The sequence below is a fragment of the Macrobrachium nipponense genome, chromosome 20, assembly GCF_015104395.2.
Source record: "Macrobrachium nipponense isolate FS-2020 chromosome 20, ASM1510439v2, whole genome shotgun sequence".
NCBI classification, from domain to species: domain Eukaryota; kingdom Metazoa; phylum Arthropoda; class Malacostraca; order Decapoda; family Palaemonidae; genus Macrobrachium; species Macrobrachium nipponense.
In genome coordinates this window covers 22334842-22406930 of record NC_061089.1, presented here as the reverse complement: position 1 = coordinate 22406930, position 72089 = coordinate 22334842, and the positions used below count along the sequence as shown (strand labels likewise).

The window sequence follows — 72089 nt, the reverse complement described above, 5'->3', positions numbered from 1 at the left end:
TTGGATCAGATTTCTATTCTTATCACGGATCAAAATGGTCACCTTTTACATTTCACTAAAGACTCGAGTGTTACTTGCCTGCTCCGTATAAAACCTAGAGGAAAATTAGATGAATAGGTGAGTATATAATTCGATGTTCACCCTTGGCATTCCTTATTCGTGATCGTAACACCCTCGAGTCAACTAGAACTTGCGAATCAAGCTCAACTTAAATTGTTTGGGAATAGTATAAAACAGTAAAATGAGAGTGTTATTCGCGCCTCCTTCAGAGGCGGAATTTAAAAAACTATTTTTATCAGACCCTTATTAAGGAGAGGAGCGGGATTTGAGGATATTTCCGTTTTCTATCCCCGGCCGCAGAAGGGGAAGCGGTTTTTTTCGGCCATAAGTGGTATTGCACGGAAAGTGCTTCCTTTTCTATTTAACGCCGCGAAACCTTCAGTTAATGAATTCGGTAGATCTGTGTTATCTGATATGGTAAACAGCGGTTTACCTTTTAAAAGAATCCATAAAACGAAATGGTATAAGGGCCCTCAAAACTACCGGACAACGAATTTTAAGCGGTACTGGAAGGAGAAGGAGAACGAGACGGAAGAAAACAGTGAAAACGTTTAGTTAGACGGTCGAGTGTGGAGAAAGAAAAACGGAGGAAGAGGAAGGGCACACGAGTTAAATCTAGGAGTAAATATAAGTAAGGACGTGTACGATCTTTTGTAACTCATTCATCAATTGACATTCGGCTCGGGTACGCACTCGTTCTACCCTTCATCTAAATTATATAACACAAAATATGGCTAGCGTAGTTTCCTAACATACCGGAAGCTGGTAATCAAGTTCCTGTTTCATCGTATATTGCGGGTATATCAGAATTGTTCCCGAATGTTAATAGACGGAGAATTATTGAAACTTCAATTAATTCAAAGGAAAGACTGGATTTTACACCTTGTAATATTTCCATAAATCAAGTTCTATCTGATTAGAATTTCGCATTAATGGGGTGGCAGGTTCTTTCTTAGATTTGTCAAGTATAGCTTTAGAATTATATATCTCAATTGATAGGGACGGTGCGCAATTAGCGGATGATGTTCACGTGGCCGTCGTTAATGGTATTAGTAATACATTATTTAAATCCGCTTCCGTTTTCTTGAATGAAAAGTTGGTGGAATCCTGTCCTGTATTTAAACTATCAATCATATATAAAAATGTTGAAAATGATAAAACCCCCCTCGGCATTACCTACCACCGGTCGGGCGGGATTTTTATATGATGACTATCATGTAACACATGGGGTAACTCGGCAATTTACTGCCAATACCTTCGGTCAAACCGGCAGGTGGGAGACGAAAGTTATGGGTGACATTAAAACGAGGGGCGTGCATACATATTTTCCACTTCTTTTGGATATAGCGACTATAGACTTTACTGGATTCAGTTGATTTGAGACTTAGGCTCGAATTAGCGAATAATAGCTGGTTTATGGGCGCCCACACAGACGGACATTTAAATGTGTTCAATGTAGAAAAGGCTAAATTATGGATCGATAGAGTTACCCCACATTATAACGCAATGTCGGCTTTAAATGAGGCGATAGCAGTTAATCCTATACAATATATATTTGATAAGACTTTATACAATTCATACGTTTTATTGGGCAAAATGAAAATTCGATTTTAATTGATCAGCCTTTAACAGTTGTATACCTGAAAAAATCACATTGGCCATGATTGATATGGAAAACATTTTCAGGTAATTACGCGACCAATAGTCTATATTTTCTCAATCGATTTCGATTTAATATACATATTACCGTTAATGGGAATACGGAATATAATATTCAATGTAGTTTCCCTATACCATCATGCAATATCACGAGAACTGCCAGAAAAGTATAGGGGGTGGCGGTGATAATCTGATCACTTATGATAGTTTTAAAAATGGTAGAGCTATTTACTGCTTTAATTTTGTGGTGGAAGATGTTGAAGATTCCATGCCAGTGGAAATTTCGGCAAACCTGCGAATATCGATCAGGCTGGGTACGGCTACGCCTAGCCCTTGCATTATTTACTTTTTGGGATATCAAGGGTATTTTAACGGTGGATGCGGATAGGGTTATTCAGTGTGATGTTAGGGGTTAAATGGGAATGGATACAAAAGAAATTGAAATAAGTTTAAAAGGTTCACTCGGTGACCGGGTTAAATATTTAGGTGTGTTCGCTTCGGATGAAGTAGGATTATTGACATTGCCAGAAAAGTAGAATTAAACCTTTAGTTTTTTATATCAATACATTATCTTCGCCTACAGATATTAATATTGTTGGTCATTGGGTATGTTTTTACGTGAAAAAATCACCTAGAAATATAATCTTCTTTTTTGATAGTTACGGTATAAATCCAAAGTTTATTCGAATGACTTCTCTAAATTTATATATGCGCATCCCGAATATAACCTCTATCGCCTAATAAAACAAATACAACCTGATAAATCGTACAAGTGCGGTCTTTACGTTAGTTTTTTGTTCATTGCGTGAGTCACCGTGGTGTGAAAGCAGTATTATCCTTAATACAAAATGTATTCTCATTCACTCGTTTGGAGGTAATGATAAATGGATAACGGGATATTATTTTAAATATTTGAAAAAGTTTAAATGTTCACATTGGAGGTCGGGGGTCAAACGTGCTATTACGTACAAGGAATGTCTCCGCATCTTGAACAACTAAGGTAAATGCATATTTTTCTTTGATTTTTATATTACTCCATTTACATTCTATTAAGGATATATTCTATATATGTATCATACACCTTCAATCACATAACTTTTTACTTATTTCAGGATGAGCTGTGAGGATCATTCGCCCATGAACGTTCCGGTTGTTAATCTGCTAAGACGTCTTAGTCGTTTCCTCTTAAACGTTTTTCGGCATATTCAGGTTAAAATAAGGTACCGTGGTAGTTCATTTTGGGATGCGTGCTGAGACGGTCTGACAGCGATTAGTGTATTGAATTTGTAAACTCTTTATGTGGTCAATAAATCCTTATGAATAATTATATAGGTGTTTTTTTTACTATGCCCATAATGCATTTGAACGGAAAAACAGGGAAACGGAGAAAAAGAGTGCGTGTTTCTATGGAATCAGGAACTATTATTAAATAAATATATAAACACATCGGTTTTTACATACCTTCACCGGGTTGCTCGTTTCCTTCAGTAGTGGGTGGTGGTGGCGAAGTTGATCGGGGGTTGCACTGTTGTGGGCTGCCAGTGGTAGTTGTTGCATCTCCTGCTACTTCTTCTTCTTCTCCTGCTTTCATGGTCATGACCCGTTTTCACCTTCCTAATAAATGAGTTTGGGGCTCCAACACCATAATAGTAATGGTGTCTGACTTGAGTGGCTACTTCGTCGGCTGACAGTTCACTACTAGAGTTATTTCCCATATCTGAAAGGGAGGAATAATGACTGTTTTATATATTCCGCTTCTTTCAACGGGTACATTATTTTATAAGAATATCTATTCCATATACAGATGAATCTTATTGCTGTTTTTAATATTTACTATACTCTATGTTCAAGTAAATGGAAAGTGTTTTATATGCTACTTACTGAATAGTGACGGAGGGAAATGACGTTTCGGTCAAGAGAAATACTTGTAGGGACGGAGGGTTGGTGTGTTGTTGCACTTACTCTATACACTTTGGGTAAGGAATAACATCAATTTTCCTTGTGTCGGTTGTATTTATGGTGTTCAGTTGGGAAGTAATAATCAGGTGTGACATATGATGTTTCGATGAAGTATTAGTATTCCCAAAGATGAAGTTCCCGCCTCCTTTGTAGCGATAGAATTTATATCCACATTGGGGGAAAGAGGTGTGGAAGTTTTATATATGAGTCATATGTGTGTGTGTGTGTGTGTGTGTGTGTGTGTGTGTGTGTGTGTGTGTGTGTGTGGACGGCCTTTGTTGTGAGGAAATGATAAGGCTTGTTTATTCGTGTCTGCGAGAAACATGACTGGAGTGATACTGATTTTGATAAAATGAGTCATGTGTGGATGACCTTTGGGGTGAGGGAATGATAAGACTTGTTTATTCATGTTAGTCTGAATCATTGCTGGGAGAGGCTTGATGCTTCGTCACAACAGGTTTGTAATCAGTGATTGTGATAAAGGGGTCTTGGGTAGCGGGGGGTCTTTCTTTTCGTAGTTCATTATCTCTTGAAGGATTGTCACATCAAGACGTGAACTCTCGCCATGGCTTCATCAGCCTCCTCTTGCAAGTTAGTTTTCGGGAACTTGTCGAAAATAAGTTCAGGAAGAGGAATATGTGTCTAGTAGTGGCCACTAACTGTGTGACATGCAGGAATTACGGTGTTGTGGCGGACGTCATTCGAGCTTATCCATATGCCGAATTGCGCAGGTTTTCGATATTCTCGCACTGGTGCATCATATGCCTGTCTTCGTGATAGGGGTATTGAAGGGTCCGCCATTGTGAAAAGACCTGAAAATATCACATCTTGGGAATGCGACGAAGAAGTTGATCTACCCACCATAGCTACCTTATTAACACAATACGGTATTGGTGCCCCCATTGAAGATAATGAATACGCGCAAAAGAGCGTGGCTTATTCCAAAGATGAAGATCACGCCGATCGTTTGGGCAGAGATACCAAACAGATGAGGTTCAATCACTTTTTTTCTTCGGTCAAGAAATTGAAGGAAGAATTATTTAAATCATCGTATGACTATGCCAAATATGTTATCTTTCCCACTGGCATCGGTCAGAGCGGACTGGTTAATACGACTTGGTTGAATCAATATTTACCTGTGTTAGCTACATTCAGTGATGAAATGAGCAAAATTGGTAAAATATGCTGCGTGGCTATAATGAAAAAGAATTTATCCCTGTTGGAGGAAAGGTGTGTGGAAGATTTATATATGAAAAACTTGTTAGCTAAATTTAAAAGCTTTGAGGTGTTAGATGAAACGTCGTCGTCTTCGATACACGGTCGGGAAAGTGCTGGAGAAGATGTTTGTGGTATATACTAAGGGCTGTGATGTGAAGGAACAGGTTAGAAAATATATAGTAGCCGTAGTATGTTTCGTTGAAGTATTGTTTTTGAAAAGCGAATGCGCATATTATCGCGTTCGTGTTTGTACAGTTTTTTCTAATGTATGTATTTGTATGGAATATTAAATTCATTCCCGTATTTAGGAGGTTATAAATATAAAATAACAATCCGTCTGTAATTTGATTTTTCACCTCCTAGATTATGACTCAAATTCTATGAAAAATAAAATTTCACGTTGGCGTGAAGTCAGCTGGGCAAATATGGCGATAAGGTCTCGTTTCTTCATATGTGTGTGTGTGTGTGTGCGTGATTCATCATCAGATAACATTGACTCTGATATGGTTATTGGGGGAGATATCACATGTTGATGAAGTCAGTCGCCAAATATCCTTTTATCATGATACTCTGAATATCTAAGCAGCTGTGTATATATATATAAAACAAAATGTAACGGCTGAGAGAGAGAGGGAGAGGGAGGGAGGGAGGGAGGGAGGGAGAGAGAGTATATTCGCAATGTGCATATATAAATTTAGAGATTTTATAGGAGGAGGATGAGGTAAACGTCCCGGTTACTTTGAAAACAATTAAAGGGGACATGAGTCGCAAAAAACAGTGAACTGAGTCTATTTGGGGTCAGGGTGGGGTCAAGTTTTATTCCCGTAGAGTTACGTGACATCACAGGGGTAGAAAAGTGGAGTCAATTTGGGGTGGGGGTTGAAATGTTGGGTTTTTATTATTCCCTGAGAGTTATGTGACGTCACAGGGGGTAGGAAAGGTGGAGTCAATTTGGGGTCCAGGGGTGAAAGAATGGTTTTATTCCCCAGAGAGTTATGTGACGTCACAGGGGTAGAATAGTGGAGTCAATTTCGGTGGGGTGAGGGGTTGAAATGTTGGTTTTTATTCCCGGAGAGTTACGTGACGTCACAGGGGGTAGGAAAGGGGGAGTCAATTTGGGGTCAGGGGCCGGGTTGAAAAGAATGGTTTTATTCCCAGAGAGTTACGTGACGTCACAGTGGTAGAATAGTGGAGTCAATTTGGGGTGAGGGGTTGAAATGTTGGTTTTTATTCCCGTAGAGTTACGTGACGTCACAGGGGGTAGAAAGGTGGAGTCAATTTGGGTCAGGGGTTGAAAGAATGGTTTTATTCCCAGAGAGTTACGTGACGTCACAGGGTAGAATAGTGGAGTCAATTTGGGGGGAGGGGTTGAAATGTTGGTTTTTATTCCCGGAGAGTTACGTGACGTCACAGGGGGTAGGAAAGGTGGAGTCAATTTGGGGTGAGGGCTTGAAATGTCGGTTTTTATTCCCGGAGAGTTACGTGACGTCACAGGGGGTATGTCAGGGGTTGAAAGAATGGTTTTTATTCCCTTAGAGTTACGTGACGTCACAGGGGGTAGGAAAGGTGGAGTCGATTTGGGGGTTAGGGGAGGCCACGCCCCCCTAATTATGAGCTCATGTACGTACATGAGCTTGTTAGACAAATGGAGTCAATTATGTTGGGGTCAGGGGTGTCCACGCCCCCCAAAGAATTTAGTTGGAGGGTTGGTGAAAGGATGGTTTTATTTTCCCTTATAGTTTTATTGGTGACGTCCACAGGGGTAGAAAAGTTGGAGTCATATTTTTGGGGTGTTTAGGGAGGGTAGGCCACGCCCCCTAATATGAGCCCATGTACGTACATGAGCTTGTAAGACAATAATGGAGTCAACTTTGGGGGTCAGGGGTGGGCCACGCCCCCCAGTAATAGTGGAAGGGTTTGAAAGGGATTGGTTTTGTTTTATTCCCTTATAGTTATGGTGACGTCACAGGGGTAGAAAAGTGGAGTCGATTTGGGGTTAGGGGAGGCCACGCCCCCCCCCCTAATATGAGGCCCATGTACGTACAATGAGCTTGTAAGACAAATGGAGTCAATTTGGGGTCAGGGGTGGCCACGCCCCCCTCCAGAATAGTGGAGGGTTGAAAGGATGGTTTTATTCCCTTATAGTTAGTGACGTCACAGGGGTAGAAAAGTGGAGTCGATTGGGTTAGGGGAGGCCACGCCCCCCTAATATGAGCTCATGTACGTACATGAGCGTTTGTAAGACAAATGGAGTCAATTATGAGCTCATGTACGTACATGAACTTATCATACATATGGAGTCAATTATGAGCTCATGTACGTACATGAGCTTATAATACAAATGGAGTCAATTTGGGGTCAGGGGTGGGGGGGCCACGCCCCCCCAGAATAGTGGAGTCTATATGGGGTCAGGGTGGCCACACCCCCCAGACAAGTGGAGTCTATATGGGGTCGGGGTGGCCACGCCCCTTTTGGGGGTTTTGGGGGTTGCCCCGCCCCTTTTTAGGCCTCACGTACGTACATGAGCCAATCAGGAGGGGGAGGGGGGATGGGGGTAGCCACGCCCCTGGGGGGGTGGGGGGGGGCGGGGGGCGGGGCTAGAAAAGTGGAGTCTATATGGGGTCTTTTCCTCTACTATGCTATGCTCTAGTTGCAGTGCATTCTTCTGTTATGCTTTATTAAACTGTTTAAGATAGATGGCACCAGGAGAGACGTATGATGCGTGAGCCGTATGTAACTTGTATTTTGTTCTAAAGCCTCTCTTCTTTGCTTTAGATCTGCATACTGGGTGTAAAATTCGATGCTGGCACTAGCAAAGTGTAAAAATAAGAGATATGGGATTTTTCGTATGAATCAAACAAAACTTGTAAACCAACTGGCACCTTTAATCGGGAACTGAATGCATGCACAAAGGTGAAAATAAATAAATATATGAGTGGACAATAACAAAAGATGTTTTTGATAAAACAAATAGAGACAGAGAGCTGTAGAGAAGTAATGAGTATGTGAGGCTGAGTATTTGAAAATACCCACAAGAACTAATTGAAATTACCATAAACATTCAAACCTAAATTCTATTAGCACATCAAATCACCCTAATAACTCATTAATTTGTTTAATATCAAATAGACCTCAACGGTTCAGGAAACCATGTGGATAACAGAAAACACGCTTTGTAATTACTGAATAAACACACTTGAATTATTGACTGGTCCAGGTTGCGTACAATCCAAAATAACACAAAGAGAGAAGATCTCTGTAAATAAGCAACCCAAGCACTCCATAGGTCGACATATTAGACATCTATGTTGTTGTGACCTCCCTTGTCAAAGCTATCATTGGTTTACAATTGAAGATACTGGCTTAATGGCAAGTATTTGCTATAAGTAAAAGGAAACCTCCTCCTACAAGCAACTGTGGTAACTGAGATTTCACTCCTCGGCAATTCAGTCATCCGCTGTAAAAGTATTTCTTTCAATCCTGCTAACTAAATTCAGAACCAAACACACAAATCCCATAAGAAATGGTCAGTACCAGAGCCCTTCCAGACGAATAGGTAGTCATAAAATTTCAACTTAATAATATATTAACTACACTGGCCTACGAGGACAATCTTGTCCCTAGCACTCTCCCATTCACATTTCAAATCATCAATTTCATTATAGATAAAATATCTCATATTCTGAATCTCGGCTTCTGTCTTGGCTTCTTTGGCCTTGCCAATGGCACTTCCTAGGCTCAGCTGAATGGCTTCGAATGTGCTCTTCATTTTCCCCATTTCTGCGACTGCATTTGCAAGGGACGGAAGAATGGCATTGACCTCAGCCTCCAGACTTTGAAGATTTCCATCAAGCTGGGCGAAGTGTGTAAGTTCTTGCTCGAGCTCGTGAGACTTTGCCTGAAGAGCTGCAATCCGCCCCTCGTGATTGGCAATATCCTGAGTGCGAGTTGCTATGTGATTTCGAAGGTTCTGGACAGTGCGAGCATTCTCGTTGACGAAATTTGTCTTCTCGTTCTTCAGGCGTTCTTCTCTCTCTTTGGCATCCTTGTAGAACTGATTGCCAATGGTCCACCCGACGACAGGAACAAAACGGAAAATGCTGCCGAACCTCCTCCTCTTCTTGGTCTTACTCAGGTTCCTGTTGATGCGGTCCTCGATCTCTCTGATCTCCCGGTTGGCGCTCTCGATCTGAGCATTGAGGGAAGCAATCTGGTTGTTCTCTTCCGTGATCTTCGCTCTCAAGTCGTTAATGCTTTGGCTATTTTGACTGATTTCATTGTTGTTATTCTGTTTTTCCTGCTGTAGTTTAGTAATTCCCTCCTGGGCATTAGCACGATGTCTGTTAAAAGCAGTGGAATCTCTTACGATGTTTTCTCTAAACTGAGTGAGTTTGGTATTTGAAGCAGTAGCCTTGGTTTCGACTTCACTAGCTCCTGTTTTGACAAATTCTAAGTAACTAATTAGTTCTGCTAGTTCCCGTCTTCCCTGAGCAATGTTGTGCCCTGTCATTGTGGCGTTGGTTTCTTCTTCTTTGTTCTTAATGACACTTTCTAAATGTGTAGTCACAGTTGAAGCCTCTGTGAGCTGGATAGCTGCCTTAGCTTCGTCTATTTCCTTTTGCAAAGAAGCAATCTTAGCCTCAAAAGCGGCGATGTCCTCGTGATTTTCGAGTAGATTCTTAACCGTGGCTTGATTTTTCAGAAGTTCCTCATTAAACTTAGGTTCGAACCCCTGGGCAGCTACAACGGTTTCCTTTAACGAACCCACTACGTCGTCCCCGCTCCTCCAGGGTTGGCAGTGGTCCTTCGCCGTGCCTAAATCCACATTGTATTGATTGAGAATTCCCTTGAAGCCGTGGCGATCATTAAAGGAGGGTACTGGCAGCGCTTCTTTTGCCTGGACACTGGCGATGTATTTGTCAACGGCATCAACTTGGGAACAAGTCTGCGCTGCATTTTTGGCGAGGTTCTCAATAACCTCTTTGTTACAGCTTGGTGCTGAGCGCTTTGTCCGTAGCAAAAATTTAGGGTCTGGAATATAGCCCGTGACGCCTGTAAAACAGTAATACATGAACATTAGAAAGTTATGCATGTGGTGCTGAAGTGTTTAAAATTTTAAAAATCTACAAAAATCCATAATTTTGTGTAACAGTTACCTTCAATGATTTGATAGTCTGTACTTGATAGCCACTTAAGGTAAATTCAATATTTGTTTTCCTCGTCCTTTTTCCAATATCAAATACGATATTCTCGAAAATAGCATCTGCACTAATTGTCCCCTACTTTCTACAACAAATGGAACAGATAAATCCTCATAGTTATTCCCCCTTTTGACTTCTGAAGTCACGAACTTGTTTGATTCCAGATTTTTAATATTCTGTGTGTATCAGACGCAAGTGCGCCATCATTCAAGAGGCATATCTCAAAATCTATTTTCTTAATAACCGTTTAACGTTTAATGTCTACGTAAATTATGGCATATGCTGCATAAGCCCGAGGTGAATTTATATTCGAAGTCAAAGAGAGAGAGAGAGAGAGAGAGAGAGAGAGAGAGAGGAGGGTGGGGAAATCTCAGTGGCATCATCTCTAAGATAAAACAATATACGAAAGACTCATCAAATAAGAAAAAAATAAAAGTAAGGTCACTTACTGTAAGCAGATGTCACTTGCAGCAAAGCCCAGAGGGCGACGACGATAACTTCCATTTTAGTTCTTCTCTGTAAAGAAAGATAAGAAAAAAATTGGCGTTAACTCATTAGTGGTTTATGTACTGTCAAGGTATTTTTGCTTGTTTTAGGTAAAAAATTTTACTATACCGCTAGACTAGAATAACTTTCGATAGTTGCTGTCAGGACTAAGTGATAACCATTGCTTACGTCATAGCTGTATGAGTCTCAAAGGCAATGGTTAGTTTTAATTCAATATTTCTACAGAGGTATAATGCAAGAGAACGACGCCATCAACAGGTTCGTCTATGGCGAATCTATTGATATGGACTGTCGTCTTATAGAATTGTCTTAATTTAGGGAGGAGCGAGCACACTTCATAGATATATCAGAAAACTTCCTCTAATAAAACTAGGGTCCAAGATACCTCAGGAAATCTCACTGCTTTAAGCACAAACTTTAAAAAATCAAATGCTTTTTATTAGTTCAGACGAAACCTTCTGAGGCCTTTTCACTGAACTGTACTTACAAAGTAATTTTTTATAAATTTTGTTGTTAAACATTAACAGCAATCTCAAGTTGTAGGAAATACAAGAGTGATAATATGAATATGATATATACCAATATATGCAATGACATTTATAGAAGAAGTGATTCAGTTTTGGGAAAAAAGACGGCCCCCACCCTACCATAAAAAAACTCTGGGTACGGGCCTGCTTCTATCATTTTTTCAGAGTTAGGCTAGAATAGGGTTTTAGCGTGTCTGTTCCATTAGCTTCTACTCTTCTATAAAATGAAGTTCTAAAACCGTAGTTGAAAGCTTTCCTATCTTACCATTGCGAAAAGTCTACTATAAGAAGGACCATTTCCTCATCTCCGTTTTCCTTTGTTCGAGTCGATCAGTTCTATGTTTTGCAGCGCGGAAAAATCAGTCCTTTCACAACACTTCGAGAGTCAACACAAAGCTACAATTCAGAGTAAAATGAAGCACAAATCTTTGAAAAAAGGACTTCATGCTTACCATTGCGGGATGTGTATATAGGAGCTCTTTCCAGTCCACGTTTTCTTTAGCTCCTCACTGAGATCACTGACACTCCAGCCGTTCCAGCCAACCTGTTTTATAGTTTCCAGGAGAGGAAATCCCCTACCTGAGGCGTCGTAAGCAATTTTGTACGTCACTGGAAATTTCATCTGCCGAATTGTGAATGAATCGGGATTTTGTAGTGAGTTTGTATAAGGAGAGAGTTTTGGTAAAGGCCCGTGTGAGCTGATGACTGGAAAAATGTGAAGAGGCGCGTTTCATTTGACAGATATTCCAGTCATCGTACTTTTGTACATTCGAGAAGTAAGACGACATTAAATTAAGGTTAACTCACTGCGACTGTTCAAAATTCGGGTTTTCTTTGTCATTATCGTAATATTCCTGAAATAATTCTTGATGAACCCAATCTAAAGCACATGAACATTCACCTTAAAACTTCTAATCTAATGAAAAGAAACAAAAGGAAGTGAAATAACACACGATGAAGATAGAAAGATTTTAAATAAGTGATGAGGGAAAAATAAACATCTCCTGAGGTTATTGGATAAGAATCATCTGTCCTAAATGATGTAAACACCCACAGATACACACACACACACACACACACACACACCACACACATATATATATATATATATATATATATATATATATAGATATATATATATTATTTATATATACGTATGTATATGTGTGTGTGCGTTTCTGTGTGTTCATATAATATATATATATATATATATATATATATATATATATATATATATATATATATATATATGTGTGTGTGTGTATGTGTGTGTGCGTATGTATGCGTGTGACATGTACTCTTACATGGAACAATTGATAATTGAATGATGAATTTCGTGTTTTTTCACTTTATAGTTCTAATGCGTTTGAGAGAGAGAGAGAGACGAGAGAGAGAGACGGAGAGAGAGAGAGAGAGAGAGAGGAGAGAATACCCAACCCCAAACAAGTGTCTAAGTGACCTTGGTTTCCATGCTCACAATCATGGGTAACATGTCATTCAGAAGAGATACTTTCTTACTTCATTCTCTTTGGATTTTCTAAACATTTCAGTAGAGGTCCTTCCTATTTAAGATTCCTGGGAAATCGAGAATTGAAGCATTTATCGTAAGTCCGTTTTAATTCCATAGATCGGGAGACTGACTAGAATTCATTGCAAGTTTCGCCCCATGAAAACTTTTATTACAATCGCTTATTATTATATTACTTTGATGCTGTAATATTGACGTCAATTACTCAATCTTTCAGTGGACGTTTGAAAGCAAAAATGAAATGAATGAAACGCAAAAGCAACTATAGTATATATATATATATATATATATATATATATATATATATATATATATATGTATATATATATATATGTATATATATATATATTATATATATATATATATATATATATATATATATATATATATATATACTTAATTTAGTTGATGCAACAAACGTTGTACTAATTGTAAAGTATACCAAGGAATTGGACACTGTGAAGAGAGCGTCAGTATATAATATTCATAAGGCGCCGATGACTGTGGTTTTTGTATCACCATATTACATAAACAAAATTAAACAAATCAATTCATTACCCTGGAAAAGACTATAAGCTTTGCAGGCGATAGCAACGTTAATAAACAGTGGAAGAGGCTTTTGGCCGTCGGGCATCCGCAATAGTGTTTTCTTTTGAAAAGTTGTATAACAAAGATCTTGAAGTACTTTTGTGTGCAATACTCGGTTGTTTTGTTTTGCTATTAGTACTAAACTTGAAACGAATGATCAAGCATTGCTCAACATGAGATAATATATAACCTGTATACATGATGTCGATTTCTATCTTACTTCGGTGTTTAGAAAGCAAAAATAATATTATTTTTATGGTTGGTCTGAGTGAATAGAGAGATAGTCATATATACTGTCGATAAGTAGACAAATCTGGATACCTTGCTCTTAAATGCCTTGAGCAGGAATCCTGAATATAGAAAACCAAATAAATTTCGAGAAATGGCATTAAATGTTTCCCTTGCGGTCTGTCAAAATGATTCTTCAATAGGGTTAACCCACACTCGGCAAAACTCGAGAATAACATCGTATCTGGCAACAGCAGACAAGTTGATAATCATCCCACCCTAACGATATCAACAGTAGGGCCAGGAATCCCACCGACCGACGTCCAAAAATAAATGTCTGCGAAACGTTTAGATTCCATGACGTCAGACCCTGGTGGCGTTTCTTAGAATCTCGCCTCAGCGGCGCTCTGTGTGAGGATGGAGTGTTGTGGTTGGTTATGGGAGGGTCACCGGGATTGGGGTTAGAGGGGTGGGAGAGGTATGGGACCAGCCCCGACACCGTTTCTCCTGGCCCTCAAGTTGCTTTGTTGTTGTTCGTGACTATACAACACTTACTATGTCGGGTTTCCCATGACACAGCCTTCCTAAAATGTTGCCTCGGGGGTTCAGCGCAAAATCATCAAAGTGCATTTGCCTGGCCATGCGCTGTTAAATCCTGGGTTTGTAAACATTCTTGTTTTGTTTTTATTGTTAATCGTAACAAGGATGTCATTAACTAAATTTAAATTAACTGACCATTCTGTCTATTGTTGTTTTTCATCTGATTTAACTCGAATTAACAAACGCTTTAGATGCCTACCCTTAAAACCTATTGTACCTCATTTGACCTACACACTGAATAATGTACTCAGTAGTTAATAGGCTATACTAGGCCGCAGCCATAAGGTAAGGGCATGGGGCAAGCAGCTTCATCCCAAAAGACTTTACAAAGACCTGGAGGTTTAATACCTTTGGGGTCACTTCGGATTGATGAAAGAGAGAGAGAGAAAAAAAATCACAAGGTCAGAAAAAAGCGGTTGAAATAGACAATAATTTAGGAAGAAATGCCACTATAAAAATGGGCTTAGCAATATATAAATTCCTTAGGCAGGGAGTACACAAATCAGTTGTATGATCTTGCTAGTTTAGTATTCGTAAATTTGAAGTCCTTCGAACGGTGAACATTTTTAGGCATTAAACAGAAAGCACTGACTTATTAACACACACACACACACTCACACTCACAAGTGTGTGTGTTTGTGTATCAATACCTAAATACTATCCGTGTAATGCATAAAAATCTTTACAGTTCGAAGGAATTAAGATTTATGCTTACTATATGGTAGCAAGATGACTGCTGATGTTGCGGTGTGTGTGCATGACGCAGGAATTGCTAATTACACCTTATTCTCGCTAGCATTTCACGTGTAAACTTACCATAACGTGGCCACATGTACAAACGGACATACACGTTATTATCAAACGCCCACGCCAGTCCACCATACTGAAATCTCCACAGTAAAAAAGCATTTAATAATGGGGGAACAGTTATGAGAAGGCACAGAACCTCAAGCGCGGGTTTTCCGGAGTCATAACGGCATGCGGATGCAGGATCTGTACTGATTTTCGAAAGACAGTTTCCCAATAAATTTTCCCCGAGAAAGCTTGGAAAAAAGGGAAGAGGAAAACCTGTCACACTTACAGTTAATGATAAGAGAGTAGGAAAATGAAATCCAGGGTTTACCTACCGGGGAAGGAAGGAAACGGAAGTAAATGAGAATGAAAAGGAAGATGAGAAGAGTATGAAATGAGGTCAGAGAGCAAAAATGAAAACAAATCACGGGTGAAGTGTCCTTTCATTAAGGGAAATAAGCAGAGGGAATATAATAAATAATTATATATATATATATATATAATATATATAGATATATATATTATATATATTAATATATATAATTATATATCTATATATATGTGTGTGTGTGTGTGTGTGTGTGTGTGTGTGTGTGTGTGTAGTAAAGAAACTATGATGGGCATCACTGCACAAATTAAGGAGAAAAGAATTGAATAGCATTCTTGCAAATTTCTTGATCGACTTAAATTCTGTAACGTACAGTGTAAACTTGAAAAAGCAAGACATCAACGCCTGGCCTTGATCAAAATTTTACAATCTATCTTTTTAGTTACAAAAGTCTTCTGGTGTGTTTAATGAGCTTAAGTGAACGTAAAAGTAATTAGTTAGATATAAGTACAAAACAGGCAGTTATGCAATGATAGATACTTAGTACTAACGCAGTTTGGACCAGTAAAAAGGAGAAGCTTGAGTTGAACATGTGAAACATAGATCAAGTCTTTTGTCCCAAACAAGAAGATAAAAGATAGAGACTGGAAGAGAATCGAGGGCTGTTGTCAGTAATTACTAAGATGCTGAATCACGATGCCAAATACTGAAGACGCAGATCAGACCGTCTTTCGGTTACATTAGATCGACTTTCGGTCACGTCAGTAACTGAAATCTTTACAAGAGGACACCGATGAAAAATAAACCCTTAAGCAGTATATATATATATAATATATCTATATATATATATATATATATATGATATATATTATATATATATATGTGTGTGTGTGTGTGTGTGTGTGTGTGTGTGTGTTTGTTGTGTATACGTATATATATATGTGTGTGTGTGTGTAAATAACCACGACGCATTCACGCGTTGCATTTCCCAACGACATTTTTGTTGACATAAGAGTCTCTTTGTTGTTGTTTAGCTACAGAGGTCACCTCTGTCGCCTTGGGGCTTTCACGGTTCCCTGGGGATCCTGCATCCTAGGTAAATACCCGCGAAATCCTTTCCTCCACTTTCTTTTATTTTTTTATTCTTCTGATTAATGCGGCATCTTCTTCATCTGTTTTATGTTTTATCTTGCCAAATATTGCTTTATCTTGGGTTTTTCACTAGTCTCAGTTAAAGATGACTAAAAGAGGAGATCCCTTTTTCGAGTTCTCGCCGACTAACTGGTTTTTGTTTCTTGAAATGTCAGGTATTTAGGGGAAGAAGTTGGGAGCGGAGCTTGCAAAAGGGCCATTCCTGTAGCCCCCATGGTTTTGTAAACATTAAAATTTTCACCAGCATCACCAGTTTCTCTTTATTATCACCAATCAATCACGTATCATCGGCAAACATAAGTGACTTCACTCTTCATTTCTTCTTATCCCACAACCTACCACCCACGTTTATTTTCCCAAGACTTTTTTTAAATTACTCCATCCTTCAAAATATAAAACAACCAAATAGACTTAACATCCTCTTATCTTAGGCCCACTTGTACACCGAACCAGTCGCTCACTCACTGTGACCTCTCAAACACACTTTCACGGAAACTTTGCTCTCATCATCAGAATTTCTAGTGGCTCTCAAAAACTACATTCCGTACCTTGGTCACATTCCCATTACTCCCATTTTGCATCTCTGTCATTCCTATCATGAACTGTCACAGTGTGCAAGTATGCCACAGGCAAGTTTTCCGCTTTACTTTCCATAACCTTCATAACAGAGACTTTGTCGACAAAATTTCTCCTCTCTCTAAAGCCTAAGATTCTATCATCATCACCATCAGCCGTTGCTAGTGCACTGCAGGACAAAGGCCTCAGACATGTCCTTCCACTCCCATCTGTCGATGGTCTTTCTATGCCATTCTATGCCCGCAAATATTTATAGCTGGTCAATCCATCGTCTTCTCTTCCTTCCCCTGCTTCGTTTGCAATCTCTAGGGACCCATTCTGTTGTTCTTTTTGTCCATCTATTATACGACACACTCTCTCTCTCTCTCTCTCTCTCTCTCTCTCTCTCTCTCTCTCTATATATATATATATATATATATATATATATATATATATATATATATATATATAATTATATATATATATATATATATATATATATATATATGTGTGTGTGTGTGTGTGTGTGTGTGTGTGCGTCAGTATGACAGATATACAGATAGATACGTAAGAAACTGCAGTAAAGATTGACGGAAGAACCGAAGTCTTAACAACTCTGAACAGTAAATTTTTAGGGTTTCCCCACCCATCAAATATACGCTGACAAGACTGGTTTTCCTGGGAAAGAAGTGGAAATTCAGCAACATCATTCAGTCCACCTTCTGGTACCTACAGAGAGAGAGAGAGAGAGAGAGAGAGAGAGAGAGAGAGAGAGAGAGAGAGATAATGAACTTGCAAGTTGCTTGCGGGAAAATTGACAGCTTTCGGTGGTAATTCTGCGTTGTGATCTCTGTTTTTCAAGAGACAAACTTTTCTGTAACTGCGAGCAAGGTTTTACCCAGAGAGGAATTCACTTCATGCTGAATCTGTCACACGCATTAGTTATGCTTGGTATACGCGAGTTACTCCTGAGCTACACTTGGTACATAAACGTCAGATTTAATGCCTTTAAATATGTATGTGATCTAATATGAATGTAAAATATGCCATCTGCAACTAACTTTTGAGAAAGAGCTCGTGGGTGTTGGCTTGCTTCGTAAATACTTGTATTATTATCTTCGCTTTGCTTTAATTCTTACACAAGTGAGTAACCACACTCGTACACATTCTAATGTATGAAAGTGTTATATGTGTGTATAGCTCTTCTAATGCACAGTTCAAAACTGAAAGATCAGAATATATACATGCATGCATACATACGTACACACACACATATATATATATATATTATATATATATATATATATATATATATATATATATATATATATATAGGGGAAGAGAGAGTGGAAATGGAATTTTGTTTTCGCACTTCACAGTGGAATTCCGATGGTATTTTCGAAAACCTTAGTGAAGGCCTTATTCAGTTGACAGGAATTTGAACGTTTCGACCCTTTCCTGTTGGCTAAGGTCTTTGATCACATTCTGACATGTGTCTAATTATGAGCATGACTGGCGCTAATGATTTTATTGAATTATTATTATTTTTCAGAAGATGAACCCTATTGGTTGGTTGCTTTATAATGGCGCCTCTTAATCGTAAGTTATTTTTATTTGTTAAGCTCTTTAACTTTTTTTTTTCCTTTTTCCACATCTTATTTAAGGTCTTTTCTTATTTCATTATGTTCTTCTTTAAATAAGAATTTTCCAACAATATCATTTTCATTTTCTTCATAAGGTTGCTGAAAGCCAATTGATCTAATACGTAAGCAAAACAATACAAAAGAAAATGAAAAATATCCTCTTCTGTATTTACAGGTGTTCCCATTCTGATGTCATTTTATTATATTTAAGTGCAATGAGTTGGTTCTTGCTCTAAAAAGAAGTATCGAAGCAAAAGTGTTGTCGTAAATTTCTTCATCTTATATTTTACTTTTCCACTATATATATATATATATATATATATATATATATATATATATATATATATATATATATATATATATATATCATATGGAACAAGCCCACAAGGGCCACTGACTTGAAATTCAAGCTTCCAAAGAATTTGGTGTTCGTTTAAAAGAAGTAACAGAAGGTAATAAGAACTGCAGGAAGAAGAGAGTGGTTATTAGAAAAAAAAGAAAAATACACCAACAAATTCAATGAAGGAATATTGAGATTAGGCCAAAAGCCAAGCACTGGGACCTATGAGGTCATTCGGTGCTGGAAAGGAAATTGAAGAGTAGGTAGGTTTGATTGAAAGGTGTAACAGGAGGAAAACCTCAAGGTAGTTGCAATATGAAACAATTGTTAGGAGAGAGTGGATAGCAAGAAGGAATAAAGATAATATGAATGGATACTGCAAAGAACCTATCATAATGCCTATAATGCACCCAATGAGGTGCACTGATGGCGCTACCCCCCTACAGGGACAAACTCATAGAGAAATAGATCAAATTGTAACTAAATTATCAAAATCTAATATACAGAGAATTGTTCAAGGGTCGCTTAAACTTTCGAGTTTCCAATTGCACAACATCCTCAGGGAGGCTGACTGTGACTGTTGTTTGTATATTTAGCCGATTATTTCGTTCTTGCAAGCACTTATACAGGGAAGCAAGCAAGCAAGCATTATCTAAGAGTAGGGTAAAAGACCCCATTTCGGCTCAGCCTCAACACCCGACCCCAATTTGGCCCAACGGCAATAAACTCCATAAGGTCGCCTTTATCTTAAACTCACATACATTGACCATTAACAACCCCACGGGAAAAACACCAAATATCTTGCTCTAGTTCAGAAAAGAACCCCAAATTGGCTCATGAAAAACGCTTAGGATAAGAGAACCATGGTTTTGCTCAACTTCCTTGAAAATAGCCAACCCCATTTTGGCTCAAGATATACTCTATGGATGAAAAAACACCATTTCACATAAATATGAATATGAGTGAAAAAGTTAGGTTAAGTCCCTTAACCTAACCTAACCTAACACACCACCGGAAGAGGCCAGAGGCTGCCCATCCTCTCCTAAGCAGGTGGAGGGGCTCCACTGGAAGAGGCCAGAGGCTGCCCATCCCCACCAAAGCAGTTTGAAGGGTTCCACTGGCTAAGGCTGCCCATCTCTGCCAAAGCAGGTGGAAAGGCTCCACCAGCAGAGGCCAGAGGCTGGTCATCTTCGCCGGACAGAAGGAAAGGCTCCACCGGCAGAGGCCAGAGGCTACCCATCCCCGCCGAAGCAGGAGGAAGGGCTACACTAGGAGTGGCCAGAGGCTACCCATCCCCGCCAAAGCAGGAGGAAGGGCTCCACCGGGAGTGGCCAGAGACTACCCATCCCCGCTGAAGCAGGAGGAAGGGCTCCACCAGGAGTGGCCAGAGGCTGCCCATCCCTGCCGAAGCAGGAGGAAGGGCTCCACCAGAAGTGGCTAGAGGCTACCCATCCCCGCCGAAGCAGGAGGAAGGGCTCCACCAGGAGTGGCCAGAAGCTACCCATCCCCGCTGAAGCAGGAGGAAGGGCTCCACCGGGAGTGGAAAGAGGCTGCTCATCCCCACCGGAGCAGGTGGAAGGGCTCAACCTGCAGAGGTCAGATGCTGCCCATCCAGGCCTGAGGCTGCCCATCCTTGCTAAAGCAGGAGAAACGGCTCCACTGGCTGAGGCCAGAGGCTGCTCATCCTCGCCAAAGCAGAAGGAAGGGCTTCACTGGTGGAGTCCAGGAGACGCTGCCCAACCCCGCCAAAGCAGGGGGAAGGGCTTGACCGACAGAGGCCAGGAGAGGCTGCCCATCCTTGCTGAAGAAGGGGGAAGTGCTAAACTGGCTGCCATCTCTGCCGAAGAAGGGGAAAGTGCTCAACTGGCTGCCCATCCTTGCTGAAGAAGGGGGAAGTGCTCAACTGGCTGCCCATCCCTGCCGAAGCAGGGGGAAGGGCTCGACTGGCAGTGTCCCGGAGAAGCTGCCCATCTCTGCCAAAGCAGGGGGAATGGCTCGACCAGTGGAGGCCAGGAGAGGCTGCCCAACCTCGCAGAAGCAGGGGGAAGGGCTCGACCAGCGGTGGCCAGGAGAGGCTGCCCATCCCCCCAGAAGCAGGGGGAAGGGCTTGACCGGCGGGGGCCAGGAAAGGCTGCCCATCCCCACCGAAGCAGGCGGAAGGGCCCTTATCTTCACCCTGACGATTTTCGGGAAGAAGTAACATGGCTTGATCCGACCTCCAGCTTACTCGGGCTGCGTGCTAAAATCTACGGTCAAATAGAATGTTGTTTCACCGACGACAGTTAAAATAAATACGCTGTATTTTATTTTGAATAATTATGTACTGTTTAACATGCACATTAAGTATTTTTTACATTTTCATTCAAATAAATAAATCATAGATACCATATCCTAAAAGGCCTGTATCTTTAAATCAACGCGAAACACCTTTCTCAGACCTTTTTAGGCTTTTCCATAGGGAATTCCAGCTCCAACAAGAACAACAATAGCAACAACAGCAGCAACAAAGTAGTTTGTAGGCTAACTCCCCGAGTAAGCTAAAATGAAATATCGCTTGAATTACTAGAGAAGAGGGTGTTGACTGTCCCGAGTATTCTTGTATTTATTTATTTATTTATTTAGAAAGTATACACATTATTTAAAATTATTCCTATTACAAAGGACACCATTTCTAAATTTTATTCAAAAACAGGAAAGTTATAAATAAAGCAAATATATACAAAGTCATAAGCAATTTATTTTTTGTTTTGGGGTTAATGAGTAAATGAACTGTACGAACTAGATATAATGTCTCTACCGACACGATTGCAGTACACACACACACACACACACACACACACACACACACACACACACACACACACACACACATATATATATATATATATATATATATATATATATATATATATATATATTTATATATGTATGTATGTATGTATGTATATTCTATGGTAAAATACAAAGAAATGGTAAAAGACTCTTTTAAACACCAAGAAAAAATTAAAAAGAAAATAGACAATATGAACTATGTCTGGAGAAAAGCAAAATATGATCTATTTTTCTGTTCGTGGAATTTGGAATGAATGAGAACTCACAGATATTAAAGAATTTTGAAGAAACAAAGAAACGACCCCTAATGATTTTATATACAACTGGGACAAGTGAGATTAACAAAATAAGTGGTTAATGACGTTTTATAAATCGCAGGCTCCCACTCAAGTGCTCCATTTTAACCGTTTGAGAAAGTGGCTTAATCATTTTTCTTTCCACTGAGCAGCGAGTTCCCTCTTTTATCACCCTTGGCGAATGGTTCCACCAGGATCCAAGATTCCACTTATCCGGATTATAAACCCAGGCATTCTCGTAGCTCGCCACCCGAAATACCAATCCTTCTGTTGACCTAATCTCTCTCTCTCTCTCTCTCTCTCTCTCTCTCTCTCTCTCTCTCTCTCTCTCTCTCTCTCTCACTGGATTTTCCCAAAAGAAATGAGCAAATTCTCCTTGACCTTTGATGTACCAAATGGCCAGCTTCAACTTATCAACCGACGCATTATGAAGCCTCAAAATCATGCTTGTTTATGTTGTTGGTGTAGGAGATTATGTTGGCCCTATATCAGCATAGGCTCTTCTTCCCGGAGTAGTTCATAAATCAGTTTTCATCCCTCTTGCTGCTCGCCCATTGTCGTCAGAATAAATCAACCTAAGTATTGCGTCCATGTGGAAACAATGTCCACCATCCTTCAAAACAGAAGATCAACGATTGGAATTAATCTTAAGATTAGAGAAACATTAGTGAGGTATTGTCTTAAAAAGGTATTGCTGAAAGAAATATTACGGAATGCAATATAATAAAACTGAAGTCAGACTATATTTTCAGTTTTAGCGAGTCTATATAAATGGAATAATTGTATTTTGATGAGTATCAATCAGTAATTAAAAACAATTGTAATTACTCTATATCCTTATCTATCTAACTATCTATCTTCCTATATAAAGATCGAAAATCTACCCCCACTACTGCGCATTTCACTTCGAACATACGAACCGAATGGCTCTACATTCTTGTCCACTCTTTTGAATAGCGTTGCTTACTTTTCGCCAGATTAGTTTAGACGCCTTGAACGGAAATAGCCGTCAGATATTGGTTGCAAAATATGCTTTAGAATTGATGTAAAATAATGCCTACGTGACATAACGCCAGTAATTTAAGCTGTACCTGCTCACACACACGCACGCACGCACGGGCACACACACACACACACACACACTCTCTCTCTCTCTCTCTCTCTCTCTCTCTCTCTCTCTCTCTATATATATATATATATATATATATATATATATATATATATGTATATATATATATATATATACAATATATATATATATATATATATATATATATATATATATATATATATATATATCTATATATATATGACTGGTAAAAATGTCCTGTTACAACAGAATTCCATCTAATAAAAGGAACCCATAAAAACACCAAAATATAGAGAGAAAAGTACTATGTTTCCGAGACTGCTGTCTCTCTCTTCAGGTATATGAATGAGAAAAGTTTACAGAATAGGTGGTATTTATACAAGAGATCCATCCACAGGTAAGCCATTAGGTCGCCACCCCCGCTGATAATCTTCCTTTAGATACTTAAGCGTTTGTTGAATGAAAACCTTGTCGATCACATCTGAAACCCATGCTCCTTTTAGAGATGTTCATTACCTGCCTCTCTTTTATTAAGGCCGATTCCATCATTTGACTCTTGTACCGGCAGTTGCTGCTATAGATTATACGTGACAAATTCCAGTTTATTCTATGGTTATGTTCATTTGTATGGTTGAAAATAGCTGAGTTCTGTTGTTCATACCTGACTGACCGTTTGTGTTGTATTAATCTCTGGGGAAGTGATTTTCCTGTAAATCCGATGTAAGATTGGTCACAGTCCTGGCATAGGATTTGATAAACCCCAGTGTCCTTGGGGGATGTCTTTTGTTGGACGTTAATCAGGGATTTGGCTAAGGTGTTTGGGTAAGTAGATGCAAATGGGTTAGATTTTCCGAGGATCTGAGTCACCTTCTTAATCGTGTCCAGGTGTGGAATTTTTATTTTGTTGTTGGGTGTATCTCTGGTCTTGTCTTTAGGGGGTCGGTAGAAAATTACGTTTGCTTTGTGAATTGCTTTCTCATTTATATGGTCAGGATACTTTAAAGACGAAAGTTGCTTACGAATTAGTTCAAATTCTTTTTCCAGGAAATCTGGGGAACAAATTCGTAAGGCTCTTAAGAACAGGTTGCTGGCTACACCTATCTTGATAGCAATGTCGTGATAGCTAAAGTAGTGAATGTATGAAAGTGAGAACGTTGGTTTTCTGTATATGGTAAATTTGTATTCTGTCGTGTCTCTGATTATTAAAACATCAAGAAAAGGAATTTTGTTGTCTGTTTCCCATTCAACTTTAAATTTGATGCTGGGCACTAATGCGTTTAATTTTGAAAGGAATTCATTAAAATTGCCCCACCTATTATCCAAAAATGTTAGAATATCATCTACATATCTCATCCACAGCCTGTTTTTGGGTTTTATTGCATTTATTACTGTAGTTTCAAAGTATTCCAAGTACAGATTGGCTAAAACAGGACTTAAAGGACTACCCATACTACACCCGAATTTTTGCTTGTAGAATGATTCCCTGAATAAAAATATGTTATTAGATGTACATAATTCAAGTCTTAAAAGTTTTATGTTGTGAAGTGGTATATGTGCTTTTCTGAATTTGTGACAAAAATCTTCTTGATGTAGATTCCCTATTCACAAAAGTACCAGTACAGGACGTTCTTCAGTTTTTGAGGGAAAAATTATCCACCTATTCAGATAATTTCCCATTGGCGCTTGACAAAATAATAAATTATTTGAATTATGTGGATCTAATAACATATTTTTATTCGGGGAATTATTCTACAAGCAAAAATTCGAGTGTAGTATGGGTAGTCATTTAAGTCCTGTTTTAGCCAATCTGTACATGGAATACTTTGAAACTACAGTAATAAATGCAATAAAACCCAAAAAAAACAGGCTGTGGATGAGATATGTAGATGATATTCTAACATTTTTGGATAATAGGTGGGGCAATTTTAATGAATTCCTTTCAAAATTAAACGCATTAGTGCCCAGCATCAAATTTAAAGTTGAATGGGAAACAGACAACAAAATTCCTTTTCTTGATGTTTTAATAATCAGAGACACGACAGAATACAAATTTACCATATACAGAAAACCAACGTTCTCACTTTCATACATTCACTACTTTAGCTATCACAACATTGCTATCAAGATAGGTGTAGCCAGCAACCTGTTCTTAAGAGCCTTACGAATTTGTTCCCCAGATTTCCTGGAAAAAGAATTTGAACTAATTCGTAAGCAACTTTCGTCTTTAAAGTATCCTGACCATATAATTGAGAAAGCAATTCACAAAGCAAACGTAATTTTCTACCGACCCCCTAAAGACAAGACCAGAGATACACCCAACAATAAAATAAAAATTCCTCACCTGGACACGATTAAGAAGGTGACTCAGATCCTCAGAAAATCTAACCCATTTGCATTTACTTACCCAAACACCTTAGCCAAATCCCTGATTAACGTCCAACAAAAGACATCCCCCAAGGACACTGGGGTTTATCAGATCCCATGCCAGGACTGTGACCAATCTTACATCGGATTTACAGGAAAATCACTTCCCCAGAGATTAATACAACACAAACGGTCAGTTAGGTATGGACAACAGAACTCAGCTATTTTCAACCATATAAATGAACATAACCATAGAATAAACTGGAATTTGTTACATATAATTTATAGCAGCAACTGCTGGTACAAGTCAAATGATGGAATCGGCCTTAATAAAAGAGAGGCAGGTAATGAACATCTCAAAAAGGAGCATGGGTTTCAGATGTGATTGACAAGGTTTTCATTCAACCAACGCTTAAGAATCTTAAAGGGGGTGACCTATAGTCGATTTTTTTAAACCTGGCAAACTTGCACTTAACTTGCACTCAGCTGCTTGTCGCTGATTGGATGAATGTCGTGTTGTCCGAATCTCTCAGTTTTGTTTTCACACTGTTTCAGAATTGTGATTATATGGCCATAGATTGAGATAAGAGCCAAGTTATGTAATGTTATGTAAATACAAGTTGTAATAAACTTAAGTATTATGAACTTACATACCAAATTATTATATAATAGTTAACAGTTATGAAACAACACTCTCCGAAGCTGTAGACTTGAAATATGTTTCAAACGCATGAACTTTAATGTTTAAATTTCTAGCTAGATTTTTAGTGCAATAGTGCCATTGGTGGTTTGGAAAAAAGCAAAAAATATTTATTGTACATTGCTGATGTTGTATAACGCCTAAGAACAAAATACCATAATAGAAAATATAAGCTTGCCGAAACATTTGGGGTGGAGTAGTTGAGAAAGGAACAGCCGGCGAGTTGTCATCTGCACACACCGCCATCATCAATCAGTTTAGAATCGGCTATCGAGCAGTTAGCTCAACGTCGTCGAGTTCACCTATTTCAGCCATGGCCACAAGAGACGATATGGAACAAAGCAGAGATGAAGGCACTTCGAACACCAGGCATATACATGCTGCTGGCAGTAGGCTTACCAGTCAGTGCCGTAATATAATAATGAATGTTTTTCAATATTTCACTTCACAGGGCCCTAGCAAGACAATGAAAGAAATCATTAAGGCGACAGTAACAGCAACTCAGGTTTTGAAATGCAAAAAAATGAATATTATGATATATAAACATCTTTATTATTTTATGAGGACAAGAACACCACAACCCGCATTTGAACCTCCCGCTGAGATTACGTCAACTTTCTGTCAACCCCGAGGCTGTTCCTCCCACAACTCCTCCACCCCAAATTTTCTGACAAGCTTACATTTCTACGATAGTATTTTGTTCTTAGGCGTTATACAACATCAGCAATGGACAATATATATGTTTTTTTTTTTTTTTTTCAAACAACAAATGGTATGATTGCGCTTAAAATCTAGCTAGAAATTTAAAATTTAGCAAAGTTCATGCGTTTGAAACATATTTCAAGTCTACAGCTTCGGAGGGTGTTGTTTCATAACTGTTAACTATTATATAATAATTTGGTATGTAAGTACTTAATACTTAAGTTTATTACAACTGGCATTTACATAACATTACATAATTTGGCTTTTATCTCAATCTATGGCCGTATAATCACACTTCTGAAACAGTGTGAAAACAAAACTCAGAGATTCGGACAACACGACATTCATCCAATCAGCGACAAGCAGCTAAGTGCAAGTTAAGTGCAAGTTTGCCAGGTTTAAAAAAATCGACTATAAATTGACTTACCTGTGGATGGATCTCTTGGTATAAATACCACCTTTTCTGTAAACTTTTCTCATTCATATACCTGAAGAGAGAGACAGCAGTCTCAGAAATATAGTACTTTTCTCTCTATATTTGGTGTTTTTATGGGCTCCTTTTACTATATATATATATATATATATATATATATATAATTATATATATATATATATATATATATATGATATATATCATATTTAATATATATAGACTATTATATATATATATAATATATATATAATATATCATATATATATAATATATAATATTTTTTTTAACTAATATATATATATATGAATATTGAATATAAAATACTAAATATAATATATGTATATAATATTTATATATATCTTATTATGAATATATCTCCTATATACATAATATATCTAATATATTATATAATATAAATATATTATATATATCTATTTAATATATAATTATATATACTATATATATATAGTTACATTACATATATAAAGTTGATTCAGTTATACATACATACATATATTACATACATACACACACACAACACATACACACACATATATATATAATATATATATATATATATATATATATATATATATATATATATATGGTATATATATGGTATATATACATATATCATCATAATTTACCCATATTGATTCTAAAATTCGATATTTGGTGCCAGTTGATGTCTAACATTTCTCCTCATGATTCAGTCAAGGTAACTTTCAAGTAGTAATATCTCTCTCTCTCTCTCTACTCTCTCTCTCTCGTCTCTCTGCTCCCCCCCCCCCCCTCCCCCCGCCCCCCCCCCCCCCACCCCCCCCCCCCCCCCCCCCCCCCCTTTCCCTCCCTCCCCTCTTCTCTCCCTCCTCTCCCCTATCTTCCATTCCTCCTCCTTCTCCTTTCCCTCCACTCTCTTCTTCCTTCTTTCCTCTCCATCCTCTCTCTTCCTTTTCCTCCCTCTCCCTCCTTCCCCCTGGCCCTTTCCCCCTCCCTCTCCTCCCCCCCCCACTCCCCAACTCCCCGACATCTCCTGCCCTTCCGCCCCCGCGTTCCTTCTCCCCTCCCTCCCCCTTCCGTCCCTCCCTCCCCCCCCTCCCCACCCCCCCCCCTCCCCCCCCCCTGCTCCCCCGCCCCCCCCCCCCCAACCCGCCCCCCCCCCCCCTACCCCCCCCCCCCTCCCCCCTCCTCTCGTCTCCTCCCCTCTCTCTCTCTTCTCTCGTCTCTCTCTCTCTCCTCTTCCTTAGGACTATTCCATTACCCATTAGACATTTCATTTTTTTTCAAAAGCAGAAACGCAACAATGTTTTGTTTCCGGTAGTAATATATATATATATATATATATATATATATATATATATATATATATGTATATATATATATATATATATATATATATATATATATATATATATATATTTCTATCTCACCCATATTGGTAGTAGTAGTAGTTATGGGGCGAGGCAATGCCTTTGCAACGGCGCCTCTAAATCTTGGGTATTTTTTAATTTTTTATTTTTTATTTTTTATTTGTTTAGGTCTTTCCTTTTTTTCTCTTTTTTTTCCACATCAAGTATATGGTTTCTTTTCTTATTTCGTTGTTACCTGAAAATAAAAATTTTCCCACCACGTCACTTTCCTTCTCTTCATAGGGTTGTTGTAGCCCTATTGCTTTAACCCGTTCTTCTATATATGTACCACAATATAAAAGGAAATGAAATATGTCTTCTACTGCATCATTGCAAAACGGACAACATGTGTTCTCCTTCTGGTGCCTTTTTGCTATATTTAAATTAAGAGAGTTGGTTCTGGCTTTGAAGAGAAGGACTGAACCCGTAGAGTTGTCATAAATTTCTTCATCTTTTATTTCTCTTTTCCACATTTTACATATGTTCACAGTCACTTTATTTTCCAACTCTTCTTTCCACCTCTCTGTGTCCCATATTCTGGCTTTGTCCTTTATTTCTGTTCTGACATTCCTTCTAATTTTCTTAAATTTATTTTAACTTCATGCATGTACTTTTCCACTGTTTTCCACCATTTTCTTTCCTTTTCTTGCATATCTGTAATTATTTTCTTCAGTATCTCTTTCCGTCCATTTAAAGTATTATTTACATAGCTTATCTTCCCACTCATAATTCTACTTTTCATTGAAGAAGCTCTTATCTCCCCCCTTAATGTGGCTACTACTGTACTTCTACATGCCCCTAATATTTTCCTATATACCCCATTCTCTATTCTTTTTAATTTTTCTATTTCTGCGTCTGTTAGATTAACCACATTGGTTCCGTATAAGACTGATGGTAGAGCTAGGTTTTTCCAGAATGTTTTCCCTATTAGAACTTTGTTGCAGCTTTTTTCTATCACGGAGTAGGTTAGGTTGGCTAACTTCTGTACTTTATTCAACATTTCTTTTTTCTGTAGCTTAAACAGATTTCTAGAGTCATTTATCTTTATTCCTAAATATGTAATGTTCTCCCTCACCTTTATGTTCTCTATCTCTTCTGGTTTATCTTTCATGTTGAAAATAATGATGCTGCTTTTCTCTTTATTTATCTCTAGCCCACATTTGTTTCCTATATCTATTAAAATCTTTATGTTTATTCTTGCATCTTCTATATTACTTGCTAGAACTAATCCATCGTCGGCGAAGAAAAGTGTCCCTATCTTTACTACCTAGTTCATTTTCAAATCCTGTCCTCCTCCATTTTCTTAATTATTAAATATGTCATTAGTTTGAAAAGTGAAGTAGAGCCTGTGCAACCTTGCCTAATCCCACTTGTAATTCCCATTTACTGTTCGACTCCCTCCCCTAGGTCTATTATTGTGCTATCCCCTTCATATATGTTAACTACTGCCTCTATGATTTTTGGATGTATTTTGAACTGTTTCATGACTTCGATCATGACTTCTCGTTTTACTGAGTCAAATGGTTCAATTTTCATATTTTCTTTGCTTTTCTACAAGGCCGTTCTGTTCCCGATTCATTGCTTTTTACTCCCTCTTTCAGTATTCTTTTCCTTCTTATTCATTTTCATGTAATCAAGCTGTCTGCTGAAGACTCTCTTTACCTTTAAGTATGCAATATCAGATATTTATTTCATTATTTTTTTTCATGCCATTACCAAACTGATGCAAGCCTTTCGCCAATAATGAACCGCTTCTAAAGAAGTTACGTATCCCGCATGAAGAAGAAGAAACCCGGCCGGGACTTATTTGTAAACAAAGGTGAGACAATTCGCGTTTGTCTGTAATGTCATTGATTATTTCTCAGATCCAAACAACTCGGTGGTAAGGTAGGTGACCATAAATGTAGAATAGACCAGCGTAATGCTAAACCGCCGAACAAAGCCTATGAAAGCCCTGTTTATAGTAGTACCTACTATAATACTACAGTAGCCCAACGTAACCAACTAGGCTAGTTTACCGGTCGTTCGTTGTACCGTACCTATGGCAAATTGGTCTTACCTCCAGATGGAATATGACCTAACCAGACTTGACTTACCTAGTAACCTAACCTTGGATGCCGTGGTGTCCTAACCTAGCCAGGAGCCCACCCCTTAGGCTACTCAACATTGTACCCGAACTCGAACACCAAGGTGAAGGTCCAGTTTGGCTGCTCATTAGAAGACTTGTTGTAGCAAACTACCTACTGTGGCTTTCTTCAGGTGATCGGTTACATACCTATCTTGCAAAATTTTAGCTGGACAAATGCCAGGGTATTTTGCTTCATAGGCTAGACCTGCTAATTGCATGTTCCCCCTCCAAAGATAATGCTAAGATTAAAAACATGTTAGCCTATGAAGAAGAAAAATAAAAAGTTAAAGGTATTTCTGTATAAGCATTCCGCATCGTTCGTCCCCGCGAATACGAAAGCCACCAGGAATTGGGGCGTCAAATGTATTTTGCCGTGTTTAGTACGAGCCCCTGGGGGTTAATTACAGTCATCCAAATAAATATTACTTAAATTCTTGTTCAGGAGACAAAATTGCATAGAAAAACTGCAACTGCCATAGTCTAGGCCGCCGCGGAATAGTAATATAGCTAGATCTATCAAGTTAAAAACTATAATTTTAAATATCTAACTTCCCTGGTAGTTACATATATATAGCTTAATCCCGCCGATTCGTCGCGCGCACGGCAGAAATTCAAAATTCGCGGCTATCGCCCATAGACGGTCAGGTGATCATACCTGTGCTCCCTCTAGTAGGTATCTGGAACCATTCCCATTTATCCTCAGAAATTCCCTGCCGTCGTTCGAGCAGCACGTTGGAAATTCGCTCTTCTTTGTTTGGGTTTGCTTTTACTACAATTGGTGAAGTACCCATTGCTTACTTTTATGTTACTTAATGGCTTTCGCTGATATCAGATTATCCTTAATTTGTTTTACACACGAATAAGTTTCAGTTGGTCAGTTTCCGACTTCTACAATTTTTCATGTTTTCTGAATTCAAGATGGCCGACTCTGTAGTTAAGGGTTTCGAGTCCCGGCTTCCATACAACTCTTGATCCTCATACAATAGTTAACAAATGCAGGAAGCAGATATGTACATTTGTTAGCAGATAGGATGAGTGTGTAACGTTCTCTGAGAAATAATGAAAAGTATGTTTACTATAAGATGCAATTAGATTTTAATTAGAAGAACTAGATCGTATTGTGTTCTATTAGCTAGTTCTTCTGATAGTCAAGCTTGTCTAACCTGTCTAATATTAATATTCCTGAGCCTAGCCCTAAGTTAAGAGTACCAGACCCACCTGAGGAGTCGTAGATAAGTTAGCCGACTATGAATGTTTTTGCGGCTAGTTCGGCTTGCGTGTTAATACAATCCCTTTCTTCGGAAAGGGGACTGAATAGACAGTGCGTAGTTTGCATCGCAAATTTGGTGACATTGTTAGTGTAGTGGAGGGTGCGCCCGTTCGTGTCTGTCACGCTCCTAGTCTTAGACCTCTTCCATGCTCCCCAACCCCTGGGAGAAGGAATGTCGACCGGCGAAGGGAGGTGAGAGATGTTAAAAAGCGAGCGGGCGGTCCCTCGAGCGATCCTGCTGACGCATCCCAGGACGCTCTCCCTCGCCACAGAAAGGTGAGTGAGAAGTGTTCGGATACTTGCTCTCCTGCCAATATAAGAGGCAAGATGTCGCACAGGCGGCCGTCCCCTTTGGCAGGAGGTAAGGAAATATCGGACGAAGAGACTTTCGGTGCTTGCGTCTTCGTCTGATGACGCAAGACCTCGACGCGGTTGGCGTCAACCCCTAGAATCAAGAGACCCAAGTCCCCCGTAGCGTTACAGCAACCGTCGTGCAGTAATTGGAGGAGACGCATAACGCACAGCTCTTCGGAAGAAGAAGTTTGCTTTACATCGGTGCATGCTTCTCCCCCTCCCCCAGACTGGGAGGTGTCTCATGGAGCGTCTCCACCTTGTCGACAGAAGATCACTACTAGTGTCTCCGAAGCGGTAGATGGGCGGGCAGTGCCGCCTTCAGTTATTCCCCAACAGCAAGAGGTACCGCAAGCAGCTTTCTTGTCAAAGCTTCAGCAGTCCATTACGTCTCGGTTTTGATGTCTACAAGTCGCATGGACTAGCAGGTGAAGTGCGACCGATAAAACACAAGATAAAACCGCAGTTAGCACAGCGTGACGCTAACAGACGGCAAGACGAAGACTCGCTGCAGGTTGCAGCGCTCTTAGACACTCACAGCAACCTACACCCGTGACGAAGCAGACGCAAGCATGACGCACGCAACCAGGCTCCCTCGCAGCTTACCGGACGTGTGACGGGAAATGACAAGGATCGTGACGCTCCCTCGCAACAGGCTGGACGCACGCAGGACGCACGCAGGACGCACGCAGCATGCTCCCTCGCAGCAGGTTGGACGCATGCATGACGCACGCAAGTAAGACGATGCGCGTGATTCCCCCACTCGTTCGACATAGGAAATCGCCAATACTTTGGATGAGATATCAGAGGAGGAGACGCAAGAAACTCTTCATGCAGCGGATCTGAAAAGATTACTTGCGGTATTGGCGGACTTATATCCGAATATTTTTCAGCAGGCTGTACCTCGGAGCCCGCCCTCACAGTTTATGAAGGGTAGACCCCAGAAATCTTCCTCCTTCAAGAATGAGGTCTCCTCTGCCTTAGCCCAAAAGGGCAACGCAGGACTTTATATCTAAATCCCCGATAAAGGTTTTCATGATAATCGGGAACCTCGCCGAATGCTCGAATTCCTGGAATTTCTAGCGTTTGTAAGAAGAACTGCTACTGAAGTAAGGATACCTCTCAGTAGACGACCAACCCTGGAATACAGAAGAACGAACGCGAATATCCAGTTTGACTTGAACTTTCGTCTTCGGGTTTTCTGTTTTCACTATTGAAGTTTTCCTTAGGGGAAAACTTCTCCTTCACTCTCTTGAATAAGAGAAGGAAGGGTGTAGATTTCCAATCCTTATTCTCATTCCTCTAAGGGAAAAGAATTTAGGATGGAATTCGTTGTACAGAAACCTACAAATACACGACGTATATTACCCTCGACACATGATTCTGTTAAGCAGTTGAATTGTCCGGGGGTTAGTCACATAACGTAGTTAATTCTACGGTTTGTGACCGAGACGGCTAGTATCCTAATGGAACTGCAATTCGGGACTGTCTGCATCTTCCCAGGAGTTACCAGTTTTGTTTTTTCAGATACTTATGTATGGTCACGACACCACCCCCTCAGTTTTTTGTTTTTACCGAAATCCGTTTTCGTTTAAATATAATTGCTCGAGCATAATATATCCTTTTTTTTTTTTTTTTTTTTAACGCTCGATTATTCTAGCCGAACGCATTCCTTCGAAGAATGGATTACCTGGCAACTCAGGATAGCGAGTGAGCAAGAACCACTGAGTAGGGGACTACAGCAAGACAACCTAGTTCCAGCTGGCTCTCCGAGATGCATTGTCGGATTATGTGTCTCTCCCATACAAGGATTGACTAACGAACCTTTTCTCTGTCCAACAATATCGGACTTACGTCTCTGATTAACGGGGATTCTCGCATACATGAATGACATCTGCATCCCCTTGAATATTGCGAAATTTGCAACAGAGATATATATTCTGGAATCTTTCATCTTTATGTTTACCGCACGGTAACAGAAGTCTTTACTAGTCTCACGCTGCATCGCATTGCGATAATGCGGAATTATTTCTTCAGACATCTGAGTTTGTCGTCAAAATATCTCTTATTCGGAGAGGTGCAATTGTTTATTGTTCACCCGGAATTGACAGATATATACGGAAGACATCGCCTGCTCCCCGACCTGCCAGCTCTACTTCCAAATAATCAGCCCATGAGAAGTAGTACTTCCCTGTTTTTCATTACTGGAAACCGCCCCGCTTTCATTACAACTACAATCCCTCACCTTACAGCAATGAAATAGCTGTTAGCGTTTTCAGTCCTTTATAAGCACAGGTTCAGAACCTTGAGAATCCTTCTCTCGATTCGGCTGTGAAGACGTAGTTTGCATTCACTTTCCACCTTCGTCTTCAATTGAACATAATGTTGTTTTCGTTTTAGCTGAGATTCAACTACTATGAGAATGTCTTGCCATTAAGAACCTCGGTCTCTAGAGGGCAATTGACTTTCGCTTATTGGGCACATGCCTTAAGAGATCACGTGACTTGCTCGGATGCTTGGACAACTTGCCTCATTACCGAACGCTGTCAGTAGGCAGTTGTCAGAGCGTCCGATTCAGTTACGGTTTACGTTGTGGACTCAATAGGTTGTTCCAGAACAATCAGTTGAGTTGGTGGCACGACACCAACAAGCTACAAGAAGGTTTCGAACTTCAACAGAAGAACCCCGACCTAGTGTTGCATTCAGACGCATCGGACGTGGGGTGGGGTGCAACACTAGGGAATGACGGGATCTCTAGTCTATGGCAAGATCAAAGTAGTTCAGGTCAACGCAGACAACACCACGGCGTTGGCCTACATAAAGAAGCAGGGAGGCACTCGTTCGGACTCCTTTTACGAGGCAGCAAAGGATCTCTTATTGTGGGCGAAAGAGAGGAACATTACTCTTCTAACTCGCTTTATAGAAGGAGAGAAGAATGTCAGGGTGGATCTCCTCAGCAGAGAAAGACAGGTTCTCACGACGGAGTAGACCCTGCATCACGAGGTATGCAGCAGACTGTGCAATTAGTGGGGAGAACCGTCTATAGACCTCTTTGCGACGCAGAGAACAAAGAGGTTACCTGTTTACTGCTCTCCAGTCCCAGACCAGGAAGCAGGTGGCAGTAGACGCCTTCCTCATGGATTGGGAAGGAAGACACGTACGCCTCCCCCCCATTTAAGATCCTAGACTGAGTCATGAAGAAGTTCAGGGAATCGAACAACGTCCGCATGACCCTGATAGCTCCGTTTTGGCCCATGAGACCCTGGATCACAGATGTGATGGAGTGGCTAGTAGACACCCCATATCGTTACCGTGTCGGAACAATCTACTCAGACAGCCACATATAGAGAGACAACATCAAAATCGCCTCTCTCTCAATCTAACTGCCTTTCGACTATTGAAAAACTGGCAGAGCGAAGGGCTTTTCCAGGGAAGCTGTAAGAGCAATCGCGAGAGCGAGGAGGACGTCCACAATCAAGGTGTACCAGTCAAAGTGGGACGTGTTCAGGAAATGGTGCAGAATTAACAACATTTCCTCTTTCAGTACCTCTAACTCAACTAGCAGATTTTCTGTTACACTTAAGAACCCAAGAGAAACTAGCAGTATCAACTATCAAGGGATAACGCAGCATGCTAGCCTCCGTCTTCCGTCACAGAGATTTTGACATGTCGGGAGACAAGGATCTCTCGGACCTCATAAGGTCCTTTGAGACAGTTAAGAGTAAGGATAACCCAACCCCCTCTTGGAATTTGGATGTTGTTCTGACTTTTCTAACCTCGAGCAGGTTCGAACCCCTCGACAAGGCTTCATGGAAGGATCTCACCAAGAAGACCCTATTCCTGGTTGCATTGACAACGGCCAAGAGGATAGGAGAGTTGCAAGAATGTAGGCTTCAATGGGGAGAATGCAGTCTGCTCGCTGCAACTAGGTTTTCTCGCCAAGAATGAGAATCCTTCTCACCCATGGCCTAGATCCTTTACCATACCAGGGTTATCTCAGTTAGTAGGACAGGAAAAGGAGAAAAGCCTTTGTCCAGTTAGAGCCCTAAAGTATTATCTACAGAGAACCAAAAACTTAAGAGGACAGACAGACAACCTCTAGTCCTTGGTAAAGAAGCCTTCACTACCTGTGCCAAAGAACGCGCTGGCGGTCTTTGTCAAGGATTTAATAAGGGAAGCTCACCAGAATTTTGATGAGAAAAGCTTCCCAATACTCAAAGTCAATGCGCACGAAGTAAGAGCTGTGGCGACTTCGAGGGCGTAAAGACACAAGTCGATGGAATCGATCTTGGAAGTGACATTCTGGCGAAGCAAGTCAGTCTTCGCAGATTGCTACCTTAAAGACGTACAGACCCAATATGAGGATTGTTGTTCCCTAGGGCCGTACGTTGCCTCCGGCGCCGTAGTTGGAGAAGGTACAACTGCCTCTAACCTATAACCTTATTTATACCCTTGCATTTTACTGAACTTGACCTCACAGGCTGTCTGTGAAGGTTGTTGCAACCTTCCACAGTCTGGGGTGAAAGTCTAAGTTACGTTTTATGGAGTGTCTTTTAGTGTGTTAGTTGGTCAGGTGGTCAGCTCATTGTCCATGGCTTTGCCAGGATAGCAAGGGTGGTGGTCTAGTCAGGTTAAGGTCGAGGACCGTCTGACAGCCCCACAGAGACTTTCTACAGCCCCCTGGGTGGATCGCTGGGTCTCTCTAGGAATGCAGGCTAATGAGGCAGAAAAAACTTCGAAGCCAGCTTCCTTTCAGGTATGAACCAGATTATTGGTACAGCTAATTTGTTGTGATCAATAATTTTACGAATTCCCAACGGTGCTGCGGTTCTCTGACCCACCACCAAAGGTGCCAATCAGCTATATATATGTAACTACCAGGGAAGTTAGATATTTAAAAATGTTATTTTCATTTTAAAATAAGTTTTTAAATATACTTACCTGGTAGTTACATATATAAAAGGTCCCTCCCTCCTCCCCTCTGAGAACAGAGGCATGGAATTTCTGAGGATAAATGGGAATGGTTCCAGATACCTACTAGAGGGAGCACAGGTATGATCACCTGACCGTCTATGGGCGATAGCCGCGAATTTTGAATTTCTGCCGTGCGCGCGACGAATCGGCGGGATTAAGCTATATATATGTAACTACCAGGTAAGTATATTTAAAAACTTATTTTAAAATGAAAATAACATATTTTAGCTGGACAAGTGCCAGGGTATTTTGTTTCATAGGCTAGACCTGCTAATTGCATATTCCCCCTCCAAAGATAATGTTAAGATTAAAAACATGTTATGAAGAAGAAAAATAAAAATTTAAAGGTATTTCTATATAAGCATTCCGCATCGTTCGTCCCCTCGAATACGAAAGCCACCAGGAATTGGGGCGTCAAATGTATTTTGCCGTGTTTAGTACGAGCCCCTGGGGGTTAATTATAGTCGTTCGAATAAATATTATTTATAATTCTTGTTCAGGAGGTAAAACTGCATGAAAAACTGCAACTTCCATAGTCTAGACCGCCACGGAATAGTAATATAGATCTACCAAGTTAAAAACTATAAATTGCCTGATTTACGTTTTGAGAGTACATACTGTAAGATGCCAATAGCAGAATATCCCAATTGCAGTAGCAGTATCCAATAATCAAAATTTTACATAAGAGTACAGTATATTTTTCATACTCATAATGCAAAAATAATGATTTATCATTGTCAGTACAAATAAGGCATTATAAAACATAAGCTTAAACTTGAGAATCAGTGTCTTATGAAGTAGAAAGCATGTGTACAACCCATTTCAAGCTAAATTGCTCTTAGTATGTTGGTTGCCATTGCCAGTGCAACATTTATACATTTTATTTCCAATGATACATTGCATAACTAACTCATTGTGATAATATGTTGTTTACAGCCAGACAGAATAAAAGAATAACAAAAGTCTTAAAGTTAGTTGTATGTAAACTGGATTGTCTAAATTCTTTTTTCATATGCTATATATATGTTTCAATATTTTTTGTTGCATATGTTTGAATTTACACATTTGCTTACCCATTAAATTACAAAGACTCACAATTTCCAGACAACACCACAAAGAAAACTTCAAATAGTTACCTTATAATGGTAATATAGTTGTATTATTAAAGTGAGAAGCTTTAGTAATCACTTGAGAACAGATAAAATCACAAACAGAATAGGCTTCTAGGATTATCATAACATAATGAACTGATTCCTAAACTGAAATTTTTGCGAAGACTTGAAACCTTGTTCCAGAATTAGTCAAAGGAAACCATGTGACTTAAGCTGGCCTCACACTAGGCATTTTTTTCTCGAGCAGCGAGCCGTTGCTGCCGAGAATGAAAAACCGGGAGCTTTTAGCTCGAGATTCTTGCTTCCGAACAGGACGGGAAGCAGCCAGCACGAGCCGCAAGCCACAGCATAGTGTAAACAAACAAGATGGCTGCTGCTGACAGGACGTACTCTCCTGAGCCACTCTTGAACCCACAAACGTTTTTTGTTACTCTTGCATTCACGTAAGTTTCCGAGAAATAAACCACTGCAGCGCATCTTGCAACAGTCCGACAATTTCTGGGCGCCATGATGATATCAGATGATCAGTTTTGTTTACTTTTTCCTACGGCTCCTCGAAACCACGAGTTCCTAGTGTGACGATACAACACTTTTGCTCGCGAGCATCGGCTGGATGCTGGCCAAAACCACGAGCAAGAAATGACTAGTGTGATACCAGCTTTATAGTTATGTCAAGTTTAACACTGATTGCCTTGATATCTCACATGATTACTCTTCATCCATAAAGCTGACATCTGAATGCTTAGAAAAGATGTACAGGTAGTGGTGGTGCTGTCAAGTGTTTAGTATCAAAGTAAGTTTTTGGGCTTAGCTTGTTTCTTTATTTTATGTAAATCAAAATTACAAAAATAAAAATTTGGAAAATGTATCATTGGTAATTATAGAGGTACCTCTTAACCCAACCTAACCTAACCTAACAGGGGACTGTCATTTTCCAATGGGGCCGCATATGATCATATGGTAGAGATCTCAAGTTTCCTTACATTTAAAATTCTTACTGTGGAACTATTATAGTATCTATTGCACTACATAATTTCCAGCAAGTATGATTCACACTTGATGCTGGTGCTTGAGCCATCTGCTCTTTAATTCTGTTTTTATGTTGTTGTAAAAGATCTTTGACAGGTTGCAACAGTTTTGTTCTTTTTTTTATGTCTGCTTTCAAATAATTTGATTTAATTTGAAGAAAACCAGCTACTTGTTTCTGTGTTATCATTAGGTATGTATTTGTAGCAATTGAAAATAGATGCACAGTGAAATATATGAAAAGATTAGAGGAAAAGTCACAGGTGGTAGTTTTATTTACATTACAATCGATAGTTTACAATTAGCTTGATCAATTTCACTTTAATTTTTTAAAAGGTAATTAATTTTCAATTATTACTTTATTTTTTTATAAATTTTCAAAGAAAAAGTTAAGGAAGTTACAACACTGAACTTTATGTTCCAGCCTTGTTAAACTTGGGTTTCCTTTGTTGAGGTGAGCAGAAATGTTGAAATTTCTTGTGAACATCATCATATCCTTATTGGCATGCAAGACTATCCTTGAACCTTAATTGAATCAAATTATTTATGATTTGTTATACACCACTGGTTTGTATATCAAATTTTGATTATTTCTCTGACAAATTTTAATAATTTCTCTAAATACAAGAATTCAACCTTTAATCCTATTTTTCAGGTAATAATATGGCATCAGTCATTGGAAACTTCGTTAAATCCATTGGCAATATTACATCAAGCTTTGCTTATGCACCATCAGTTATAGTACAAGGATTGTCACAGCATTTCATATTAAGATCAAACACTAATGCTCAGGCATGGACACCACTAGTCACAGCTGTAAGACATCGCTATTTTGCTGAACGCAGGGCTGCAGGTCCAACGCTCAGGAACTATGGCTACAAAGATCGTCTTCATACAACTGGTAAGTTGAAAGTTGTTACTGTTTTATTATAAATTGCATACAGAATACTATACTATATATGTACAGGTATATGTGCAGATTGTTTCTTGGTGTGTGGTATAACTTGTAAGGGGAAGAGATGCATTTTTATATACATTATAGGGCTTTACATCCAAACCAGTTATATTCTGAGACCTGGCTTTCTAGTTTAATTGGTTTACAAGTTGAACAGAGTTCATCTAGGCAGCCAGCATTATACGGTAGGTAATCTATGCCAACAACACGGTGTGGTAATAAGACTTTCTATCAAGGCAACTGATATTGTACATAATGTTTATAATAAACAAAATCTTTACACTTCCCTTAAAAAGGTGGCAGTGGACTACATGAAATAAAGTTTACATATACCATTTGTCGTTTGGATATAGAAGTTTTCATCTTTGAAAGTATATGTAGAGGACCAGCTGTATGGTGAATAATGAGTAACATTTGAAAGTGGTAAAAAAGCACAATGATACAATAATCTCACATTATTTGGATGATGCATAACTTCGGTTAGTTCATGCCTTTTATTCATTCAGTGTTTTGTATATGGTTACATTTATCTACGAGCCCCTGCACACTGGGTATAATTACTCACATGGTCTAATGGGGATATTCACAGGTAGCATTGTACGAGTAGTCCTATTATGAGTTACTACATATTATGTATTCACTCTTTAATTTTTATTTTTCTTAGTTAACTATTGTGTTGCTAATGAAATATAAAGTATGAACAGAAGTGTCGCAAAGTTTTTTTTTATCTTGAGGGTAAATGAAGGAAGATCAAGTGGTCAATATTGAGTGTACCTGTTTGGGATTGAGTTGCTCAAGTAGTGATTAACTTGTCTCAGTAAGAGCTGCAGCTCCTACATATTGGATTGTATATGGTATCAACCAACAGAAATAAAAAGGGAACTCTTCATTGCAAAATTATCCTTTATATACTGTTGAATGCGGAAGTGTTTTAAAGATACCATATGCCAGTACTACTGCAATAAGATTTAATCTAACAAATTCTGAATAGCATACTGAAGTCAGGATGGTATTAACAAAGAATATAGAGGATGACATAGGGTGAAAGAAGAGTTGAGCAGGAAGATTAGAAGTCAGTCTTGTGGAATTTGGTGAGAATGAGATTGGCTGTTTAACAAGGCTGAGAGTTTTATTTGCAGGTGTTCTGGAGGATTTATTAGTAAATAATCTCAAATTTAGTTTGGTAGGATACAGTAGCAGGTCTTAGATATTCTTTAAATACGGGATAACTTGTTACATTTACATGGGACGTGAATGGTAGGTGAAGAAAAAAAGTAAATACTGCACACTATGGGGTTGATCAGTATGGCTGAGAAGTAGGGCCAGTTAACTAAAGGACTACAAATAAAGAAAGGTTTAACTGAGGAGGGTACATTTGCTTCAGAGTTATAACCTTGTTAACTCTGGTACATGTACTTCCTACTTGGAATTACATATGGGCTCAAAAGTGAAACCACTGTTGTACTATATGTTTGTTGTGTCAGTTATACCATGTTGTTTTCCAATGCAAATCGCTAGTACTGTAAGTTCCTGCAGTAATTTGCTACCATTTTAATCACTGGGTGAAGCAACTCATAAGTATGCACCATACCTCTGATTCTGTGGTGGTGCAAATTGTAAAAATACCTTGGTAAAGATGTCTGCACAGTACAGTGGGATGTACAAAAATTTTTTTATTATTGCTTCAAAGTTGTGTAATTATTGTCAGTGCTGATATTTAAGAATCTTTATGTAATATGCACTTTTAATTGAAAATAACTTGGTGTTTGTTTTTTTCAGGGCTTATGCCTCATATGGAGCATAAGGAAAGGTTACCAATTCCCCTCTATCGCCCTAAAAATTCTTGGGCACCCAAGAGAGGTTTAAGAGGTCAGAATGACTATATTGGTAAGTAAGGGTCGTCCTTGAATATTTTACACGCTTTTAATGTGTGTGTGTAGTATATATTTAAGGGAAATTTTGCAAAATCAGTGTATCATTTTCACATTTGGTAGTGTTAATTTCCATGTGGTAGTTCTGTACAACATGATGACCATAGATTAAAGTTATGACTGCACATTTTTCCTTTTAGTTTCAGCATCCTGCTGCCTACTTATGGTTCTATACATTATACAAACTCCAATATTTTACAATACCTGCACAGTATTTTACGTAATCGCAATCTGCCACCAACTAAGAAAAAAAATCCATTCAGAATAACAAAAGTACCTGCCAGGTCCTATATGTAGTTGGTTACATTTCATCTGTCCACCCGCAGATGAATATGTGGCACATGAATATGGGTAGCATGCGATTGGCTGACAATCAATGTTTCTGATATCGTTGGCATATTGTGATAATGAAACGGATTCATAAATAACATATGTGGAGAATTATGTATACAAAGAACCCTTGCTCCTTATATAGTATCAGAAATATGCCAATTTGTATTGATAATTTACCAAAACAAGCATATCAGAAGTTATATCAGATCAAGTGTTTGATCTGATATAACTTCTTTGAGTTATATCAGATCAAACACAAACAAATGATAAGCTCTATGTTATGATTTATCTCATTAGAATAGCGTAGACTATACATACTTAGACCTATGCTCACTAACTGTTCAAATCACAAGATTTTCCTATCATTCAAACTTTATTTTGTTCATGAAACTTACCTGTCAGATATATATATAGCTGTATTCTCCGAAGTCCGACAGAATTTCAAAACTCCCGGCACACGCAGTGGTTGGCCAGGTGGTTAGTACCCATTTCCGCCGCTGGGAGGTGGGTATCAGGAACCATTCCCGTTTTCTATTCAGATTTTCTCTGTCGCCGGTACTGTACACACCTGTTTTCAGTACCTCCGTCTTAGGATTTTGAAACTTCATTGCCGCTTAAGTATCCTAATTGTTTTTTGGTTTTTTTAACTTGGATTTGTGGCTAGGCATACGCTATCATAAATTGATTTAAATTTGATTTTTCTTTGCATAAGATGTCTGAATCTAGTTCGGCTAGTTTCAGACTTTGTTGTCTGCAAGGGGTAAGGTGAGACTAACAAAACCTTCGGTAGATCCTCACTTAGTATGCACGACGTGTACATGTATCTTTGTTGAAAGATCAATGTAATTAGTGTGATGTTTGACTGATTCCGAATGAAGATGTATGATTCGTATGTACACAAATTAGAGCGTGATAGAATCAGGTCTTCCTCCAAGATTGCATCGGTAAACAGAAGTCAGGGTAATGAACTTATTAACCTCCTGTAGACTTTATTTTGCCTAACCCTATGGTATGGCCTACGGGCCTAGAGGAAGTGTCTGCGAGAGGTAATGCCCTTTCTGTTATGGTGGATTCCATCCGTAATCTTGGAAATCTAAAGTGCTCGCTCTTCAATCAGTGTTGTGAGTGTAGTGATGATGTTAGTGCCCCTAGTGTTGTGGAGGGGAGAGGGCAAGTCGAAAACCGAAGGAGGGTTACGGGTTCTCCCCACCGATCTGGCGTCCCTTCGGCAGGACCTGAAGACGCTTCCCAGGCTGCCAAAGATCGTGCACGTGCACGAATCCTGAAGGATTGCTTCTCGTCCTCTGAGGCGTCCTCCCCGTACAGGGGTTGGAGCTCTCGGAAGGACTCGCGCCCTTTAAACAGAAGCTTATAGAGGAGGACTCTTCTCGTCCTCTCTCTCTCATCATGCGATTGCTATCGTCGCCTTAACATTGTGACGTCTTTCTACCGCAGAAGGGAAATAGGACGTCATGGCAGCAGGACGCTTTTAAGCGCCTAGATCGCTCTATCATTGTTACTGTGAGAAGGAAGAAGGCGTCCCCTCGCCCCTCGTCTTCTCACAGGATCAGCCCTTCTCGGTTGGCCTCGTTTTCGCCAAGAGAAGGGCAAAACACATTTACCGCAGGAAGGATTCGAGGCTGTCTGTCAAGTCAGGAAGTCTCCTTCTCCTTCTCCTTCTCCTTCTCCTCGCTCGTCCCCTTCTACGTCTTCGCACCCATGAACGCACAGGCGTCCTTTTGAGTGTGTTTCTGGAAGTGTCGATGAGCGTGACAAAGACGCAAGATGTCGCACAGGCGGCTATCATCTTTGTCAGGAGTTGCGAACGTCCATAAGACTCGTCCTGATGACGATCACCGTACATCTGCTTATGACGCCAGCGAGCTTCTTGAGCGGCGCGCCCCTCGTAAGGAAGCCTCTCAAGTTGCTCGTGTTGACGCTTTTGGGTCCGCCGCGTCACGTCAGGAAGCTCTCCATGACGCTTCTCTTGATGTTCGTCGCTCTCCTCTTCGGGACACTCTTCAAGACGCTCACAAGGACGTTATGCAGGACGCTCAGTGTTCTATACATCAAGATGCTCGGCAGGACCCTCGAGAGGACTCCTTTCAGGATGCTTGGCGTTCTATGCAATCAGGACGCTCGGCAAGGCCCTCGCGAGGATGCCTTTCGGAACGCTCGGCATTCCTTTTTGAGCGCGTTTCTGGAAGTGTTCATTTGCCTTACAAAGACGCAAGATGTCGCACAGGCGGCCGTCGCCTTTGTCTAAGGAAGGTCCTTAAGGCTCGTCTTGAAGACGATCGCCGTACGTCTTCTTATAGTGCTCACGCACTTCAGGAGCGGCGTGCGGCTCTCCATGACGCCTCTCAGGTGGCCTTTCATGCATCAGGACGCTCGGCAAGATCCTTGCTGAGATGCCGTTCAGAACACTTGGTGATCTATGCACCAATACGCTCGGCAAGACTCTCGCAAGGACGCCTTTTGAAGACGCTCGACATCCTACACATCGAGAGGCTCGACAGGACTCTCGCTAGGACGTCTTTTAAGACGCTCGACGTTTTACACGTCGAGACACTCACCAAGACGCTCGCGAGGATGCGTTTGAAGGCGCTCGACGTCCTACGCGTCGAGACGCTCACCAGGACGCTTGCAAGGGCGCCCTTGAAGACGTTCGACATCCTAAACATCGAGATGCTCACCAGGACGCTCGCGAGGACACTTTTGAAGACGTTCGACGTCCTACGCATCGAGACGCTCGCCAGGACGCTCTGGAAGACGCTCGCGAGTACGCTCTGGAAGACGCTCGACGTCATAAACATCGAGACGTTCGCCAGGACGCTCGTGAGGACGCTTTTGAAGATGCTCGGCGTCCTACACGTCATGATGCTTGGCAGAGCACTTGCCAAGACGTTCTTCAGAACGATAGGCGCCCTACGCATCAAGACGTTCGCCAGGACTCCTGCAAGAATCCTTGTCAAGAGGACGCTTTTCAGGACTCTCCACAGGACGTTCCTTTACAGGAACTTAATAAAGATTCGGAGTTGGCGGTGAGGCATACCCGAACTACTTCTTCTAACCCTCCTTCAGATAGAGGACCCCTGTTACGAACAGGACCTCAGGGCTTGATTATTGGACACTCTTCAGAACGTTCTGCAGCAGGATCCTTTACCAGAACTTCGCAAAGCTTCAGAGTTGCTATTAAGCATTCCCGACTTTCGTCTTTGAACCCGACTTCAAGTAGGAGACCCCCTTTTACGAGGTGATAGCGAGAGGAGGGGTCTCAGGGTTTCATTGCTTCGCGGTCGGTTAGGGACCCTTCTCCTTTTCCCGTAAGGGAGACAGAGTCCTCGAGCGACTCGCAACCTGCGAACAAAGACGCCTTCTGTAAGACTTGTTTGCTGACAAGTTTCGGCCCTCGGTCCCTTGCTCTCCTCTCTCGCAGTGTGCTTCGTCGAAGAAGAGGAAGTAGCCTGGTCTCGTCAAGATGTCCACTTCGCTTTCTACGAAGGAAGCGTTCAAAAGAATCCATGACTTGATGAACTCCAGGAAAATGCAAGGCAAGACTTCCTTTGCCCTACTTCCAGCAAGGTTAAGCGTAATAGCAGGCAACCGATATGAAACGGGAGAGGAAGCTGGTTGGAGAGTTCCTTCTTCTTCCTAGGATGATTTTGCCAGCCAGATACATCATCTGAAAGGGCTGTTCAGAACGATGGATAATTTTAGCTCCTAGATTGGTATTTGGGAGCCCTGGACCTGCAGTCTCGGGGCCCTGACTCTCTTTCTATAGAATAACTATCCAACTTGCATGGATAAGGTAGTCAGGTTGGTTCTGATGAGCTGGCATCTAGAAGAAGACTCTAGTAAACTTTAAGTAGATTTCAGTGTCATAAAACGCCTCTTCTGCGTTCGGGACTGCGCTGCCGAAGGGGAACATTAGGGTCCTCCCTGCCGTAAGCCCAGTCTCTGACCAGGAATCCTGCCCTTTCCTCGATTTCTGCGGGAATCGGGAAGACTTTATGCTCGAATTCCTGGATTACTTTCTTTCATGTAAGTGGGTTTCCCCCATTGACAAGATACTAAACGTTTTGTCAAATAAGTGGGTAACCCCTCATTGACGAAATATAGACTCTTTGTCACGTAAATGGGTTAGTTCTCATTGACAAATATCTCAATAACTGTAGACTACGTCCATGAAGTCTTATGTCCAATATACATAAGAAGCTTGAGCTGTCCTCTTCGGTCCTCGGTTCTCATTTGAGGAGCTTCTACGACTAGTACTAAATTCGTTCTTTTGGCTAAGAGAACGAAGACAGTCGATTTCCATTCTCTCTCTTCCTCATCGAGGTAAGAATGTAGTAGAGAATTAGATGTCCAAATGACTACAATACTCCACGTATTTTACCTTTGCGTTATATTACTACTGTATGGTTCAAGTCATATACGCATAACGTAGTTACCTCTACGGATGGCAACCGAAAGGACTATTATTCTAAGTGCATTTAATCGGTACTCCCTGCAACCTTCCAGGAGTTTCCGGTTTCCCTTTTAGATTTTTAAGGTATTGTTACGACAACACCAATTCAGCTTCTGTATTTAGCGAATTCTGTTTCGCTTAAATATGCCTGCTTGAGAGTTTTCTTTCGGCTTGATAATAATAACACCTTTCCTTCGTTGAATGGAGTAGCTGGCAACTCAGGCATAATAGTGCGAGACGGCGAACGTAGGCTGCTGTCACTGTAGACCAACTCAGTACCAGCTAGTTCTCTGCCATGCGCGGTCGGTTACGTCTCTCTCTCCTGCGGGATTGACTGACTAACCGTATCTCTGCCCTACAATCACGGACTTTAGCCTCGGGTTGAGGGGAATTCTAGCATGCATGAATGAGTATCGCCTTCGTTTTGTGAAGAAATTTTCAACAGAGATATCTCTTAGACCTTTTTGGTGCTGTTTACTGCACTGTAACAGAATTCTGTACGAGTCTACCGCGGCATAGCGCTATAATGCTCTCCTGCTTATGCAAAGCGCAGCCTTATTAGGGAAGGAAGCATGCTCAGTGAGGGAATGGATGAGTCTGCTGGGGACCATTTCCTCCCTGGAGAAGTTTGTTTCTCTGAATAGACTGCAATTCAGACCTCTACAGTTTTTCCTACCGGAAAACTGAAATAACATCGAAGATCTAGAAATGATTTTGAACATCTCTCAGTAGGTCAAGGATCACCTTAGGTGATAGCGAGAGGTGCCAGGCATCCAGACAGGGGTACAGATGTCCTGGCACATAAGCTAAAAGAATTGGAAGCAATTCGGTTGGCTCTCCAGTTCCTCAAAGAACGAGTTTTTGGCCGAGTGGTCCAGATCAACTTGGACAATTCCACAGCTCTCTCATATCTCTAGAAGTATCGAGAAACACTCTCTTCGTCCCTGTTCGCGTTAACGAGAGAGAGCCTGTTATGTTATGAGCACAGGCATGGAACGTTACGATCCTCAAGAGGTTCGTTGCACGAGTGCAGCACGTCCGTGTGGATCTTCTCGATAGACGGCAGCAATTACTGACGTCTGAGTAAAATCTTCGTCTTGAATTATGTCGAGAGTTGTGGAGACGTTGGGGACGTCCTTTCATAGATCTCTTCGCAATGTTGAAGACGAAGAGGCTTCCTCTAGACTGCTCCCTTATTCTCGATCCGAGAGCGGTAGCAATAGACGCCATCCTATAGTATTGAATGGAGATAGATGTTTAGTCTCTTTTCCCCTATTCAAACTCTTAGGAGATGTAATAAGATCATTTCTGGCGTCAGAGGGAGCGAGAATGACGCTGATCGCCCTATGTTGGCCTTCGAGAGGCTGGATTCACAGAGGTCACGTCCTTCCTAGAGCACTTTCCAAGGACCCTTCCCGAGAGAGTCGGTCTACTCTAACAGCCTCACTTTGAGAAGTACCTCAAAACCTCTCCGCTCTGAGTCTGACTGCGTTCAGACTGTCGAGAAGTTGACCAGAATGAGAGGATTTTGAAGACTAATGGCAAGTGTCATTGCCAAGGCAAAGAAGTGCTGCCTATCTTGCAGTGTACCAATCGGAGTGGGCCGTTTCTGGAGATAGTGCAGGAAGAATGGCTTTTCCTTCACCTCGACCTCTGTGAATTACATTACCGTCTTCCCTTTCCGTCTGAGGAATGGGATAAGCTGGCAGTCCCAACTATTAAAGAATACGGAAATATGTTGTTGACGGCCTTTAGGCTCAGAGATTTGGATCTGTCGACAACAAAGCCCTTCACGATCTTTGAGGTCTGTGGAAATCTCGAAGCTGTCTAGATCGAAGCTTCCGGCATGGAAGTTAGACGTAGTCTGAAGTTCCTGATGTCAAAGCATTTCGAACCTCTCCTTTCTGTAAACTTAATGCACGTGACCAGAAAGGCTAATTTTCTAACCACTCTAGCTACGACAAAGAGGGTTAGTGAGGTTTAAGCCATCATCAGACATATTAGCCTTAGAGGACATAATGCTGTGTGCTCTCTAAGCCCTTCGTTCTTGTATAAGAATGAAAACCCGTCTAACCCTTGGCCCAGGAGCTTGGAGATAAAGGGGATGGAACAAATTATTGGGCAAGAGCCAAAGAGAGTCTTGTGCCCTGTCAGGGCTCTCAAGTTTTATCTAGATAAAACTAAAAAGAAAGTCGAGGTCCTTCGGACAATCTGCGGTGTTCCGTAAAAGACTAGACTTGCCCATGTCAAAGAACGCCCTGGCGTCCTTTTAAGTAGCTCTTTCAAAGAGGCTCATTCGTCATGTTTGGACAAGGATTTTAAACCTTTTAAAGTAAATGCTCACCAGGTGAGGGCGCGGCCTCGGAGGCATTTCAACAGAGCATGTCACTCAGTAACATCCTGAGTGCCGCGTTTTAGCGAAGCAACTCTGTGTTCGCTTCACACTCCCTGGAGGATGTGAAGACGACATATGAGATCTGCGGCTCGCTAGGGCCATACGTGTCCGCAGACACAATCTTGGGGGCAAGAAGTACCACTCATCCTATCCTGTAGAAAATGGTTAGGAAGAGCTGTTAATTTTAGTTGTTGGGTCGCCGCCAATGGCGGACTTCTCAATTCTTAAGCCTTAGTTAAAACATCCTTAACTTTGGCTAGGTTGGTCAGGTGGTGATATATATTACTTCTTAGCCCTCATGGTATGGTCAATATGGTCTAGTCACATTGTGGTCACGCTCCCGTTGACAGATCATCTAGAACTCACCAGCTATATAGGTCACTACCTTGCTGGAGACTCTAGTAAAGCAAAAGCCGACTTGGGTGACAGTAATCACGAAGTCAGCTATGCTAACAGGTGGAACCAAGATGTCAATCATCTGCATGCAATTTGTTTCCTAAAATCATTCTATTCTGTCCCTTCCCACCTCCAATGGTGGGATTCAGCTATACGTATATATATCTGACAGGTAAGTTTCATGAACTAAATGATATTGTTATGATACAATAAAGTTTGTTCATACTTACCTGGCAGATATATATAATCAAGTACCCACCCACCTCCCCTCAGGGGACAGTGGCATTAGAAAATCTTAATAGAAAACAGGAATGGTTCCTGATACCCGCCTCCCAGCGGCGGGAATGGGTACTAACCACCTGGCCGACCACTGCGTGTGCCGGGAGTTTTGAAATTTGGTCGGACTTCGGAGAATACAGCTATATATATATCTGCCAAGTAAGTATGAACAAACTTTATTGTATCGTAACAATATCATTTTATGTGTATACAGTTTCACTGCATGAATATAAAAACAAGTTTATTGTAATACCAAAGTTCCATGTCCATAAGCTGAAAAATAACCTTTTATTTTGTTTACCTCAAGAACATTAAACATGGACCAAATGAAGCTAGGCCTATGCTACTGATTCGCCTTACGTATTTTTTTTTTATTTTCCTGGCCTTCTCTTAAGCACACATTCATTCCATTTATTCATTCTATCTAAGTATTGTTTTAATGCCCAATAAAAAAAGGTTATTATGTCTAGGCTAGCCTTTTATACTGCATGTATGTTATCAACACATCTTTCGGGATCCAAGTGAAATTTCAGACTTTTGGTCAATGAGTTATTTGGCATAATACTTCTGAAATTACCCAGTCACTGAGCCATTATAACAATTTGAATGCTAAAATAATGTAAATATGCAGTCTTTAAAAAAAAAGCCACAATACCCCGCCAGACATTGACTGAAATATCCTGCCATCCAGCCAATGTTCTATAGGTGTTCCTTTCACTTACCCCAAATAACCTCGGACAACAGTACGTCATGGTTTTGAATATATAATTTGTTTGCAAGAAATTATTAAAATTACATGTTATAACACTTGCGTAGCCATATCTCTATTTATCTACAATGAGATGAGATCTAATGTTTGAAAGCCCATTGTTCGTTTGTTTATTTGATACAAGCTTGTCTGTCAAATGTTTGAATTGTTTATTATCAGTATAGATCGGCATGTTTATGATCTATATAAGATGTGAGGATTCTTTGTAGATATAAGCATTCAGATGTATTATTGAAGAAATAGTTTGCATCTTGAGCAGAGTAAGCCTACAGCATTTGAAACAGTGATTTCAGCCAATCTGTGCATATTGCCATATCTACCTAAAACCTATGTTAGTTAAGTGGATGGATAGAATGACATTAACTATAGTACTAGTTACTATCAAGAGGTTGAACAACCCTTAGAATGTGAGAAGGCCAGCATTTCACTCTTCAGGATTACTTATGATGGTCCTGTTATGACAGGCAATCTTTGTATAGTTTAATGTTTTTGTTTATTTGGTATTCAGAATAGTTATTGGTAGGTTGTTCATATTTTTGTTGTTGTGATGAATTATAATGAGGTTACGGTGTGGATAGCTTTGTGCCGTTTTATTGTTCATATATTTTCTAATTGATATTAATGCTTCACATTAATGTTAATTAGCTTTTTCTTGATCAGCCTCTTTACTTGTAGATCAACTGTTTGTACATATTTTACAGTAATTATTGCTGTTTGTATTCCAGCTGACAGGTCCCACATCTCTGACGCAGCCTCATTCTTAATATGATTATCCCATCACACTCAGGCATGACTCTGAGCATTCTATTGTCACACCTTCATAAGATATCCTGCCTTTTCTTTGAGTGCTTGTGTTTATGCTATGTACAGTTGTATGAACTATTATATAATTACTGTCTTTTAAGAAATTTCTGTGTACAGGGCAAATACCTATTACTGGTGATTAATAAGCTGTTTATATTTTTTGTAAGGTATTCACCACAGCCATGGCTATATAGTAATCATTAAAATCTTTGGACGATATTAATTTATCAGAAAAAGCCAGTGGAACTGCTGTATTGATACCAACATTGTTCTCTTTTTATTTTTCTTAATTTTTTTGTTTCCTTTTTTTTTAAATCTTTTTCTTAGCTGGTTGGACTTAAGAAATAAAAGACGCAAGATTATTATCAGTAAACATGAGTATTGTTAATTTTCAGTACTTGTGCATTGTTATCTGTAATTGATCTGGTAGCGATGAAAAAATATGAAAGAGCGATCAGCAGAAATGTAGATTAAAAAGATATGCTGTATTTTTTTTTTTTCTCTCGTAAATGCAGGTTCCAAAATTAAGTAAGATACGCATTGAGGTCTTACTATACAACAATGGCAATGCTGCATCATTGCTCCCTGATTCACTACATTGACTTTTTGCTGTTAACATTGTTGTAAGGAATCTGTTAGCAAAGTGTCAGTGGGAAAATTTGTGCAAATGTCCAAACTGTGATTTAAATTTAAACTACAACTTTTTTCAGACAGTTGTCATGGCCTTTTGTAAGACATTGATGGGTGGGCTTAGATATGTGGAAAGTTTTTAAAAAGTGTCAGTATTTTATAGGCTGCTAATTACAGAAAATAATTTTCGTTCATGTGTGAAGTAATTCAGGATTACTGATGATATAGTATTTGTATGTTTAGGAAACAAATTAAAGTATCATAACTAACCTCAGTTTCACATCTTGCCACTGATGAATTTGTCTTTTAGCTCCAGTGAAACTTTAACCTCTAATGATTTGTCCCATCTAAAAATGTCAGTGGTGGTGCATACTGACATTATTTTACAAAAGAAGGGTTATGCATAGGATTGAAAGGATTCCCTATTATAGTATTTGCTTGTTTCTTTTTGGTTTTCAGTGTCATTTATGTACAACAAACTTTCTTAGTATTATTTTTCTTGTTGAAATACTGTACCATCTCCAGTTGACCCTTTAGCTCTGCACTATAGCTCTTTGTGGTCCCTTCCCCCCATATTGCTTTCATCTTGTACTTTTGTTATGTTTCCTTTATTCTCATCCTATGTAGCTCTCCAACTTTAATTTTGCTCTGCTCAAATTTTTACCCCTCACTATGACTCAGTGGTGTGGTGCACTGTTGCTATTGCTGTTTTTTTTATTTGATTTAACCAGTCACATATCAACAAGAACAGTTTGTATCTGGAAATTCACTGTCAACAATTCACCATCAAATGTTTAATTCACTGTCAAGCAGTTCATCACTTAACTTTTTTATTACTTGTTAATGTAAATAGTTTAACAGTCATTTAATCTGATTTTAGTTATTTTACTGTATCCCAAACAGTTAATCATTTTTCTTAGGTAAATTAGCTAAGGAGAGTCTTTGGAGATAGCCCCTCAGTTTATTCAGACAGAGGAATTTTATAGTTTTATACCCAGCCATTTCCGAGACTTGTTCAGAAATAGGTACAGTACGTATTGACTAATTGACTATTTATATGAAGTGACTCGTATAATTTCTTACTAGATATTACTATGCAGATATCGTTTTTTAAATTGTTTGCATTAAATTTTAGCAAGTTTTGTTTCAAAATGCTCTTTGATTTTACCGTTTTTATGAAATAAATAAAGTATATTGATTTTACAGTATAGTATTTGTATCTTGTAAAATACCTTGTATCACTGAATTGCTTGGCAATGATTTGTTTGATTGACAACATTAATTGGTGAATTTTTGATGATGAGCTGTTGGCAGTGAATTTTCATTAACTCTGAACAATCTGGTATTTGACAACTAGTTGATGTCTTTTTGCTGTTGCACATTGTACATAGCACCATATGTTATGCGTTGTATTCTGAAAAGCTATTGATCACTATGGTAAAGAGTTAGTTGATTAATTCAAAATATTCTCCTTTTTTATAGATATTTTGGGTGATGGGTCCTTACATCCAGCTCAAGTTTTGTACAGTACTCCAGCTTGGCTCCGAGGCTTTAAAGGCAATGAATTCCAAATGCTGCTCAGGAAACGGAAGCTGTTTGGTAAAGAAATGAGAGATAAAAGGCCAACTAAATACAAGCAAATGAATATGAGAATCAAATGGCTCTACAGGTTCTTAAATCAGAAGACAAGGGATTATTACTGGCATAGAACTTAAGGCATTAGTATAATGTAAATATTTTTTTTCATTAAGTGCCACGTCATGTATGTCTTCTCAACTAGATTTGAGTAAGTTGGGAGTTCCACTTGGTATCCTTTTCTCATTTCAAAGTACATTGGTTGCTCACTCCCTAATAATGTCAGTTGTTTATAGGATTAAACAGCTTAGGAGTTGTATAAGAATTGTTTAATTGACAGAGAAGCCATCTTGTGTAAGTCTAGTGAAGGATTCATAGCAAAGAGCAGAGCATAGTGTAATTGGTCATTTGACACAAGTACTTTATTGACATGCATGCCAAACTTGGTTAATTTACAGATTCATGAATGGTGTAGTTCGAATTTTTGCCTGGAATAATTTTTTACTTTTTAATGAGACAATTAGTTATGTGTTACATAGTATGAAGTGCTATTGGAGATCAAATTTTGACTTGAGAGTTGATATTGTGGCTTGCTTTTGTGGAGTATTAACTGAAAAATGTTTATTTATTTATTTTTCTTTTTTACTTTTCCATGCCAAATATCAGGAAAAAATACAAAATGCTGTTTTATTTGAAGCTGAGCTGTCTTGCAACCTTCAGCTGATGAGAAAATATAAAAGTTTTGAATGAGCTTATAGTGCTATGGAAATGTCAAACTTTTTAAAGCTGTAAATATCATTGGTGGTTGATGTGGCTTTTTATATCACAGAAAATATCCTTTTGAATTGTTTATCAAAATGACCTAAATAACATTTGTTATTTGGCCAGGAACATACCTTAATAAAAAGAAAAGTGAGTACTATTTTGTTAGGCAGAGTATGATGTGTTCATTTTGGCCTTTTGAGGACCATTGTAAGAGGAAAGGAAATACACTTATCTTTGCTCACAATTTTTGGTTAGATGTATAAGAAATTTAAACAAAAACAAACTTTATGCACATCAGTTTGTCTAAACTGAATAGTATTTTACTGTAATTGGAAGCTCTGTCTTTCATCCTATTGTATATTTATACCAATGTTATTTCTTCAATATGTTTATGAATTCCAAATGTAAAAAGGAATGATGCTGCTTGTGTTGACTGAAAAAAAAAATGTAAATAAACTTAAAGTTGTGGCTTTTGTTGTCCATGTACATCCTTTGTATTCATTAGTTTGGGTCTATGAGAGATTTTTATGTTTCTTGCTTAGCAGGTTATGTTTTACTAATGTTTTTTTAATGCTTATGGAAAATATGTATAAGATTTTAGCATTTTATGTTACTTAAACTTCAATACTCTAATTTCCACTATGCGATACAGTTTACTTGGTGTATTTATTCACAGTATCTTTTTTTATGGAATGATTGAACACTCATCATCTCCAAAATGGCAAAACTGGAAATTTTACCAACCTTTAAGACTTCCTCTGTCAATTTTAGGTTTAGAGAATCAGGAGAGGCTTAAAAATGTCAGTGGCATTCATTTTTTTGAGTTTCACGTCCTATATGGTAGTAACGCTTATGGTGTACTTTATTAATGGTTCTTTACAAAGTTCCCTTTGTCATCTAGCTGCATTGTTTTATTTTTACTTATTATCTGTTTACTGTGGTCTTTTCCCACCTGGCTAAGCAAGTAATTCAAATTTACCTCGCTGCAATTTTCACTTTTCATTTAAGAACATAAATTCATGCAAGCCCCATGAGATTCTTGAAATGCGAGCCATTTACCTTGTTACACAACTTTATAATACATGCATGAATAAAGTCACCTTTGATAAATATTGCATTGCCTTAATAAAGAGGTAATGATGGCTTTTTAACAAGGTGACTCATCTTGGTATTAGCCAACTGATGGTTTACTGCAAACTCTTGATAGTTTGCTGAATTATTTTAGGGATGTTCAGGTGACTGAATAAAATATGTACAAGGGTGCTGAGATTTGGTGTTAGATGAAGCTTTTAGGATTTTTAAACAACTAGTACAGGTAATTCTTGAGTAAGGAGAATAATCTTATGATAATTTGAGCTTCCAGTGGGGTTAGCAGTTCCAATATTTTAAAAATTATCTTAATTTCGCATGTGACGGCCGCAGGTAGCAGCATACAGTTTGCGACATGTTGGCCCAAGAGGCTGAGATGTAGGTATCTCTCACCCTGACTTGACCTTGCTTGTGCTCACTGTCTACAAAGTAAAGTTAGGTCAGTGTTCATGTGTGAATTTTGTGTGTTTGACGCTATGTCAATGTAAACTGTTTAAAACTCAAATTTGTGTAATATCAGTAAGTCTGCCAAATGTCCTACTGGTAGCGCGAAGAAGAAACACTCCATCACTTTAGAGCAGAAAATGAAAATTATCAACCAGCATGCCACGGGAAAGGCAGTCATGTTTATCGCATGTGATGAGTATCTGTTGCAGTCAGTGGTATTCACTATCATTAAGGACAAGGACCGGATAAAGGTCGCTGCCTTGTCATCCTCTTCCTCTTCTGATATTTAGTTATATATGTAGTCATCAACAGCCTTACACCATTCAAATGCACTGACGATGGACCAAATCTTGGTGAGTACCCTTGTACTATGCACGTCTGATTCATGTATTCTGTTTCACTGTACTGAATTATAAATCAATCTGCACTGAACCTCTAGAATTAGCTGATAATAATTATACTGTATACGTATAGAGCAGTGGTTCTCAAATTGAGTTGCGACCAGACTCCCAAAGTTGGGTTGCGAGATCAATTTTGAGGGGTTGCAGGGACACAGGAATGATCATGCTTTTAAGCCCTTTACTCTCGATTTCTTTTTCACTACTGAATGACCTCATAGGTCCCAGCGCATGGCCTTCGGCCAAAATTCTTATTCCATTATACTCCTTGATAGCAATATACCTTAGGGGGCCCCTTCTCATTTATGGGCAAGCAAAGAGGGTCTTTACAGAGGAGGGCCCCGGTAGGTTTCCGAGATTTATTTTCTAATTAAGCTCCTCTAGATTATTATTATTATTATTATTAATAATATTTTTTTTATATTTTAAACTTAATTTTCTTTAATTTTGCTGAGGTGCATGGGCCCTCATAGGTATGGGGCCCTAGGCCATTGGCCTGCTCGGCTCCCCCTAAACCCGCCATTGTCAAACTTGTATATTACCACAAGTAGAACAAAATGAGGTTTACTGAAACATTCGAAACATTTTCCACGATGTCTGAAAACTCGGCACACTGCAGTCTTACATCCTATTCAATGCCAGCGGTACATACATAATTGAAAAGAGGCTGTGTAAATTCAAACTACAAAGAAAAATATAGTTATCTTAAAGCATTTTCGGTATCCTGTGCAAATGAGGCCCATAGTGTTCGTTGGTCTCTCTCTCTCTCTCTCTCTCTCTCTCTCTCTCTCTTACTCTTTATTAGAACCAAGGTATATAGAGTAAGGGAGAGATCCATTCTATATATTTTGATTAGATCAAGGTTAGAAAGACACAAAGCTCTATAAAAATAATGAACGTTATTTTGTCATCCATGTGCCAAGTGATTAAATGACAGGGAGAACTATTAAAAATATGATAGAATTAAAAAGATAATTACAGTATTGTAATTTAACATTTGAAATAAAACCATATCATAAAGTAAAAAGAAATTTAGTATGTGGCTAATTTAATGGAATTGTTCGAACACATTTCTTTAAGGGTCCCATGATTGGGCTCTATTCGTTTAAGTGAGCGACCGGGTATTCTGAACCAAAAAAAGTCGATGTGTGAAGAACGTATCCAGATTCCATACTCGTTTTTCAGCATATACGCACTTAGTATGAACTTATGTCTAATTCGTAACTAACAATGTTATACCTTCGTGTTTATTTGATCTTGAATCCTACACTAACATCAAGTCGACAGTGGCGTTACCGTTGCCATGCATTCATTTGTTTACAGCAATGACAAGAGTGCTTGCAAAAACACCAGCAAAATCATGACTAACTTAAAATCGTTCAGATGATGTATGTATGTTATTTAAGGTATAAAATCCTTTAAGTACAGTAAGCATACTCTATTAAAGTGTATGTTTGAATGTAATGTAGACTGCATACGTAGGAAGAAGATAACAAAAGGAAGAAGACGAAAAAAAAAAAAGATAGACGGTAAGGGTGTAAGGGGAATCCCGTGAAATCCTCCCCGACCTGTTTGCTTGGTTTCCTTTTTCGTCATTTCGTTGGCGAGTTTTTATTTTTTAATTTTTTTTATTTTTGTATAATATATTTTCTATACATTTTTCAGTTAGGGGGAACCTGCTTTCACAAGTGGTGAAATTTTATAACAGAACAATACTCTATTTCATAGTAATGAAATATCACAGTAAATACTGCACTACGTTTATAAGTTGTCAGTGACTGCATTGTCAAGTTATTTATTCGTTTAGGCATATAAAGTCTGTTATAAATTATTTCATTTTCTTGTTGTAATACTTAAGTATTGATGGTTTAGTAACGTTAATGTGCTTATGTTCCTTTGGAACTTAAAAAATAGAGAGCAAGAGAGGGAAGAAGTTTCTCTCTCTCTCTCTCTCTCTCTCTCTCTTTCTCTCTCGCTATAAGTTCCTCGCTGGACGAGTGGTTTTCGCGCTCGGCCGCCAATCCGGTGGTCCGAAGTTCGATTCCCGGCTCGGCCAACGTGGAATCAAAAGAATTTATTTCTGGTGATAGAAATTCATTTCTCGATATAGTGTGGTTCGGATCCCACAATAAGCTGTAGGACCCGTTGCTAGGTGACCAATTGGTTCCTAGCCACGTAAAAATATCTAATCATTCGGGCCAGCCTTAGTGGTCTGGTAAAACTAAGATATACTTAACTTTAACTCTCTCTCTCTCTCTCTCTCTCTCTCTCTCTCTCTCTCTCTCTCTCTCTCTCTCTATATATATATATATATATGTATAACTGAATCACGAAAGTTAGGAACGTTTTAAGTCCATAAATAAAGGTATATGCAACGAGGGAAAATAAACAACGGAGCTTCCGCGAGATCTTTCGACGTTCAAACGTCCTTTACTTAGCAGATGAAGGACATTTGAACGTCGAAAGATCTCACGGATACTCCGTTGTTTATTTTCCCTCGTGGCATATACCTTCATTTATATATATATATATATGTGTGTGTGTGTGTGTGTACGTATATGTAAACAATGATAGAAGAATGATGGTGGGGAAAACTTTGTATTTAGTAAGAGCATCTTTATTTACCAGTAATGCCAGCAGGAAATTATAGATATCCCGATATGGAAAAAAGGGGAAGAAGTAAAGTAAAAGAAAAGTAGGAAAAATGATGTAACAGATATCCTGAAAGATACCCACAGGGAAAGATACTCTAGGAAAACCGAGACGTGTGTTGAGAGATGCCATACGAAAACGTGTGCACCCAAGAATACGAACCCGAAGGCGTGAACGGAGAATGTCCAGCCGTGCCCAGATAAACGCGCCCGCTGGCATCCCGGAAAATTCCATGCTGAGTAACCGAGTACAGCCGCTAGGAAACAAACGCCATTTATACCTTTATTGTTTTTGATTGATTTATTCATTTTTTTACTTATTATTATTATTAATTTTTGCTTTGATCAGTTTTCTTACTCAGGGACGTGACGCGAGTTAATATACCGTTGTGAAATAGAAACAATTCGAAAAGAACTTGTCATTGAGGAACGGAACATGGAATTCTGAGGTCTCTTGATTGGTACGAATGATGTTTTACTGTTAGAACTGTTTTTCTGCAATTGACTGAATTTTTTTAAAATCTTTTAATCAAGTTGAAAATAAATGACTAACCCTAACAAAAAATCTGTCCTTCATGAAATAATATCTTATAAAGACTTTTGCACACACGAAACTTATATCAGTAATTATTAGATAGAATATTCATAAATTTATTTACATGCAATCATAAACACTAACACATGATATGCATAGTGTGACAGACGGCATGCATATGCATAAATAGTAAGTAGACATTCGTTAATGGATCTCTTCCTCCTAATTATGCATAGTCTGTCACACTATGCCTATTATTGTTTGTGTTTATGATTGCATGCTGATAAATTTAAAGGGACCCACTGCTTTCGTGGTCAAAACAATGAGTAATCCTTACCATTAGCGTTCTTGCTTCTGTCTTATATCTCATGCCACTCTTGTCGACAGTCTGGTGCTTATTCAATATCATCTCAAACGCATCAGTCTTCGTTCCCCGATTGCCTCAAACATTCCCGAAAATGATGATTCAAAACAAGCCTCAGTGGTTTCCTAGGGCCTTCCCTAAATTGGATTTTCCTTGAGTGAAATTCTTTGAGGAGGGGGAGTAGGTGGAGGCTCCGGGAGGGAGGGAGGAGGCCGTCAAGCAACTCGGATACATATAAAAGGTAACACAACTCAGGTGAGGGACAGTTCATTTTCGAGAAAGGACGTGAAACAGTGGAAACATGGCTTCGCGCTGGACTATTCTATTCGTTTTGGGTGAGTACTGAACTCATTTCATAGTTGCCAGCTTATTCAGTTCCTCTCTGGAAAAGTTCAAGTGACGGATATCATTTCTCATGAGTGCAGCGCTCGAAGTAGTTACTTAGCAAAAGTAGGGAACTCGTGGAACCCCAAGTTACGAATCATGTAAAGCCTCTAACACAATCTACAACAATCTAGTGTATAGTTTATTCAGCCTTGTAGGAGGTAATGCCGTCAGTGCACCAGATATAGAGCACTGTAGGAATTACTAGTTGCACCACTTTCAACTCCATTCCCGCTCCCATCTTTCATCCCTGCTGTCCAGCATCTCAAACTTCTTAGATCTTGCACTATATTTTCTGGATCTCTTTATCTTGTGCAACCATTGCAGCCCCCTCTTTCGACTATCTTCAGCAATGAAAGGCCGAGAGTGTCTCAGTGCTTGTTTCGGCAGCCTAAATTTCATAAAATAAATATATTACAGTTTATTGAGATAGTCTCAGTTTGGCTCAACCATAACAGAAAGCTTATATGAAGGAGATGATTGCTTAGTTTTACACACTGACATAAATAATTCTTGCGAAAGCTGATTAGTCTTTCAGATGCTCTTAGTTCAATACAGATATAGAGGAAAGCTCATATTTTGGGTATTAGTGTTTATTCATGCTTTTCCTTTTACAAAGTATTATACAAAGCGGAAGACTTGTGGAAACTGAAGTCACAAATCAATTTAATCACGAGTTTCACGATCTTCTATGTTTGATAATTCCGCAACAGGCTGAAAATCACAAAGCTGTTCATAACCTCTTCAACTTTAGCTGCAGTCAACTGTAGAAATTATCATTTTTGTACATAATGTCATAAAACTTATTGGAACTCAGTCTCTTATTTGCTAATCCACGTATTTCCTCTGGTTCTTCTTTGATTATTAAGCAACTACGTCGAAGTGGACTCTTTCGAGAAACCGGCTTGCTCAGATTTTACATTTTATTATTATTATTATTATTATTATTATTATTATTATTATTATTATTATTATTATTATTATTATTATTATTGTTGTTGTTGTTGTTGTTGTTGTTGTTGTTGTTGTTGTTTGTTGTTGTTGTTGTTGTTAATAGTGCTAAAGCAGCAGTCATTTTTAACAAAACATATTCTTATTCTTATTAATATTATTATTATTATTATTATTATTATTATTATTATTATTATTATTATTATTATTATTATTATTGTAACGGCTCCTTATTTTTGTCGACAGGTGTCGTGGTGGGTTACGCTTCTGCGTATAAGGGCGCTTACATCGGGAAGTTGTCTATGCTGAAGCATGAAGTCTCTGGTGATGTTTACGCCGTCGATAGATTTACTCTTTACATAGAAAACTTCAACTTTGATGGGGATGCTCCAGGTGAGTTGCTATAAAGGCATTTTAACTCGGCATAAAAATACAGGTAAAAATAAACAACTGTATTTATGTGCGTTGCAAAATATCAAACAAACATCTACGCTGTGTATACTTAATGCTAAGTATTCAAACACTTAAATACAAGTAAACTATTGCGTATGATTTCCGCTTAATATATAAACACAGCTCAACAGCAAACTATGGTTTCTTCTCGACCAAAACACAAGTAAACAAATACGTGTAATTTCTGGTCGATTTTATAAGAATAATGAATAAGAGTGTTAGTTTTCACCTGTGGAATATTTCTATGCATAACTGTGAAATCATATAGTTTTCCAACACCTGTATTTGATTTTTATTACTACAGTCAGCTTCCTTCTGACTGGGCTAAGAATCTTGTAGAATACAGATATATAGATATCCGATAAATTTTACAGTTTAATTTACAGTATATCAATACAAAGTCATTGTATGGTTTCAGCTGTCTTCTTCTTTGCTGGCAATAAAACGCCTGAACCCAGCGGCCAAGGCTTCATCATCCCTGACGAACGTGGCAGGTAGGTTCACTGGAAAATTGGGGAACTGATTTGACCCACTTCGTTGCATCTAAGTTCATTTTTTTGGTTGTCAGGAAGTTTACGTCGTCTAAAGAGCGAGTTAAAAAATATACAGGTCAAAGATTTCGACGTATTGTGTTCTTTTTATATTTTTAATTCATTTATTATTTTTAGAACTCATTTTTAATTAGTGAAGTAAGTTCGATAAGAATATGATTCCCGTTGCTCACAAGAGCATAGAAAATATCTATTTGAAATAATGACAGTTTAAACATCACTGATTTAAAGAACATGGTCAAATGTTAACTTAATTCTAAATGCCATGAGATGTTGAGGCTTTCTGATTTAGAGAGTTAAATAGCTGATTCATATTTAAATAATATTATAGTAATCGTGTGAAAGAAACATAGTATAGTTTCCTCTATTGAACTCTCGTGTTCTCTCTCCCCGCAGCCTTCAACCTCTGGGTCGTTACCGCAATAGGAACTTGGTTCTCAAGTTTCCTAAAACTGAGGAAGGGCAGCAGTCCGTCGATAATATCCTTTGGCTCTCTATCTGGTGCAAAGAAGTTGGCGTAAGTTTTTCATTTCATCTTCCTTTGTTACAGGAGTTTTTCTCGAATCAGTAGTGCTTACCACTGCATGAACTGGCATTTAAATGCACAGGAAACATTTTGTTTATATTTTTTCATGAGTTGTAGGGTAGGACAAATAATTGAAAAGGGGCAGTTTCAGTTGACGATCTTTACCTAGTAAGATATTTTAATGGAAAAATGGGAATGATTCAGGGTAAACATTTTTATTCATATTTCTTTTATATGCGCACTAGCTACATTTATAACCCCATAAATATTAAGGAGTTATAAACGAATAAATGATAAAACAAGCCAAGTTTGTTGGTGATTCTTTACTTTGATATTTTGATGAATAAATATAAAGAATTTTGTGGTAGACAAATTTTTAAATCATGGAATATACATACTGGCTACTTTTAATAACCGAATAACTCTTACGGGGTTATAAAGGACAAATAAATTTTTAAAAATCGTGTTTGTTGATAATTCTTTAATTATTAAGTTTTATATGGATAAATGGAAATAATTTTAGGATGTGTATGCTATATATATACTAGCTGCTTTTACGCCAGTTGTAAGTGTTACGGGATTACAAAAGGGTAGGAGGCAATGCTCCATTAATGAAGTTAAGTACTACGCACTTTAGGTTAGGTTAGGGCAAGGATGTATTCTGGTTATACTTTTGTACCTCGGGGATCATAAAACTCTGGTAAAGATGGCAGCTTCCTTGAATGTAAACTTACTGTTAAAAATTGTACAGAAGGATTTTCGCTTACTCGGGAGTTAGCCTACAAACTACTTTGTTGTTGTTATTTGTTGGGGGGGGGGGGGGGGGGGGTGGACGGGGTCAGTAAGAAAGGTCTATGGAAAAGCCTAAAAAGGTCTGAAAACGTAGTTTCACGTTGATTTAAAGTGCAGTGGAAGGATAACAACGTGTAAATGCGGACTCTTAAGAAATACATCTCCTGCAGGTCGACTTCGGCAACGTGAAAATTCCCCGTGGCCTAAGGCTACCAGAACCCCAATTAGTTGGGGACCTCAGGAGCTACAGGCCCTTCATCAGTTCCTCTGCAGTGACACTGGTCGATGCCGCCACCCTCAGGATTGATCAGTTCACTTATGATGGCAGTGTTCCAGGTAAGTCGTTTTCTCCATTCCACATCATAGGACGTATTTTTTTGGAGACTGATTGATTGATAGGTTTGCGTATTCGGACGTTACACGACTGTGGTTCTCAAAGAATCACGGGAGATCCAGCGACATCTCTTAGCAAGTGGGATCGTTAGGCCTATTGTACTACATCTAAAAGATTATTTACATATCTAGTTTGCTTCCTTTGTTAGAGTTAAGTTATTGCTTTATAATATACGAGGCTAGCTATAGCCATGGGGCAAATAGCCAAATTTTCTTTGGATTGATTATTTCTTTTAAAATTAAGTTTACTTCAAGAATATTTTCACATACTTTTTTAAAAAATTATCTTAATATTTTTGCACATAGATATTACCTTTTTAATCCATCTATCTGTCTTATTATGAATAAGTAAATACAAATCTGCGTACTCAGAAGATGTTAGTTTGTCTCTGACGTAGGATTAGAACATTTCGTTAACAAACGAATTGCAAATAGAGCCTAAAGGAGGCTAGACAAGTAAAAAGCAACTAATGATATTTAGTGGGAAGACAGTTGAGGAACCATGCTTAAATTTAGAATGTAATCAAGGTGACTGTGTCTCTCTATCTTTATATTAATGTGCGTGTATATATAAGTAGATAGTGTATAAACCTGTGCGTAAAAGAGAGAGAGAGAGAGAGAGAGAGAGAGAGAGAGAGAGAGAGAGAGAGAGAGAGAGAGAGAGAGAGTTCATCATAAGTGAAATAGTACAAACATGGAAAATGCTTCAAGAGCAATAATAAATTTTTTTTTTTTTACATTTTTTTTGTACTGAATGCCAAACTAATTACATCCAATTCTTCCTTCCAGACGCCCAGTTTATGATCAAAGCCGAGGGCGCCGCACCGGTTTTCAGACAAGTCCCGGACGAGAATGGTTCCCTGATTCCTTTGAGGAAGTACAATAGGAAGACGATTGCCCTCTCCGTCCCATACGAAGTCCAGGGGCGGCCCATACGTCACTTCGGAGTCTGGTCGCCTTCTAAGGGCGTCTTGGCCTCTGTCTCCTTCAATGTTCACGCCCTGGTACCGCCGTCCATCAGATCACTTCTTTAGTTTATTTTTGAATTTATTTTATGACGTTTTTGGAGGGACGTGGGGCCGGGATGGAGGAGGGGCAGTAGAAGGTGTGAAGGAATCTTCTTGGTCTCATATATGATTGGCTTACAGTGCAGGAACATATATATATATATCGTCTCTGGTTGCACTGATTGCTGAACACTATATATATTGGAGAAGAATCTATTTATTCATTCAAGAATTTTTCTTAGGAAATATATATAGCCACGGATAAAGCTTAGTTTAAGAATATATATATATACATACATACATACATACTATATATATATATATATATATATATATATATATATATATATATATATATATATAGTTATTTATCTTTATTTATAGATTGCAATAAATGAAATTCCTAAGCTTTTGTGACGTGAAGTTTCTTTGGAGCCCTCTGGCGACAAGAGTGTTCTCTGTTTTTGTTTATCATTGCAACTTTCGTCTCCTCCAGTTTTGAGTCTGGTATCCTTGTGTTCAGTTAATTTTGTAAGTAGAAAGAATCCTTGTACAGTTAGATTCACTATTCTGTGTTTACGCGGTTATTTACACATGAAAGTGCTGTAAACACTGTAAGACCTCGAGATTTTGCTCATTCTCATATATTCTATAGGTTGGTTGCCACAATAATATGTTAGGGTTGTGCAAAGGGTTGTTATACATGTTAAAGTTGTGTTAAGGCGTTCTTTTTATGTTATTGTATTATTAGTAAATGGTTAATCGTGTGTCTGTGTTATTTTCATAAATGTGATTTTAAATATATAGTGATAGTTTTTCCCAATTGCTTTATTAACTCCAATTAAGGTTTATCAATCAACTAAGTGTTTTTGGTGATGTGCAAATAGGTAAAATACGAGTGAGTTAAAAGTTCAGTGTTAATAAAGACCGTTCAAAGAACCTATATATATATATATATATATATATATATATATATATATATATATATATATATATATATATATATATAGTATACTATATGAATGTATATATCCATGCATTTATACATACATACATAAATAAAATACTTATACACATGTGTGTGTGTATGTCTGTATATACATACATACATACATACATATATATATATATATATATATATATATATATATATATATATATATTTCCAAGAATTCTAAGCTTTCTAGTTCCACGCTAACTATTATGATTTATTTTTTTATGACCATCGCATTCCCTACCTTATTCATTTATTGTATCTGCAGTAACAGTCACGTGACGCAGTTCATGAATAGTATCGTCTTTTGTATAAAAAGAAATTTCTTCAATTTCTGATAAAAACCGCCTCTTGCTCTCTCACAATTAACGCCATATTCTTTGGAAGCTTGAATTTCAAGTCAATGGCCCATTTGGGTGTGTTTGTTCCATATGAATAGGGTTCTTCTTCTGAATAATAATAATAATAATAATAATAATAATAATAATAATAATAATAATAATAATAATAATAATAATAATAGGGAATCTGGCTTTTACCGAAGCACATCTTTGTCCACCGGATTGATTTTGCGGAGCACCAGAAGAGTTTTGTTGAATTTTGGAATTAACATAATTTCCAGTTACCCAAACACGTTCCAGTTGTTTGCCACACCCGGATTAGAAGGCTGGCGAATCCAGGTTTATTATTATTTGTTTTTCTAAACTTGGTTTTGCAAATATTAATGCCTTTAGTTGATTTTTTTTTCCATTTAGGCGATTCTCTTTATTTATTACGTTGCTACTGTGTGTTGTGTATTCATTCATTCCTAAGATTGATCATAAACATGAACGGCATTGTATTAGTGAAGGTTATAATATACATAATTTTTATGTGTGTTCAACAGTAATTTGCATTTAACCTCCTTCTCAAGGATAGAGAGAGAGAGAGAGAGAGACCTTACAGACCTTACAGACCTTACATCTTGTTCGGGTTGCCCCAGGTCCCTCAGTGTGAGGCACCTCTAATGTCTACCAGAGAGTTGCTAGTACATCTTCCGGTATATTTTGCATCTTCCAATCTTGGATGGTCTGGGATGCAGTTTAGATATTTGTCGAGCTTATTCTTAAACACATCTACGCTCACTCCTGATATATTCCTCAGATGAGCTGGCAACGTATTGAATAGACGCTGCATTATCGATGCTGGTGCGTAGTGGATTAATGTCCTGTGTGCTTTCCTTATTTTTCCTGGTATAGTTTTGGGCATTATTAATCTACCTCTGCTTGCTCTTTCTGATATTTTTAGTTCCATGATATTTTCTGCTATTCCTTCTATCTGTTTCCATGCCTGAATTATCATGTAGCGTTCTCTTCTCCTTTCTAGACTATATAATTTTAAGGATTGTAGTCTTTCCCAGTAGTCAAGGTCTTTAACTTCTTCTATTCTAGCTGTAAAGGACCTTTGTACACTCTCTATTTGTGCAATATCCTTTTGATATTGTGGGTACCATATCATATTGCAATATTCAAGTGGACTACGAACATATGTTTTATAAAGCATAATCATGTGTTCAGCTTTTCTTGTTTTGAAGTGCCGTAACAACATTCCCATTTTTGCTTTACATTTTGCCAACAGAATTGCTATTTGATCATTGCATAACATGTTCCTATTCATCATCACACCAAGGTCTTTAACTGCTTCCTTATTTGTGATTGTCTCATTATTAGGTCCCCTATATGCATATAGCTTTCTTTCTCTGTCTCCATAATTTATTGATTCAAATTTATCAGAGTTAAATACCATCCTATTTACCTCTGCCCAATCATATACTTTGTTAAGGTCTCTTTGTAGAGCGTTCCTATCTTCATCACAAGTAATTTCTCTACTTATTCTTGTGTCATCTGCGAAACTACTCACTACCGAATCCTTAACATTACTGTCTATGTCTTCAATCATAATAACAAACAGTATTGCAGCTAACACCGTACCTTGCGGCACACCGGATATTACCTTGGCTTCATCCGATTTCTCGTCGTTTGCAATAACTATCTGTTTTCTGTTGTGTAAAAATTCTTTTAACCATCTTCCTACTTTATCCACGATATTGTGTTTTCTAATTTTCTTCGCTAATATATTATGGTCTACTTTGTCAAAAGAGAGAGAGAACAATCATTTGCATTACACCATTCTCAAAGATGAGAGAGAGAGAGAGAGAGAGAGAGCGAGAGAGAGAGAGAGAGAGAGAGAAGAGAGAGAGAGAGAGAGAGAGAAGTTACAAGGGAGTTACAAGGCTAGGATGTCTCAAAGACTTATTAGTCCATCCGAGGCGATATCATGAGCTCACTTATCGCTAAGAGCAAGTTAAACAGTAATTAGTATTACACCATTCTCAAAAAGAGAGAGAGAGAGAGAGAGAGCACAACAAAAATGAGCATTTCACCGTTCTCAAAGAGAGGAGAGAGAGAGAGAGAGAGAGAGCACAACAAAAATTAGCATTACACCATTCTCAGAGAGAGAGAGAGAGAGAGAGATAGCAATAATAATTTGCATTACACCATTCTGTAACCACTAGGAAATCATATACTTCACGATCACTGGACCAGGCCATTCCTCTCATACTAATTCGAGACTCATTTCCTCACTCTTCCCTCTTGTTAAAGTAACACAGATATTAATGACCCTTCTGTGCCATGATTCACAAGAATAAGGCATTCGAAAGTCAATGGCTGACCGTAAGTGGAGGTTAAAATCCAGTGACTTTACCGGCACTGACTCAACTTTTCGTAGCAGGAAATCCAGAGCTTCGGCGGGACTCGACATACGTTGTGTAGGTATAGCTATATGTATAAGTAGATTCACATCAACCGTGCATTTGATGTCTAGGCCAGTCCCTTACGACGCTCCTGATTGGCTGTTGATAAGCCAGTCACAGGGCTGAAAGCTCTCAGTCTCTCTCGAGAGTTTACATAGGCAGGATTTATATCCCACCTCTCCTGAGAGATACGTCTTTCCAACGTATACGTCCTTCCTATGTGAACTCTCGAGAGAGACTGAGAGTTTCCAACCCTGTGATTGGCTTTTTGACGTCTAGGCCAGTCCCTTACGACGCTCCTGATTGGCTGTTGATAAGCCAATCACAGGGCTGGAAACTCTCAGTCTCTCGAGAGAGTTCACATAGGCAGGACGTATACGTTGGAAAGACGTATCTCTCAGGAGAGGTGGGATATAAATCCTGCCTATGTAAACTCTCGAGAGAGACCGAGAGCTTTCAGCCCTGTGACTGGCTTATCAACAGCCAATCAGGAGCGTCGTAAGGGACTGGCCTAGACGTCAAATGCACGGTTGATGTGAATCTACTTTAGTTGCGGGTGGTTGCGTAACCTTATTTCTTATTAGTTAAAAATTTATAGTTTTGATTCTAAGTGACATTTCTTTCTTGTTGGGAATCATTATTATTAACATGTTGACCTTGGGTGATTATTTTTTTTATTAAGTTCTTTATTCATTATTATTATTATTATTATTTTATGATTATTATTATTATTATTTTATTATTCTTATTATTCTTATTATTATTATTATTATTATTGCCTTGCTGGCATTGATAATTATTTTTATTTCTGAAGTTCTTGCTGATAACTACATGATTTATTTATTTGTTTATTATTATTATTATTATTATTATTATTATTATTATTATTATTATTATTATTATTATTATTGACTTGGTGACATTGACAATTATTTTCGGTTCTAAAGTTCTTGTTGATAACTACATAATTTATTTAGCCATTTTCATTATTATTATTATTATTATTATTATTATTATTATTATTATTATTATTATTATTATTATTATTATTATTATTATTATTATTATTATTATTATAAAAATCAAATGTTAGTAAGAAGAATCTGGTGTAGAAATTTATGTTTAAAAAGTTTGAACCCAAGATTTCCTTTCATATAAGTTCACCTCCCGCAATTTCGTTTGCAAAGCCTCATTTAGCCTCATTCTTTTTTTTTAAACCATAAAACGTTCTGGCTCTAAATCTTCCTCGTATTTGGATTTTCCATTACGGAAGTTGTAAGTTCGTTTACTTTCTCCTTTGGAAGTTCCAGTTGCACCGGGAAATATTCCGTAAAATATAAGTAGAAAGTGAGAGGGCATTGTTGATTCCAATTACATTCTGTAAACTGCTCTTTTTCTGGTTTTGTAACGTACCATTGCAAAAGTTTTATCTCTAACTTTCGCAGTGAAAGGTTCACGCTCCTCGAGCCTCCCGGAGAAAGTTCCTTGCCCTGAGATCCCTAAAATAGGTAAAAATGTGAAGAATTGCTTGCTCATTTACCTTCTAATCTTCGTGGCTATTAAGTTATTCCTTGAAAGGGTTATGCATCTATAACTGCTTTCGATTCACCATTTTTCTCGCCTAAAAATTGTTAGTTCCGAAAACCTCCTCGTTGCAACTGCACAGTTTGTCATGTCTCGCTGTAAGAAATTAAGTCTTGCATTGAAATTTCCAGGTTATACGTGATTTTTAAATTTCACAAGATCTATCAACATTTCTCTGAAATCACCGAGTTTTATGACTAGTGACATGTCCACGGTAAAATTGATAAAATTTTTAAAGTTAATGGGACTGCTTTATTGCAATAAGCGCTTTCTAACCTTAGTAAAAAAAAAAAAAGGTTCACCAGCATTTTATGCCAAACGGCTTTATCTTTGCATCGCCCTGTGAAACGATATTGTAATCGTCTGTTATCCTCTTATCAGCGTTATAATTTGTATTCAATAAGGGAATCTGGAAACTCCAACTCAAAAGAGGCTTGACTGATGAAGTAATTCCCTCTTCTTTGAACTTAACTTATAAAGTAACTCCCTCTCCTCTGAACTTAACTTATAAAGTAATTCCCTCTCCTTTGAACTTGACTGATAAAGTAACTCCCTCTCCTCTGAACTTGACTGATAAAGTAACTCCCTCTCCTCTGAACTTGACTGATAAAGTAACACCCTCTCCTCTGAACTTGACTGATAAAGTAACTCCTTCCCCTTTGAACTTGACTGATTAAGTAACTCTCTCTCCTTGGAACTTAAACTGTAAGAATAATTTGTTGTTTCTCTAAAGCACATCCAGGGTTAAGCTGTCTTTCGTGAAGGAGATTTGTAAACATTGCAGTAGTCATCCGTCCTCCCGCAATCACCACACCGAAAATATTGGCAGTTACTTATATTACGAAAGTCAGTTATGGAGAGATGCAAGTCTGTCCTTCATAGCCGGTTTATTTTCAAGAGGAGGAAGCGAGAAGCGAGTGGTCCGAAGGGATAAAAGGAGAAAGACAGATAAGATGAAGAGAACAGATAAGCAAACAGGAATGTCTGACTTTTTTTTTTTTCCTTTTTGGGGCGTTTGGCGACAGCTTCCTCAAGCAGTGGGAGCTAATCCTGGGGAAGTTCATCAGTCGTGTAAATGAAATCATTGACTTCTTTTATTAATTTGGCTGAGCTTAGTTGATGGTCATGCATTCCCTAAGGAATATCAGGTTTGTTAGGAAAGTTAAAAGAAGCAAAATTAAGGATTGCAAGGGAAAGAATTTGTTTTCATCTTGGAAAATAAAGTTATATTAATGCAAGAACGTGGTAACCATATAAATGTAAGAAATGAAGAACGTTGACAAGAAATACTGATAAGAACT

At 38.7% G+C, this 72089-nt stretch overlaps 3 protein-coding genes across 4 annotated transcripts; 2 read left to right on the top strand and 1 right to left on the bottom strand.

Moving 5' to 3' along the window:
- Positions 1-7760: 7760 nt before the first annotated feature.
- On the bottom strand, positions 7761-11691 carry LOC135223423 (polyamine-modulated factor 1-binding protein 1-like). Its single transcript, XM_064261829.1, has 3 exons — positions 11584-11691; positions 10547-10613; positions 7761-9948 (listed from the first exon to the last, which is right to left on the bottom strand). The coding sequence occupies exons 1-3, from the start codon at positions 11584-11586 to the stop codon at positions 8483-8485; spliced, it is 1536 nt and encodes a 511-aa protein (XP_064117899.1). The 5' UTR covers positions 11587-11691; the 3' UTR covers positions 7761-8482.
- Positions 11692-30381: 18690 nt separating this feature from the next.
- Positions 30382-55343, top strand: LOC135223397 (large ribosomal subunit protein mL51-like). Of its 2 annotated transcripts, none has more exons than XM_064261827.1 (4): positions 30382-30530; positions 40228-40473; positions 42307-42414; positions 54018-55343. In XM_064261827.1, the coding sequence occupies exons 1-4, from the start codon at positions 30488-30490 to the stop codon at positions 54248-54250; spliced, it is 630 nt and encodes a 209-aa protein (XP_064117897.1). In that variant the 5' UTR covers positions 30382-30487; the 3' UTR covers positions 54251-55343. The 2 variants fall into 2 exon arrangements, with proteins under 2 accessions (XP_064117897.1, XP_064117898.1); XM_064261828.1 differs by having other exon boundaries at positions 30510-30598.
- A 5234-nt stretch (positions 55344-60577) lies between these two features.
- Positions 60578-66233, top strand: LOC135223381 (protein Skeletor, isoforms B/C-like). Its single transcript, XM_064261826.1, has 6 exons — positions 60578-60694; positions 61941-62087; positions 62566-62641; positions 63095-63215; positions 64187-64352; positions 65199-66233. Exons 1-6 carry the CDS (start codon positions 60661-60663, stop codon positions 65441-65443), a joined length of 789 nt encoding a protein of 262 aa, XP_064117896.1. The 5' UTR covers positions 60578-60660; the 3' UTR covers positions 65444-66233.
- The last annotated feature ends 5856 nt before the right edge of the window (positions 66234-72089 follow it).

What these genes read in the sequence shown, in the direction of transcription:
- LOC135223423 (XM_064261829.1), bottom strand. An exon ending in GCAAGTGACATCTGCTTACA is followed by an intron (nt 9,949 to 10,546) that starts GTAAGTGACCTT and finishes ACTGTTTTACAG; the next exon opens with GCGTCACGGGCTATATTCCA.
- LOC135223397 (XM_064261827.1), top strand. Translation starts at nt 30,488, where the DNA reads ATGAAGAAGAAGAAACCCGGCCGGGACTTATTTGTAAACAAAG. An exon ending in AGATCGTCTTCATACAACTG is followed by an intron (nt 40,474 to 42,306) that starts GTAAGTTGAAAG and finishes TGTTTTTTTCAG; the next exon opens with GGCTTATGCCTCATATGGAG. An exon ending in AGGTCAGAATGACTATATTG is followed by an intron (nt 42,415 to 54,017) that starts GTAAGTAAGGGT and finishes CCTTTTTTATAG; the next exon opens with ATATTTTGGGTGATGGGTCC.
- LOC135223381 (XM_064261826.1), top strand. Translation starts at nt 60,661, where the DNA reads ATGGCTTCGCGCTGGACTATTCTATTCGTTTTGG. An exon ending in GACTATTCTATTCGTTTTGG is followed by an intron (nt 60,695 to 61,940) that starts GTGAGTACTGAA and finishes TTTTGTCGACAG; the next exon opens with GTGTCGTGGTGGGTTACGCT. An exon ending in TTATGATGGCAGTGTTCCAG is followed by an intron (nt 64,353 to 65,198) that starts GTAAGTCGTTTT and finishes TCTTCCTTCCAG; the next exon opens with ACGCCCAGTTTATGATCAAA.